The sequence below is a fragment of the Natator depressus genome, chromosome 1 (genome assembly GCF_965152275.1).
Source record: "Natator depressus isolate rNatDep1 chromosome 1, rNatDep2.hap1, whole genome shotgun sequence".
NCBI classification, from domain to species: domain Eukaryota; kingdom Metazoa; phylum Chordata; order Testudines; family Cheloniidae; genus Natator; species Natator depressus.
In genome coordinates, this window is record NC_134234.1 from 24087633 (window position 1) to 24159300 (window position 71668).

General features: G+C 43.3%; 1 protein-coding gene across 1 annotated transcript; it reads right to left on the reverse strand.

Annotated features, from left to right (window-relative positions):
• Positions 1–24473: 24473 nt before the first annotated feature.
• Positions 24474–54701, reverse strand: RAB38 (RAB38, member RAS oncogene family). The gene is made up of 3 exons (XM_074943143.1): positions 53689–54701; positions 40063–40343; positions 24474–28850 (listed from the first exon to the last, which is right to left on the reverse strand). The coding sequence occupies exons 1-3, from the start codon at positions 53891–53893 to the stop codon at positions 28698–28700; spliced, it is 639 nt and encodes a 212-aa protein (XP_074799244.1). The 5' UTR covers positions 53894–54701; the 3' UTR covers positions 24474–28697.
• Positions 54702–71668: the final 16967 nt, after the last annotated feature.

The following is a 71668-nucleotide window of genomic DNA, read 5'->3' on the forward strand; positions in this document are numbered from 1 at the left end:
TTCCCATCCACTTTTGCTTCCCCTACTAATTCTTCCCGGTTTGTGAGCAGCAGGTCAAGAAAAGCTCCCCCCCGTTGGCTCCTCCAGCACTTGCACCAGGAAATTGTCCCCTACGCTTTCCAAAAACTTCCTGGATTGTCTATGCACCACTGTAGTGCTCTCCCAGCAGATATCAGGATTATTAAAGTTACCCATGAGAACCAGGGCGTGCGATCTAGTAGCTTCTGCGAGTTGCCGGAAGAAAGCCTCATCCACCTCATCCCCCTGGTCCGATGGTCTATAGCAGACTCCCACCACTACATCACTCTTGTTGCTCACACTTCTAACTTAATCCAGAGACACTCAGGTTTTTCTGCAGTTTCAGACCGGAGCTCTGAGCAGTCATACTGCTCCCTTACATACAGTGCTACTCCCCCACCTTTTCTGCCCTGCCTGTCCTTCCTGAACAGTTTATAACCATCCATGACAGTACTCCAGTCATGTGAGTTATCCCACCAGGTCTCTGTTATTCCAATCACGTCATAATTCCTTGACATCACCAGGACCTCCAGTTCTCCCTGCTTGTTTCCAAGGCTTTCTGCCTTTGTATATAGGCACTTGAGATAACCTGCTGATCGCCCCTCATTCTCAGTATGAGGTAGGAGCCCTCCCCTCACAGACGTTCCTGCCTGTGCTTCCTCCCGGTATCCCGCTTGCCCACTTACCTCAGGGCTTTGGTCTCCTTCCCCCGGTGAACCTAGTTTAAAGCCCTTCTCACTAGGTTAGCCAGCCTGCTCGCAAAGATGCTCTTCCCTTTCTTCATTAGGTGGAGCCCGTCTCTGCCCAGCACTCCTCCTTCATGGAACACCATCCCATGGTCAAAGAATCCAAAGCCTTCTCTCCGACACCACCTGCGTAGCCATTCGTTGACTTCCACGATTCGACGGTCCCTACCCTGGCCTTTTCCTTCCACGGGGAGGATGGACGAGAACACCACTTGCACCTCAAACTCCTTTATCCTTCTTCCCAGAGCCACATAGTCTGCAGTGATCTGCTCAAGGTCATTCTTGGCAGTATCATTGGTGCCCACGTGGAGAAGCAGGAAGGGGTAGCGATCCGAGGGCTTGATGAGTCTCGGCAGTCTCTCCGTCACATCGCGAATCTTAGCCCCTGGCAAGCAGCAGACTTCTCTGTTTTCCCGGTCAGGGCGGCAGATAGATGACTCAGTCCCCCTGAGGAGAGAGTCCCCGACCACCACCACCTGCCTCCTTCTCTTGGGAGTGGTGGTCATGGAACCCCCAACCTCAGGACAGCACATCTCATGCCTTCCAACCAGCGGAGTCTCCTTCTGCTTTCTCCCCCCAGACATATCATCTGGTCCACTCTCCGCAATGGTACCTGTGGAGAGAACATGAAAACGGTTACTTACCTGTGTCTGCGTTGCTGGTACCTGGACATTCCCCCTTCTTCTTCTGGAGGTCACATGTTGCCAAGCTTCTTCACTGGCCTCTTGGCTCCGCTGTGCAACCTGCTCTAAATCTTTAGAGCTTTGTGCCCGTAGAAGCATATCCTGACTTTTGTCCAGAAAATCCTCAGATTCTCGTATGCAACGCAGGGTCAATATCTGCTGCTCCAGACCTTCGATCTTCTCTTCCAATATGGATACTAGCTTGCACTTTGTACAGACAAAGTCACTTCTGTCCTGTGGAAGAAAGACAAACATGGCACATCCTGTGCAGGTAACAACAGCTGAACCTTCCCCACTCCATATCACCTTCCTACTATGAGCTTCCTCAGAGAAGCTGGCAAGATGTAAGCCTCACTGGGCTCACCCCAGGCGAACTCCCAGGCAAACTCCTGCTGTGTGCTGCTCTGCTGTTCCCCGCTGCTCAGCTGGTTCGCCGCCACTCAGCTGGTTCGCGGAGCTCTGGCTATTTTTAAACAGCCAGGCTTCCCTGAAACAAACAAACAGACTCCCCCAATACCCGCCCCCTGCAGGCTACCATCCAATCAGGCACTCGCTCAGGCTTTCAAACTGCCCTCCCAGCAAACACACACTTGGATACTCACTCAGCAAACACACACTTGGATACTCACCAGTCCCAGGCAAACTCCTGCTGTGTGCTGCTCTGCCTACCCTCCAGCATGTCTACCTCTCCCCACATCTTAGTATCATTCGCAAACTTGCTGAGGGTGAAATCCATCCCATCATCCAGATCATTAATGAAGATGTTGAACAAAACCAGCTCCAAGACAGACCCTTGGGGCACTCCGCTTGATATCGGCTGCCAACTAGACACTGAGCTGTTGATCACTACCCGTTGAACCCAACACTCTAGCCAGGTTGCTATCCACCTTATATTCCATTCCTTCAATCCATACTTTTTTAACTTTCTGGCAAGAGTACTGTGGGAGACCATATCAAAAGCGTTGCTAAAGGCAAGATATATCACATCCACCACTTTCCTCATATCCACAGAACCAGTTATCTCATCATAGAAGGCAATCAGGTTGGTCAGGCATGACTTACCCTTGGTGAGTCCATGTTGACTGTTCCTGATCACTTTCTTCTCCTCCAAGTGCTTCAAAATGGATTCCTTGAGGACCTGCTCCATGATTTTTCCAGGGACTGAGGTGGGGGTGACTGGTCTGTAGCTTCCCAGATTCTCCTTCTTCCTTTTTTTAAAGATGGGCACTATATTTGCCTTTTTCCAATCGTCCAGGACCTTCCCCATTGTCATGAGTTTTCAAAGATAGTGGCCAATAGCTCTGCAATCGCATCAATCAACTCCCTCAACATCCTCAGATGCATTAGATCTGGCCCCATGGACTTGTGCATGTCCAGCTTTTTTAAATAGTCCTTAACCTGTTCTTTCACCACTGAGGGCTGCTCACTTCCTCCCCATACTATGTTGCCCAGTGCAGCAGTCTGGGAATTTACCTTGTCTGTGAAAACTGAGGCAAAAAAAGCATTGAGTACTTCAGCTTTTTCCACATCATCTGTCACTAGGTTTCCTCCCCATTCAGTAAGGATCCCACACTTTCCCTGACCACCTTCTTGTTGCTATCATACCTGTAGAAACCCTTCTTGTTACCCTTGCTAGCTGCAACTTCAAATGTGCTTTGGCCTTCCTGATTACACCCCTGCATGCTTGAGCAATATTTTTATACTCCTCCCTAGTCATCTGCCAAGTTTCCACTTCTTGCAAGCTTCCTTTTTGTGTTTAAGCTCGCCGAAGATTTCTCTGTTAAGCCAAGCTAGTCACCTGCCTTGTTTGCTATTCTTTCTGCACATCGGATGGTTTCCTGAGCCCTCAATAAGGCTTCTTTAGAATACAGCCAGCTCTCCTGGACTCCTTTCCCCCTCAGATTAGCCTCCCAGGGGATCATGCCCATCAGTTCCCTGAGGGAGTCAAAATCTGCTTTTCTGAAGTCCAGGGTCTGTATTCTGCTGCTCTCCTTTCTTTCTTTTGTCAGGATCCTGAACTCGACCATCTCATGGTCACTGCTATGCAGGTTGCCACCCACTTCTACTTCCCCTACCAATTCTTCCCTGTTTGTGAGAATCAGGTCAAGAGGAGCACAAGCCCCTAGTTCATTCCTCCAGCACCTGCACCAGGAAGTTGTCCCCAACACTCTTCAAAAACTTCCTGGATTGGCTGTGCACTGCTGTATTGCTCTCCCAACAGATGTCAGGTGATTGAAGTCCCCCATGAGAACCAGGGCCTGTGATCTGGAAACTTCTGTTAGTTGTCTGAAGAAAGCCTTGTCTACCTCATCCTCCTGGTCAGGTGGTCTATAGGAGACATCCACCACGACATCATCCTTGTTGCTCTCACCTCTAAATTTAACCCAAAGACTCTTAACAAGCTTTTCTCCAGTTTCATATTGTATATTCATACAGTTTCAAAATTAAGGGGTTAAATAGGGATGTAGCTTAGACACTCAGCTCTCATAAATAGATATAGTAGGTCTCTGTTGCCACAACACAACAAATTAATAGTCTCCTTCAAACACTACTAGGGCAATTTCATGAGCTTACATAATTCTGGTTCTGCATGAATCAGCCATATCAAGTCTTTACTAGATGTCAATATACCACATTCATCCTTTTGTTTAAGGAGTCCAAAACATTTTCTCTCTGTCACTTTAATACATACAGTGGCTGCCTTTAAAAAGTCAACATTTATCAATCATTACACACAGCAATATTTGAAAATGATCAGTTGTCACAGCTTGAGTAATGAGAAAGAGTTGAATTTTCTTCAGTGCTTATTCAGGTTTTTATCTGCAGGGTCATACTTATATGCCAATGGTTTCTTTACAAGACCAGCAATATGCTTAGAAAATTTTAGTTAGATTCTTTGTCATGCACAAAATTTAAACCGTTTAAATGGTAAGAAAGCAATCATTTCTCTAGCTTTTGTGCTTTGTAGATTGGCATGTCATCATATATTTATACAAGTTAGTGAAACACACACTGTGAATACATTCGTACCTAGAAAAGCAATTCACTGTATCTGGCCAAAGGCTTAGAAGTAGACTCAGTGGCAGGGACTGATAATAATTGAACATGACAGCTTCCCAATAGGTAGGCTCAGTGCCGATTCTGCACGTGTCAGGAGCATGATCCTCTAGCCTTGAGAACAGTGAGAGATGAATGCTAATCAAGCGCACTTTAAAAGTGTTTGCAATATTCATTTCTAAAAACTGACATGAGAAGAACCATCTCATTAAAAGAGTGGGTCTTTTTAATTAGTTCTTGTATTTCTAACGTGATAAATAGCACACAGCTTCCTATGGCAAAGCAAAAGCACAGAGTGGTGATGCAAAAGTGATAAATGTCTTGGGCTCTGAGAAGCTGTCACATAGCCAACTATGGAATAAGGACAAATCTAGCCAGATGAAGAACATTTTGTATCAGCAGGTGTGGAGGGCATGTAGCACCTTCTAAGAGGCACTGAGCACCTACTGCATCTGATCCTACGGCCCCCAATTCAGCAAAGAACTGACGCATGGGCTTATGTAACCCTTCTGCCTGGTGGGAGAGGAAGCAACAAGGGCTGGGTTCAATATTTAGGGGTTCCTTTTAACAATACAAAACAGAACTGGCTCGAGCCCCCTAACCTGGCAAAACTTAACTCCATCCCTGGGTGCCTCGTTGAGACAATACTTCCCCTCTCACAAGTGCTGAGTTGGCATATAACAAAGGAGAACTTTCATTAAAAGGGAAAGGGAATCAAGCATTAATTTGGAAAAAAAACCAAACACAACTACATTCAACCCTAAGCAAACCCAACCCCACAGTGCACTGGGCAGTGTTCTTTGTCTCAGTTTCCCACCTTGCAGTGGGAAAGTCAACAAACGAATGTCCCTTTAACACATCATTCCCCTCTGCCTCTGCTGCACCCCCCTTGCAGTTGGCTGTCCTTGGTTAGAGCTCAGAGGTATGTTTGCAGGAGGTCACCTCCTGCCCCAGAAAGCAGTGTCTCAGTGGTCACAGTATGCCTCTGCAACTGGCTGTTTGCCACCACTGTCTCTGCTGGCAAGCCCAAGGGTGTGCAGGGGCTGGTGGATTCTGAGGGAGGATGTTGCATGAAGTTAATTTGTTTTATTTTGGGTAAATCAGGTTGGGAATTTTGTTCTTTTTCAGCGAAAAATATCGACGCAAATGATTTTATTTTCTGTTTGTTACATTACCATTTTTATTGGAAATTAGAACTGGTTGAAGCATTTCTGTTAAAGTATTTCTGGTGTCTAATGGCTTTTTTGTGAAAAAAAATGGTTTTCACTGATTTTTTTCCACAGAATAAGCCTTTTCCCATCAAATATACAGTTAAATGGAAAAGTTTTGATTGCTCTAATTCTGAGTGACAAAGTGGTGGTCACCTGCAATGTCAGGCTTGGGGGTCATGATTCAGGAAAAGCAGTGAAGGTTCTGCACATGCTTCAGTCAGTGGGATGCATGCATGTGTTCAAATTCCATTGACTTAAATGGGAAAGCACACCCTTAAAGTTAAACCTGTACTTCAAATGCTTTCCTGAAATGAGGCCTTGGATGGTGAAGTAGAAAGGGAATTTCTGTTATTTAGCTTTGTAGCCCTAGTCATGGACAAGGACTCCTTTGTACAAAAGATGGTCCATACCTCAAAAACCTTACAACATAAATCTGTTTTGAATATACAGCCTTCAATCAGCGGGCCTGAACAGCCATCTTACTTGAAGAATATATGATGCATATAAAATAGAAAGCTCATGTTTATAATGTTTACACATAACTGTTTTGACAGGTTTCAGAGTAGCAGCCGTGTTTGTCTGTATCCGCAAAAAGAAAAGGAGGACTTGTGGCACCTTAGAGACTAACAAATTTATTTGAGCATAAGCTTTCGTGAGCTACAGCTCACTTCATTGGATGCATTCAGTGGAAAATATAGTGGGGAGATTTTATATACACAGAGAACATGAAACAATGGGTGTTACCATACACACTGTAATGAGAGTGATCGGGTAAGGTGAGCTATTACCAGCAGGAGAGAAAAAAAAACCTTTTGTAGTGATAATCAAGGTGGGTCATTTCCAGCAGTTGACAAGAACGTGTGAGGAACAGTGGCAGGGGCGATAAACATGGGGAAATAGTTTTACTTTGTGTAATGACACATCCACTCCCAGTCTTTATTCAAGCCTAAGTTAATTGTATCCAGTTTGCAAATTAATTCCAGTTCAGCATTCTCTCTTTGGAGTCTGTTTTTGAAGGTTTTTTGTTGAAGAATTGCCACTTTTAGGTCTGTAATCGAGTGACCAGAGGGATTGTAGTGTTCTCCGACTGGTTTTTGAGTGGTTTTTGAATGTTGGCCAATGTACATGGCAGAGGGGCATTGCTGGCACATGATGGCATATATCACATTGGTAGATGTGCAGGTGAACGAGCCTCTGATAGTGTGGCTGATGTGATTAGGCCCCATGATGGTGTCCCCTGAATAGATATGTGGACACAGTTGGCAACGGGCTTTGTTGCAAGGATAGGTTCCTGAGTTAGTGGTTCTGTTGTGTGGTGTGTGGTTGCTGGTGAGTATTTGCTTCAGGTTGGGGGGCTGTCTGTAAGCAAGGACTGGCCTGACTCTCAAGATCTGTGAGAGTGATGGGTCGTCCTTCAGGATAGGTTGTAGATCCTTAATAATGCGTTGGAGGGGTTTTAGTTGGGGGCTGAAGGTGACGGCTAGTGGCGTTCTGTTATTTTCTTTGTTGGGCCTGTCCTGTAGTAGGTAACTTCTGGGTACTCTTCTGGCGCTGTCAATCTGTTTCTTCACTTCAGCAGGTGGGTATTGTAGTTGTAAGAACGCTTGATAGAGATGTTGTAGGTGTTTGTCTCTGTCTGAGGGATTGGAGCAAATGCGGTTGTATCGTAGAGCTTGGCTGTAGACAATGGATCGTGTGGTGTGGTCTGGATGAAAGCTGGAGGCATGTAGGTAAGTATAGCGGTCAGTAGGCTTCTGGTATAGGGTGGTGTTTATGTGACCATCGCTTATTAGCACCGTAGTGTCCAGGAAGTGGATCTCTTGTGTGGACTGGTTCAGGCTGAGGTTGATGGTAGGATGGAAATTGCTGAAATCATGGTGGAATTCCTCAAGGGCTTCTTTTCCATGGGTCCAGATGATGAAGATGTCATCAATGTAGCACAAGTAGAGTAGGGGCATTAGGGGAGGGGAGCTGAGGAAGCATTGTTCTAAGTCATCCATAAAAATGTTGGCATACTGTGGGCCCATGCGGGTACCCATAGCAGTGCCGCTGATTTGAAGGTATACATTGTCCCCAAATGTGAAATAGTTATGGGTGAGGACAAAGTCACAAAGTTCAGCCACCAGGTTTGCCGTGACATTATCGGGGATACTGTTCCTGATGGCTTGTAGTCCATCTTTGTGTGGAATGTTGGTGTAGAGGACTTCTACATCCATAGTGGCTAGGATGGTGTTTTCAGGAAGATCACCGGTGGATTGTAGTTTCCCCAGGAAGTCAGTGGTGTCTCGAAGACAGCTGGGAGTGCTGGTAGTGTAGGGCCTGAGGATGGAGTCTACATAGCTAGACAATCCTGCTGTCAGGGTGCCAATGCCTGAGATGATGGGGCGCCAGGTTTTCCAGGTTTATGGATCTTGGGTAGAAGACCCCTGGTCGGGGTTCTAGGGGTGTGTCTGTGTGGATTTGTTCTTGTGCTTTTTCAGGGAGTTTCTTGAGCAAATGCTGTAGTTTCTTTTGATAACACTCAGTGGGATCAGAGGGTAATGGCTTTAGAAAGTGGTGTTGGAGAGCTGCCGAGTAGCCTCTTGTTCATATTCCGACCTATTCATTCTTTGTCAGCCTTTTTGATTATGATGTCAGAGTTGTTTCTGAGGCTGTGGATGGCATTGTGTTCTGCACAGCTGAGGTTATGGGGCAAGTGATGCTGCTTTTCCACAGTTTCAGTCCGTGCACGTCGGCGGAAGCACTCTGTGTAGAAGTCCAGTCTGTTGTTTCAACCTTCAGGAGGAGTCCACCCATAATCCTTCTTTTTGTAGTGTTGGTAGGAAGGTTTCTGTGAGTTAGTATGTTGTTCAGAGGTGTGCTGGAAATATTCCTATCACTATTCCTAAAACTATTTCCCCATGTTTATTCCCTCCCCCCCCCCCCGCCCACCCCCCGTTCCTCACATGTTCTTGTCAACTGCTGGAAATGACCCACCTTGATTATCACTACAAAAGGGTTTTTTTTTTCTCCTGCTGGTAATAGCTAACCTTACCTGATCACTCTCATTACAGTGTGTATGGTAACACCCATTGTTTCATGTTCTCTGTGTTTATAAAATCTCTCCACTGCATGCATCCAATGAAGTGAGCTGTAGCTCACAAAAGCTTATGCTCAAATAAATTTGTTAGTCTCTAAGGGCCACAAATACTCCTTTTCTTTTTGCACATACTGTTTTGTACTGCACACATGAGGTCTATATTCACTGACATTCTACACTGGAAAAGATAATTGCAATAAATTCTATCAAAACATTAAATTGTAACAAAAGACAGTTTTGATTAGCATGTTGCTTATTTTGGCACAATGCTCAGGTGAGATGTTGCCTCAACTCATGCAGGAGAGGAATGCAGCCAAGAAAAAAGTATCTTATTTTTTTAAAAGTCACCTTTCCTACGAAAAATAAATAGATCGGATGAGTTATATGTGCACTTGATAAAAAAATTCCCATATCATGTAACCTTTCTTCCTAACCCCTATTTTAATTTTTGTTCCAATATTTTTTATTGGGATAAGAAGTGACCGATCCACCAAAATATGAAAGAGGCAACCATTTTTATATACAGGATTTAGAGTTCATTCTCCAAATGGAAAATGGCACAACACCAAGCATAGTGAATTAAGTCACTTTGAAAGTCAAAACTTTCAAATGTAGATGTCTAAAGCTGGACACAATCCATATCTAGACTCCTGAATAAAACTGATTTCCAGAAGTGCTGAGCAATGTAACCTCTATGTTGCCCTTTCATAAGACACCACATCCACTAGTGCTCACATCCATTCTTATTAGTGTGAGGGAGTTTTACAGATATAAGAATAGTGGAATGTAGCCCTGATTAATTAATGAGCAAAACAAATGCACCTCCACCAAAGGATGCATAAATCTTTCCAGTATGTGAGACTTGTTTTTTACTCCCCCTGAATGTTCACTGGTTCATTAGACACACAGGGCTAGATCCACAAAGACACTTAGGGGCGGTGAGGCATAGCGACACTGAGCATAACTTTTAACAGGTAATGGGCAGAATGAACTTCCCATCCTGTGCTGATCCCCCTCACAGAGGAAGTGGCAAGTTCCTTTCCACTGGACAGGATGTGGAGTCTCCACACCGGGGCGTAGACCTGCACTGCCACTCCGGCACCTAGCCCAGCCAGCATCCCCACACCTTTCCGGATGAGCTCCTCCCTCTTAGACTCATAACCCACTCCACTGTGGCACCTCCAAAGCCTGGGCATGGTGGAGTTGGAGTAGTGGCTTCCTGGGCACACCGCTGATGTAGTCAGGCGGATCACTGCACTTGTGGTCAAAGCCCTGGTGCCGGCAGGTGCAGCCCGAAGCTGCAGCCATAATCTTACCCATACCAGGCATGGAAGTGCTTCGCTGGCAGCCCACTCCTTGGATGGCACCAGCCTCATCCCCCATCACCACCAACCTGCCACCTTAGGCAGCTGCCTGTCTTCCTATAGCTAGAGCAACCTCTGCCTGCACTGTTTATGCAAGAGGCTGGGTGCGGAGCATGGCCTCCCTCATAACTTTAATCAGAGGTGAAAGTAACGTAAAGGACTTACCGGTACGCGGGAGTCCTGAGCAGGGGGTGGGGCCTCGACCGGAAGGGGGCAGGGCTTCAACCGGAAGAGGCGGTGCCTTTAAATCCCCAGGCCCTTTAAATCTAGATTTAAAGGGCCTGGGGCTTCGGCTGCGGTAGCGGTGGCTGGGAGCCCCATGGTAGCGGTAGGGCTCCGGCAGTGGGGCTCTGATGGTGATTTAAAGGTCCAGGGGCTCCACTGCGGTAGATGGCCGGGAGCCCCACTGCGGTAGATGGCGGTAGATGGCCGGGAGCCCCAGGCCCCTTAAATCACCACCGGAGCCCCGGGGCTCCCAGCCGCTGCCGCTATCGGGCCCCAGGCCCTTTAAATTGCCGGCCTGGGAAAGCTGCCCCCTGTGGGTACGGTCAGCTGTGTACCAGCTCTTGCCGGTACGCTGTATACCATGCCGGCTTACTTTCACCTCTGACTTTAATGTTCTGTGAGGTGTGGCTGAGGTTAGCTTACATAAGAACTCACACAGCGCCTCCTACTGGCTGAAGTGTAATACAGTTTAGCATTCCTCTACAAGGCCTGTGGTTACAATGCTTACCTGGGACGTGGGAAACCTCCAGTTCAAGTCCCCCCTCCGCCTGACGGGGAGACGGGATCTGAAGAGGGATGAGTGCCCTAGCCACTGGCTATGGTATACACTGATGTGGGGCTCCCCCAGCCTCTTCTGCTGAATCTGATGACCCAGGGGGTCCCTGCCTGTCCTCCTATGGTTTGATTCATGAACATTCTTGGTCAACAAACAGGACTGCATCGAAGAACTACCTGCCTCTGTGGCCCATTTCTCCTCCTAATGGGAACAACCCACAAAGCCCTGAGTACTGGTTAGCTGGTCAGACTGAAAAGCGGTAACATTATTGCCAGCCCCACAATTCCTGAAATCACGAGTCAGGCTCCCAAAAATCATGAGATTGGCTTAAAACTAGCAGCTTGTTTTAAATAATGAACTTTGGAGTCCTTTTATTTGCCTTCCAGTTTCTGCGCCTTTTCGGATTCACTTGCTTCAATTTTCAGGCTGGAAGGAGGGTTGCAGAGGCACAAGACACCCCCCAATTCCCACTGACCCTGGGAGCCCTGGAGCTGAGTAGCACAGCACCAAGATAGGACGGTGCAGATGGGGCCAGGGTGAACAAACTGTGTGCTGATCTCTCACAATCATGATGCAGCTTCCATACGCTGGGCTGCCATTAAGATTCCTGTGCAGCTTAAGCTTTCCACAATGGGGCAATCCTTTGCGATGGTGTAGAGTTGCCTAGAGTCTGAGGCTAGAACATTACCAGGTTTGTGATCCCTCTAGGAACTGGGGGGGGGTAGGGGGGGTGGGGAGGGAGGGAGGATTTGTTCCCATAGTTTTCTTGAATGAGGGATATTTTGTGTAAGGACAAGTGCTTTTTTTTATCCCTTATTCCTTATCCTTTTCCTCATCAACCTTCCCCCACAACTAAATTCAGTTAAGAGGTCCTGTCAGTGCTATGTGTCTAGTCCACCAGGCTAGAAGCAAATACCTTTTGTCGCAGGAAAGTATGCAAAGTAAAAGATCCTTTGTGTAGATACACTGTGTTGTCCAGCCTACCCCTTTCATCCTCATTCCAAAATTGCAACACTGGAGCAAATAGTGCTTAAATTCAATTTCATAGTTGCCTGTTTTCAGGCCCAGGTCTGCTTTTCAGCATCCCTTGCAGTTGCTCAAAATAAGCTGAAGAGAGACAGCAAGAAGAGAGGATGAGGGACGAAAACAGGGATGGGAGGAGGTGAGAGTTGTCAGTAGTGATTGTCAGACAGAAGCATCTTTTCAACATCCCACTGATTAGCCATATCATGTCTATGCATTATTCAGGCCTAATTTTCCACCAGCTCAATGGTTTGAAAAGAGAAACCATCCTGCGCATGCAGGTAAATAAACGTTGATGTATGAAATTGCATGTCTGCACACGAACCTTTGAAAAGGTAGGCCTATGAGATTTGTCCCATGAGTCAGTGGCAGGACCAGGAATAGAACCCAGGAACCCTAATTCTCTGTGTCTCTGTTCAAGTTAATGGGGAGTTTTCCCATTTACTTTAATGGAGACAAGATTTCATCCTCAGTCATCTGCTATAACCATGAGAAAATGCACTTGATTCTTCAACATCTATAAAATATACCAAACATTGGCTAAATCCAACAAAGGAAACCAATTCTTATTGCTTAAAACGTGAAACAACCTGTTTATAGACAATGAGAGAACACCTCCATTCACAGTTTAATGTGGACAGAGGAAAACTTGTTAGACTAATGAATTTGATGGATATTCTAATGAGAAGGTTTGTAAAAACTTCCATTACGTTTCCTGCAATGAAGACACTGTGGGATTTAAAACCATTATGATTCTAATGTAACTTCTAACTGTTAATATTTCTTTGTATGCACTTAGCACCTGCTTCTGCTAACATGAGTTTCATCTTATTGAGGGAGGAATCTATTATATTTTACAACTGTAGGTTAGATTGTAGGCTTACTCGAGTGTAGAAATATTGCCATACAGACGTTTCCTAATTCTTCTTGGTTCACTACACACAAGACATGCACAGCGCAATTTTATTAGTAAAAAATACACTGAGCTAACATTTCAATGCCATTCTTAAGCTTTCATTGGAAGAATAGAGCAGCTGAATAATTTGTCTAGGGAGTTATCCACAGTAACTTCAAAAACATCCTGTCCCTGAGGGAAGAATCAAAAACTCTTTTCAGGTAACGGATACTGACTAATTTGCCTTTTCTCTCACATCCCTCCTTAAGATTCACTGCGTCCATGATACCCGTAAGAAACAAAGCAACAATAATTATTATTTTAAAGAAGCTTTCTTAGAACTGAGACATGCAAGTAATTCACATGCCTATGATAAGAAACCATGTGATCCTAATGCTGTAACACTTGTCCTTCCCCACACTCTGTTTCTTACTCTCATTCATCATGCCACATCTGTAAGCTCTTTGAGGCAGGGCCCATAACTGTTCATTCATTTTGGAGTTACTTTCATTGCATGTATTTAGCATAGGATTTCCCATACTGGAGCAGACCATTGTGTGCAGCATTGTGCCTCTAACAAAAGCCCACACATACCTAATGGATTGGCTAATGGTGTGCCATCGGTGCTAGAACTACTGACTTCTGGCAGGCAGAGATCTTCCGAGAGAATGACATATATTTGTGCTGCCCACGTGGGCTCACCACGCTTAAGCAGTGATTCATTTAAGTCCTTCTCCAGCCAGATCCTTAAAAACATCTACTGTTAAATAACCCATCACTTTGTCTATCTGCTTCTTGCCTCAGTCAGAATACTTGATGATTACATTGTGTCTTCTGTCCAAAGTACCATATGGCTTATACAAAGGCAGCTCCATTGAAAGGCAGGCATCTCTGGCATCCAGTGCAAAAAACCAACCATCCATATGCAATAGTCCAGGGAGGAAGGACAATTTTGATAATGGATACCCACCTAAACACCTACTTTTACCAAACATGTTATGGCAAAATTAGGGCCTGATCTGTGCATTTAGAGAGAGATTCATTCATATGCAGCTAGACAGAATAAGACTTATGAGCCAATGAAGAGCTTAAGGGGTGCAAAGACCTTGTGTTGGCCCTCTGGGAGGTGATGAGTTTCACCCCTAATTCGTATATACAGTTACCACAATCGTCTATGCCAGCAGGTCTCAAACTGGAGTCTGTGGACTCCAAGGGGTCCACGAGTCATGTCCGGCTCCAGCCGGTCATGTCTGGAGCTCCCACTGATCAGCTCCTCCCCCTCCCTCCCAGGGCCACCTGTTCAGCAGTGTGCAAAAGGCACTGGGAGGGAGGGGGAGGAGCAGGGACAGGGCACGCTTGGGGGCAGGGGCAGAAAGAGATGAGGAAGAGCATGGGCAGGTGTGGAGTGGGTCGGGAATAGGTGGGGCGGGTGTGGGTCTTGGGGGAAGGGGTGGAGTGGGGGTGGGGCCTGGGGTTGAGCACCCTTGGGGAAAATTAGAAGCTGGCTTGGTGTGTCCTTGGAAATTTTGCTAGAGTTTGAGAACCACTGATCTATGCAAATCCAGTATTTGCATGCACATTTGTGCATCTAACTCAGAGGTGGGCAAACTACAGTCCTCGGGCCACATCCGACCCGTGGGACCGTCCTGCCCGGCCCTTGAGCTCCCAGCCAGGGAGACTAGCTCCCGGTTCCTCCCCTGCTGTCCCTCCTCCCCCACAGTGATGCCGCCGCACGGGCCGAGCTCTGGCCCGCTGCTCCTGCCAGGCAGTGCTGCAGCAGCGTGACTGGCTCTGGCCGAGTGGCGGGGCTGAGAGCTCCTGCCGCACTGAGTGGCACGGTAAGGGAGTGGGGCAGGGGGGTTGGATAACGGGTGGGTGTCCCGTGGGGGTGCTGTCAGGGGCCGATGGTGTGGATAGGGTCAGGGCAGTCAGGGGACAGTGAGCAGGGGGGGTTGGATGGGGGGGTGGGGTCCCGGGGAGCCTGTTAGGTGGTGGGGCTGTGGATAGGGGTCAGGGCAGTCAGGGAGCAGGGTGGGGGTTGGATACGGGACAGAACTGCAGTAACTGTACGTACAAATTAGGTGTAAGAGTTTACAAAGTGAGAACTTTAAAGATCCTTGTAGAAGGCACTAGAAACAATAAACCAGGTAATCTGACCTGCTTTGTCCTCACTCAGGCTATTGGTATTACATCTAAAACACAGCATGAGATTATGAGAGGAAAAGATTGAGGAGTGAGCACCTTTGTTTCATGTTGATGATTATCAGTATTGCAGTTCGTTATTGGAGAAGATTAAGGATGAGAATGCTCTTTGAACTTGAATGCTGTAGGTAAATTCACTGGGTTCTGAAAATTTACAATTCACATTCATTGAAGGATATGATGCTCATCCTATCCCCTTCCCCCCTTAAATGAGCATTGTTTGGATATGAATTAGGTGTATAATTTGGCTTTCACCTGATGAAGAAAAATGGCTATGTCATTTTAAATTAGGAAGCTGATTTATAAAGAAAACACATTAATTTTAGTGGCTGAGGTTTTAAATGAACTGATTATTCAAAGGGGATTAATATGTGGACATAATTTGCTAGAGGATTTCCCTGAGGGAAAATATGAGAAAATGAGTCAGATGTGTTATGTTGATTAATGCAGCTGTTGGGTCATCATAATTCAGGCAATCAATTAAAGCAATGTAAAGGGGTCAACAGCAACTTCACAAACTTTACAGAATATAAATGGGAAAGTGAGACAGGAAGGAATAAATAAAATCCATTCACAGGAGGAACACATGCAAAGGTTTTATCACTGATTGGACCAGTAGCTTCTATTTTTATGTAGACTGACAAGCCAAACAACTACTGATGTATTTCACAAACTTAACACACATAAGGTTGTTCAGAAGTGCTTATACTTCATAATGTGTGTCTTGGCCTGCAGGGGAATATTCATTGCAGTGTGTGATTATTGGCTATAACCTTTCTTCTTAGAAAGAAAGAAAGAAAGAAAGAAAGAAAGAAAGATTCCTAGCTATCAGCCATTATTGACTTTTATACAAGATGAAAGACATTATGATAAATGACATCTAAGCATCTATTACACACACACACACACACACACACACGTCTGCCTTCAGTTTGTAAAATGGTCTCAAACCAGATACAATGGCAGAGTAAATTAAGAACAAACCGACATGGGAATGGAAATCAGCACTAATTTATTTAGAGGGGAAAAATGTAGTTCTCAGAGATTAAAGATAAGTTTTCAAGATAAAAAATCATATTGAAAAAACACCCTTATAACAGTTACTATTAACCTTAGATTAAAACTGAAAGGATTTCTCATATTGAATCTACTTTTCCACATTTACACCGATATTTGGCATTTTACTCAATCTGGACAATGAAACTAGACGGGGAGCTTCAACTTGATTTGTAGAGAGCATCTCTTCACATCAGCTGGGCACACCATGTCAGACACTTAGGTGTCCTCATTCCTCCCATCTCCTTGGCATTTCATTCCTGGCTAGTTTAGGTGGCTTCCCAATCAACTTCCTGGTTTCTGAGGATTGCGTTCTTAGGCACCTAACTCTGCCTATACATTGTATGGGAAGCCTGGCTACCTAACTCGGGCCTGAGTATTCTAGTAGATGGCAGATGGCCTGGTAGGTAGGTGTCACAATAGCAAGGGGAACAATGCCAAAGTACATGTGAGGATCTGGGTCTAAGTGTCCAAGTCACTTTTGAAAATTAGCTGTCCAAGTCATTTAGGCCTTGCAGTACGGAGCCGGAGCTGCATCAAAGTGCTTCTAAAAATCTGGCCTAGGTGCCTCAAGTTTGGCACCCAAAATTTGTGTCTTTTAAAATCAGTAGCCACTTTGAAAACGTCAGGCTTAAATTGCCATTTAAAACTTGTGATTTTCAGCTTACTAGATTTTAAGGCCACCATGATCACTAGTCTGACCTCCTGCACAACACCGGCAATGGAATTCCTCCAAGGGATTCCTGCATCTCAACCTGTGGGTGAACTAGAGTCTCTCTCTCTCTCTCTCTCAATGGGCGAGTCACTTTTTTGAGTAATGTTTTTCTAGCTAAAGGGGAGTGTATGCTTATAATTTGTGGCCAAAATATCAATCCTAAATGCCTAATGTGAGGGATCAAAATCCCTGTTACACCTATGTGGAAGCCCAGATTTTCAGAAGGACAGAGCTCCTATTGAGTTCAGTGGATGTCCTGCACTTTTGAAAATCAGTCTATTTTCATGTAAGTACCTAAATATGGATTTAGATCATTAACCCTAAGAAATGCTGGCCTGTGTCTCTTGAAATAACCTGCATTAAGCATAGTGGTTTTAGGCCTGATCCAAAGCACAATTATTTCAACTGAGTTTGGATCAGGCTTCTAGTTTCTCCTCTCACAAATACCAAAAGTCTATATTAATATTCTTCTTTTTTAGTACTGTTGATATGCCTTTACTCATTGCCTTACAATAAGAGCTCCAGAAACTTCTCTTTGTGTCCCTTATAATTATGCAGTGTGGTCTTTTCCCCATTTAAATAGAAATAATTTTTATCATGTCATTTTTCACTTTCCTCAAGGCCCTAATCTTTTCTTTATTCATTGTGACACATAGCTCCACTATGCTCCTGCTGACAACCCCATCTGTTTGACATATGCACGTATTCACACTTGAAATTGTTTTCTTAATAAGATTAGCTGTGTATGAATCTCCATTCTAAGATAATCTCTTATATGTTCCCTAACATTTGAGAGACATTTTGCAATGAATTTGTCCTCATTTACCTTTTCTAATTTTCATTTTTTTAATCTTTTCCCCCTCATTTGCCTTATTAGGTGCTAAATCATATCCTAAATAGATTTATTGTGAGCAGAGTAGGAGGCCAGCATGTGGTATAGCCATGATAGACTCCACTGATTTTGTGCTTGCAAATTGCTAGTGCAAAAATTGAGCAAAATTACACACATGCAATTACTTGTGTGTGTGCAATTTAGGCGATTTACACACCAAGTATCTGATTTGCAGGTGCAATATGGTACCCAGATGTCTGTAACTTAAGTGCAAATAATTGTGAACAAAATTGCATTCATACATTGAATACACACATACATGTGTAGTAAACATTAGTGCATTGTTGTATGTGTAAGTGTGCATGTGTAAATATAGATCAAACATTAGTGCAATGTTGTGTGTATATGTGTATTTATATATAGCAAACATTATATCATTAATCTAATATTAAATAAAACCTCAAAACACTCGTTGGCTTTCTCCTGCCATTTTAGTTTCTTCACTCCAATCTTTTACTGCACTTATTTCCTGTCTTTTTTTCAACCTGATTTCCTCTCTCCCTCTCTCTCTCTCTCTTGCCATTCCCTCATTCTTTCTCTGTATGGGTTGTCTCTCCTTCTTCTTTCGTGGGCTACAGCCTACTTCATCAGATGCATAGAATGGAACATATAGTAAGACTATATATATACATACAGAGAACATGAAAAGGTGGAAGTTGCCATCCCAACTCTAACAGGCTAATTAATTAAGATGAGCTATTATCAGCAGGAGGGAAAAAAACAAAAACTTTTGTAGTGATAATCAAGATGGTCCATTTCAGACAGTTGACAAGAAGGTGTGAGGATACATAACATAGGGAAATACATTCAATTTGTGTAATGACCCAGCCACTCCCAGCCGCTATTCAAGCGCAAGTTAATGGGGTATCTAGTTTGCAAATTAATTCCAGTTCAATCTGAAACTAGATACCATTAATTTGGGCTTGAATAGAGACTGGGAGTGGCTGGGTCATTACACACATTGAATCTATTTCCCCATGTTAAGTATCCTCACACCTTCTTGTCAACTGTCTGAAATGGACCATCTTGATTATCACTACAAAAGTTTTTGTTTTCCTCCTGCTGATAATAGCTCATCTTAATTAATTAGCCTCTTAGAGTTGGTATGGCAACTTCCACCTTTTCATGTTCTCTGCATGTATATATATCTTCGTACTATATGTTCCATTCTATGCATCTGATGAAGTGGGCTGTAGCCCATGAAAGCTTATGCTCAAATAATTTTGTTAGTCTCTAAGGTGCCACAAGTATTCCTGTTCTTTTTGCGGATACTGACTAACACGGCTGCTACTCTGAAACCTCTCCTTCTTCTGTATTTTTATGTTCCTCCTTCCTCTCCATCTGAATCCTATTTAAATCACTCCTCAATCTCTCCCTCCAGTATCTTTCAATTCCCTTCTCTGAATCACCCCAGATCCTCAATTCTCACTCCCCCAATCCTCCTCGTCACCCAGCTCTCACATACCACATCAGAGTTGAGGAACCTTCCTCTCTCCCTAGGATAGGACTGGGCTGCCAAAAGAAACTTGACTTCTCTTCTCCCCGGAACTTCTAAATCAGCACAGTGTCCCCTAGCACCAAGCTGTTCAGAGGAAATTGTACCAGCTACTTCTTGCCCAATAGCACTTTCTGCAGCACCCTGGGTTTTCTTGTGTGGTCTCCCATCCAACTACTGGGCAGACCCAACAATGCTTAGTGTATAGTATTGATGAGATCACATCTCCAGGTGGCATGGCAACAGACTACTTGATTGACGTATTTGTTTTTTGCCTGTGAAACAAAGGGAAATTCATGCTGCCTCCTCCTAGGGCATGGCACAGGGGTTGTACTCCCCAGGAGCTTCAGGAAGCCTCTTGGAGTGGCAATGCTACATGGAACTCACCTTGAGATGATGCCCTTCTCCACTGCCCCCTACTCGGGGCTTAACTGGCACAATCTGATCCCAAATGAACGTCAAATCTCACAATAATGTCAGCCTCCCAAGACTGACGGGCAATGGCTGGCTTCTGTGAGCTGTGTGCACATCAGTTTTCTAATTGGATAAGCAGTGCCTGTCAATCAACCAACCTAACAAAACAATTTCATTTGATCTGTTAATTTCTCTCTTCCTCTTGGCATTCACTTCAGTGCATTCTTCATTTGTATCCCCCCTTCATTGCAAACACAACGGATTCTGTTTACCTCTTATGTCTAAGTAGCTGCCCTCCAAAGGCACCTTGAGAAGTTGCATCATTTCAGATAGTCATTTAGGCCTAAATTTTTGTCTGCTTTGCCTCAGAATGACCTTAGCAAAGATCCTACTGAGAACAACCATCGTGTTATGTACCATAATTTCTGAACTGGCCAAGAGGTCTTGGGTCGATGGTCAATTACTATGATATAGTCATAGATTTTAAGGCCAGAAGGGACCATTAGATCATCTTGCCTAATCTTTGGTATAACCTAGAACCATTGAATTTCATCCAGTTACCCCTGCATTGAGCCCAATAACTTGTGGATTATACACTTTTTAGTTATGTAGCATTAAAATAGTGCTCGATACATTGCAGGTGAGGAAAATCTAGGATCATCCAAGTTATCTATCTGTTGTTTTTCAATACCATGGATCACTGTGGTGCCTAAGTGCTGAGACAGACCTAGTCTTCCTCCTTGTTAACCAGTTCAGTCCTTTTTTTTTTTTAAAGGAGGAGGTTTCCCATAATCCTTCACTGCAAAGAGTTCTTTTTTTTTTTTTTACTTTATGAAAATAGACTCCCATTCCTTATTTACCTAACAATGGGCAGACATGACTACAACAATGGGACTGAACTACATTTCCCAGAATACTACAAAATGACTGTCAAGATGACTGCTAGATGAGGGGAGGGTTCACTCCATTGTCTTAGTTATAAAAACCTCCAGCTTCATTCTGTGCCTTCATTATAGGGAGCTCCTAAATGCAAGGAGCTAAACAACCGTGTAGCATTCACTGGTCATCCCATTGCAATGAACACCTAATCAGCTTACTGCAAACAACAAAATAAGGTACCCTTTCACAGTTAATATGTAGCTCAGTATCCGTCTCTGGGTTTAATAATATAATATGTAACTGGCCTCTTAAGTGTGTACTTTTATTACCTTTTATATACATAATTGCCTGGAAAGATTGCCCTGTTAAACATCTTACTTTCCCCCAATATATTTCTTGTGTCAGAGTAGGGCCTTTATGCTTGAGCTGCAGGTCATGCAAAAATGAAAGAAAGTCAGCTAGGAAAAGAAAAAACAGAACTATAGACATTCTTTAGAGCATATACATTTCCCCATACCCACCGGCTGTGACCTGTGTTTTCGTCCCATGCATCCCTCGCAGCCTACCCTATCCTGGTAGGCAATGGACACAATATTTCTAGCAATACTTTAAATCCCATAATAAGAAAACCATGTTAACCAGTCTGAGGGATGTCTTACATCCCCCTTATCTGAATGTAACTGATAGGCTACAATGAGCAGTTGCCTTTGGGAAACTTATGTCTTTAGCTTCTTCTAGTTGTCCTGCTTTCTTAGTGTATTTTTATGGTAGGGCATTTCTTAGGGTTTGTCTACACTACCATGCGGGGTCAATCTAAGATACGCAACTTCAGCTATGTGACTAGCGTAGCTGAAGTCGGTGTACTTAGATCTACTTAATGAAGTGTCTTTACTGCGGTAAGTTGACAGCTGATGCTCTTCCTTCAACTCAGCTTGTGCTTCTCTGGAGTTCCAGAGTTGATAGGAGAGCGCTCGGTGGTCGACTTATCATGTCTATACTAGACACGATAAATTGACCCCCGCTAGATTGATCGCTGCCTGCCGATGCGGCGGGTAGTGTAGACAAGCCCTAAGTGTATTATGTTAGATAGGCATTGACATCAGAGGCCTTTTATTGCAGACTGGATGATGGACTGTCATAAAGAGGCTTTCCTATGTGCTTTGTAAATCGGGTGCGACAATGATGTTGATTGTCTTTGTAGAGCAGAAGGGCTAATGCAGAAGAGTAGGGTGAACTGGAGACCGGTCTAGTAGCAAAGGCCATAAACATACTGGATCAAAAGACACAAGGCTAACAAGGATGATAAAACTTCTTCGCTGAATGGATGAGAGATGGAGATGAAAAAGTAAGGCTGACGGCAGGCTAAAATATATATTCATCAGAACTGCAAGCTATTCTGAGAAATCCTTAACAAAATAGCAGGTTTATTCAAGATAGCTAACAGTGAACAAAGTCCCCATGGAAATGGGGTAAAATGTAGTTCTTTATGCCCGGGATGATTCGTATATTATAAAGCCAGAACTATCGTGATTATTTCGTCTGACCTACTACACAACATAGGCCAGAGGATTTCATCCAGTGATTCCCCCATCTAGCTCAAAAAATTTGTGTTTGAGCTACAGCATCTTTTTAAGGCTATATCTACACTACTAGCTAAAGCTCATGTACACGAACTCATGCTAGCTTGACAAGGACGAGTGCTAATATAAATAGCAGTGTAGCCCCGGGCAGTGGCACTGGTAGAATAGGCTAGCCGTGCCAAGCACAAACCTGCCAGAGTCTGGCGAGTACGTACTCTGCACGGCTAAATCATGCCCCTGCTGTTGCTGCTACACTGCTATTTATATTCACACTAGATCAATGAGAGCTAGAGCAAGTATGGGTACACAACTTCGCACTCACACCTGGAACTCGTCGTGTAGATGTAGCATTGGAAGTCATTTAAACCCAGCACTACTTTATCGCCCTTCTGCTGTATTTTTAAGGCACCCTGTCGTTGTAGATTATGTTTCCAGAGGTTTCAAAGTCTTCCATTGTTTCCCGAGTTGACATTCGAGGTTGCCACAATGCTGCTTAACGACAAGCAATAGTTCATAGATACTGTATATTGAGCTAGTTGCTCAACCCAGTGAATTACCTGAGAGCACTTTGGAGCAGCCTTCCAGTAAGAGAAAACTCCATGGGAAAAACATTTTAAGATTACAAGCTGATAGCTCTTTTTCCCCCTCAGGTATTGCTCCTCATGTTGGTCTTCTTGGAACTCCTGCAGACTTCTTCCCATCCTGACAGTACTTATACACTACTAGTGACACTTCCTCCCCAGCCTTTAGTTTGCCTGATACTTGAGGACTTTTGTAATTCTAGCTTCTCTTTTGTACATACTCCCTGGACCCATCTGTCTTCTTGGTGTGCAATCCATGGTTGAGGCCTCATTCCCAAAGAAATGCCTCCCTGTGGCCATTAAAATTTGTGACGCTAGTGCAAGCCCAAAGAAGACATGCACAAGTTAATCAGGAAGGTGGGTTTTTTTAAAAAAATGCAAATGTAACGCTTGAGAAATATCCTGGCTTGAAAGATCTAGATCCTCCAGCTTGCTGAAGACAAGCTAAAGTACAGGTGGGGCACAGTGCATGCCCCCCCACCCTACCCCACGCACAGCAACCTTCCTGTGAGCCTGTAATTGAGGTTCCATGTCTAGGGGGAATGTAGTTCATATTCCATGTCCATTTAATCCATGGCCAACCAGGGTGCAAACAGTGATCACAGTTTTTTTGTTGGTGTGAAAACCAGCCCTCTGAGAATTGGAGGGAGACACCTCCCCCCGCCCCCCACACCCTGTTGGGAAATAACTTTCTGTCGCTGTTGAACTGCAGACAAGTCTACCAGGGCATGTTCATCAAATTAGCTTTGACACTGGGTAGTAGGCTGTGTAGCTCTGCTAGGATTAGCTCCTTATCTTTGTAAACTGATATTCCTGTATTCAAAACATATAAAGAGTATGGACTTCAGCCCAGTCGTTAGGTGCTTTATGTGCTGCACTTGCAAATAAATTGTTTGTTGCTTTCCTCAGATTAATATTCCCAAATTATTTGATGGGTTTAAAGCCTGATTTTGAGACTCACTCTAATCGTGCAGCAGTGTTGCCACATGTTGTGGTTTTATCACAAGTCTCACAATATTTACTGTTTTTCTTAAAGCCCCAGCTTCTGGAGTCATGTAATGCGGGAATCTCAGTTTTCACATTTTTTTAAAATAAAATATCTAGCCCTCATGACTGCAAAAAGCTTGAAAATATAAAACCTAAAGGATTCAAAACCCAAAGGCACCTCAAATTTATTATTTTTTTTTAGAAAACTCATGATTTTTTAGCCAATCTCATATTTGGAGAGAGTCAGCTCATTGGTTGACTCATTTTTTGTATGGTTGGGATGGGCAATAGTGCTGCAAGCACAATGTTGCATTCACGGTTAGGGATGGGGCCGGTTAAGAGCTACCTGATTTGCAAGCACAGGCAGTGTGTTACCCATCTGAGTTCCATGACTGCATGCTCCACGAAACTGCAGGTGCTTTTATTTGTGGATGCAAAAATATGCCTGTAAAATCAGAAGCTGAATTGAGGCCGTTTCAGAAATCTGGGACTTAAACTGCCTCTTTAAAATGGAAAAGATTAATTGGGGGCAGGAGGGAAGGGAAAGGGAAAGGAAAAGCTTCTTTCTCAACAATATAATACTTTTATTAATGCCAAACACTTAGCTTAAAAGATTAAGGGACAGGTTTTATATCTAGTGTGTTAAAACAAGTGAACAGCCAAAAGGAAACAATTCTAAAAATAAAATCATGAAGCAGAGATGTGTAGCATCAGAGTAGCTGAATTTGAATATGGTTATACAAGGATTCATGTACATTTATTTTGTTTGATTAATTTTAGAGAACATACATACTCTGTGTCCTGCCAGAAATGGGTTTTATTATTATTACCAGAAGAACCTTCTGTCATATACTTAAATGCAGGTGCACTAAATGTATTTGTATTAACTGTTTCCCAGCAATTGACATAAATTGCATTTCCCTGCATTAAAATATATTTGCCATTTCCATTTAATTCAGATGGACAAGTTTCTTTAAAAACCTGTGGGCAACCAAGCTACGGCCAAAAAAAGAGGTCTAATCATATGTAGATTTAAACCAAAAGCAACTGGCTCCAGAAACAAAATATCAGCTGTCCAGTCAATTGAGGATATGTACATGAAGGATGTGATGGGCAAACCATGTATTGTTGGGAATAAGCTGATTTCTGACTGGCAAAAGTTAAGGACAACTTTGTTCTCTGCAATCATAATGCATAAGAAGAATGAAGCCTGATTTTAAGAGGGGCCAAATGCCTGATGCTCCCATGGGAGTTTACCCCACCAATTCACTGGAGTCAGACAGGTGTAAGAGAGCCAAATTTGCCCCTCGGTGTGTACATTTCCTCCTCTGAAAAGTGGTGTTAATGATACTTAAGTGCTTCTCCATGCGTGTGTTAGATCGCGGTTATACAGAACTCTAAAGATATAAAGCAACATAAAAATGCAAAATGACATTACCACTTTTGGCAAGGGGAAACTTGCAAAATCTGGCACTAAAACATCAAAATGGTCCCAAAATTCTGAATAAAGAGAAATGTCTCTTTATCAAGAGATTTCAAGCCTGATTCGCCACTGTCTAGCAACTTGTATGCTCATTTGTACTTGTGCAAAGATACTGTCAAAAGCTAACCGTGTGGTGCAAGTGGCCTATTCTAATCTGTTATCATTTTAACCACGCTTTGCACAGATGCCAATAACTACACAATGTGCAAGGCAGTGGAGAATCATGCCCACCCATAATTTCTTATGGCAGGGCAAGGGCATGCCAGAAGTCCAGAGCGAAAGCCTTTTTGCCTCACAATGCCCATGGAATTCAAAAGCTCACTCCCCAATACTAGAGGGGACAAGATAATACCAAATGTATCAGTAACACACAAGGAAATCCCATCCAGTCAGTGATTTAAACAATAAACTAAATTTCATACTCAGTCCTGAAATGATCTAGTCACAACGTGATCACATTCATGATAAATTACAGAGCATTCTCTCTGGAGTGCTTACATCTTCTCAGCATGCGGCATCTCTGTTTACCCTGGTGGTATTTGTGCATTTCTTGTTTTATTGCAAGTGTCCTAGCAGTTACTCATCATCTAAGTAAAATAAAAACAGTGCACAGCCATCAGGAAAAAATCTGGAATGATTTTATCCTTACAGACCTTAAAGGGGCCTGATTCTTCACTGCACTGCAGTGTTTTATTCAGCATAACAAAGAGAAACTACTTACGACCACAGCACTGACTTACATGCAATCTATAGAGAGTCAGGGCAGAATTCGGCCCTGATAGGTGAGGTAATGGACCTGTATCTGTCCTAAATAGAAAGTCAGGCCCCAATCTTTGATTGATCAAAAAGCACACAGTAGAACTAAGGATGGGAGGTGGGGAGCTTACCAGACATTAATACAGTAAGTTACGGGAAAGAAACTAATTTTTCAATGTTTTATTTTTGTTTCTTTTTAACAAGGAAATATTATGTCTAACTTTTTGGTCAGGCAAAGCTCTCCCACAGGCACTTCTGGGAGGAGGTTACATTTCTGTTGCAGGAACACTGATTGGAATCTGCTGTGGACAAGTGAAGACGAGGACAGCTAGGGCACATTGGTACCTTCAAGACCAAGTTACAACACAGTTTAGCTCAACAATCTCATAAATATTAGTTTCTGGAAAAGCAGGACATCAGGCGTCTCTGGTCCCATTGAGACATCTAGTTCCATACCTAAAGCACTGAAGCTCAAAGTATTTAGGCACCCTAGTCCCAGGGAGTCTGGACCTGAGTGTCTAGGGGGCTTGTCTTCACTGCATTAACTCAAGGTATAACTTGAGTGACGATTACCTGACTGCTGGTCACATACAGAAACCTCTAGCGGTAGTGTAGCAGTGCTCTAAGCTCAAGCTAGCTGGCCTGTCAGATGTAGGTTGAAGCTTGAGTGCTGCTGATGCTCGAGCTAGTAATGCAGTGGGGATGCAGCCACAGGCCACAACCTGAGGTAGCACAACTCATCAGCTGCTAATCCAATCAGCGTGTAGCTTGTTATTTCGCAGTGTGGCCATTGTCGCTCAAGCTAGAAGAGCTGGAGTGGAGTAACTCGAGCCAGCTGTTGCAGTGAAAACAAGCCCTAGTTTTATTTACAGTCTAAGACATCAGAGAGCCATGTAGTTATGCAATAGGGTAGTAGCCATCATGCTTCACACTAATAATGCTTAGCACTTATACAGCTGTTTTAATCTCCAAAGCGTTATGCAGACGATAACCTGCGCAAAAGCCCTGTGAGGTAGGCAAATTCTATTAACTCTATTTTACAGATGGGGAAGCTGAGGAAGAAAGTTTAAGTTACTGGACCCAGGCCACAGCAGGAGCCTGTGTCGGAGGTTGGATTTGAATTCAGCACTTCGCTGTGCACGACACCTGTCCCTACATACAGACAGCACAGGTACAAGCAAGACTGGCATTTTTTTGTTTTAAAAAGCTGTGACTGTCGCCTTGTTTCTTACTCTAAAATACTGTGACAGAAATATATTTACAATCTGAGGCTTTAAACCAAATTACCAGCAAGCTGTCATTGGTCACAGCTCTGTCCCTGGATCTATTCTGCAGTTCATATAGAGTAATAAGAGATGGCTCAGTCACAGACCAAAATGTAAGACCTGTTGACTCAATATTCGTTCATAATTTAAGGACACTTTGTTTTGCCCCATACAAGACCTAAGCACAGGCCTCTGTGTGTCCGACCCATTCACCTCCACCTTGGCATTCAGTTGAATTATTCTTATTTATATTACAGTAGTGTCTAACTGGCTCAGGTGAAATTGGGACCCCATTGTGCTAGGCACTGTACAAACACATTGTCAGAGACAGTCCTTGCCCCAAAGAGCTTACTACCCCAAAAGATAAGACAGGCGAAGAGTTGGATGGGAAACAGAAGTGATTTCCCTAAGGACACACAGAAGGTCAGTGGCAGGACTGGAATAGAATCCATGCGCTATTTACTGGACCGCACTGCCACAATTCAGATTTCATGTGTTATTGTGGGGTTCATAATAGGTACCCAAAAGAGCTAGGTAAATACTGCAAAAATCATCCTATGAATATTCACTCCAGCCCCCTCTTGTTTTTACTTTCTGTCAACATTCATGCATTTGAGTTTTACTGGAAAAATATGGTTAGAAAGCAAATTTCCAAGTCGTATGAGTAAGAACTTGCAATAACCAAGAAGAAATTAAAAGACTGGGACTGTTCAACTTAGAAAAAAGACAGCTATGGGGGGATATGACAGAGGTCTATAAAACCATGAATGGTGTGGAAAAAGTGAACAGGGAAGTGTGATTTATCCCCTCACATAACACAAGAACCAGGGGTCACCCAATAAAATTAATAGGCAACAGATTTAAAACAAACATAAAGAAGTACTTCACACAGTGCACAGTCAACCCGTGGAACTCATTTCCAGGGAAATTTGTGAAGGCCAAAATTATAGCGGGGTTCAAAAAAGAATTAGGTAAATTCATGGAGGATGGGTCCATCAGTGGCTATTAACAAAGATGGTCAGGGATGCAACCCCATGTTCTGAATATCCCTAAACCTCTGGCTGCCAGAAACTGGGAGTAGATGACAGGGGATGGATCACTTGAAATTTCCCTGTTCTGTTGATTTTCTTTGAAGCATCTGGCACTGTCCATTGTCAGAAGACAGGATACTAGGCTAGATGGACCATTGGTCTTACCCAGTATAGCCATTTTTATGTCCTAACCAAATTTTAAAATCACTTGCCTGAGCATTTCTTGCTCACTCATTTAATCAGGGATTAGGAACACCACCATGTGACTTATCTGACCAATCATAACTAACCAAGACAACTTGTATGGTTACTATTAAAGTGAACTATTCACAGTCAAGCCAAAGAGCCAAAAAATCATTGAATAATTTTAAATACCATATACATTTGAGAAAATTGCAGTCTGCTCATGGATATTCTGTGAGCAGAAAAACAGGTGTTTTGGATAAATTATTCATCGTTAACTATTTGCTCAGCTCTAGTATCCAGGAATAGTCTGGGAGTCCCTTAGGGTTTAAAGCAAGCTGAGCAACTGACAATATTAGAAGAATTCAGGTGTGGTTTTATAATATCTGGTTCAATGGGCTGCATTAGATCGCTCTCACTAGCAATTATGTGTTTCACCAGGCATCTGGAAGCTTCGTCTATATTTATGTTTTCCTGCAGGTGAAAGAGAGAGAGACATTAATTAGCCAAACAGTAGACACTTCATGTTGCATATCTTCTATATTCTAAGGTCAATTCTGGACAAAATCTAGTGTTTACTTTCCTATAAAAGCAGACTTTAAAAACTGACAGGATTTAATAATATTTTGTACAGATTACATTAATTAGTCATTATATACACTGTCATTCAAATATCTATTGAATAACACACAGCAATACCATTTAGCCTACGAAAACCACTGGTCATTTGTGTAGCTCACGAAAGCTTATGCTCAAATAAATTTGTTAGTTTCTAAGGTGCCACAAGTCCTCCTTTTTTTTTTTTGCGGATACAGACTAACACGGCTGCTATTCTGACACTAGAAGGGAGTTTCAAAAATGGGTAAATAGCCATATTTTTGCACCTGCATAAGTAGCCTGATTTTCAAAAGTGTTGAGTACTCAGCAGTCATTACTGCCCTCTGTAGCTTTTGTGTTTTAAAATCTTGTACATTTTTTCAGTTGATTTTTCTGCCTGATGCACAAAACGATACATGATGAACAAGATCTCTGAATACACAGATACAGAACTGAGTTTCTGCTAATCCAAGTAAGCTCTAATACAATATTTGGGTTCATTGTTTTGTTTGTTATAGATACAGAGTTAGCACCTATTTAATTCCCAGAAGGCAATATCACTTTTAGTCCAGCTTCAGAGATAGAGATCCCCATCCCGAGGAGTTAGGCTCAGAAGCCCAGCATATCTTTTTACATTTGCCTTCACTTCTTCAGTTCTCCTGCTCCCCTTGTAGCCAATGGCAACACTCCATAGAGGCAATGGAACCAGGTCTCATCCCTTTGTACTATAATAAAGAGCTGAAATCTAGGGAGCAGATCAGTCTTTTAATTGGTTCCTGAGTTTTAAAGGATTTCCCTCTCTCTCTCTCTCTCTCGCTCACACACATACACATGACTGTGCTTAAATATTTAAATGTTGACCTCTAAATAATATCCCTTGATTGTAAACAAACAAATCATAACACAAGACGTTTACAAATCTAACAGCCAGTATTGAACTGGGAATCAATATGCACCAGCTGCAACCTCAGAACAACAGTGCATCTCTGATTTTCTGACACCAGACTCCCAAATTCCTCAGCCATGCAACAAGTCATTTTCAGGGCACTGTGAAATTTAATTAGAAGACATAGCCAACAAGAAAAAGATCTCAAAGTGCTGGTTAGAAAAAAGAAGATGAAATAGAATGTCTCTCTCTCTCTCTCTCTCTCACACACACACAGACTTACACTTCTGCCACATTGTATTTGATGTCCTTAATAAAGTGACTAACATTCCATCTATCCCCCATGCTGCCTCCCTTCTGGAGAGGCAGGGCGGAGTTCTAAGGAATACTTCAACTATCTGAAAATTACCTAAACTCTAGTAATATTTAAAAACAGTAAACAAAAGGCCTCATTGTTAGAGGCTTGAAATAAACTTCCTAAGGGGATGATAGAAGGGAAGGGAACACTGGAAATGAGCAAGAGGGAGGTGTGAACTGCAATTTAAACCATAGAACTATACAAGCCAGGCCTGGCCGTCACTTAAATATTTTGCCAGCATAGCTCCATCAGTTAGGAGTGTGGGGGGAAAAAATCATACCCCAGGTGACAAATATCCTGGCAAAAGTCCTGGTATAGATGCCGTTAGACTGGCAAAAATGCCTTTTGCTGACATAGCAAAGAACTCTTTTGCTGGAATAAGATGCATCTCCATTATGAGTAGACAAGGTCAACAGAATCTGTCTGTGGTCTCAACTTTTCATGGATTCCTTCTGTGGCCTTAGGCAAATTATTTAAAGGGAGTAACCTCCCTCCCTCAGTTTCCCATTCTGTAAAAACAGGCGAAGACTTGCTTTTTGCCACCACAGGCATGAAGTGAGGGTTAAGTAATTAATATTTGACAGTTCTTTGAGGATGACCACATTCCTGTGCTGCCTACTGGACAGAAATGCTTAGTGAGTATGTTTCTGGATGAGTGGGGGACTGATTGAACCATCACTTACACTGGCTTTACAGAGGTGACACACAGGCTTGTCTACATGTAGCGTTCCACTGTGGTAACTCAAGGTTTTATTTTAAACCCAATTTGATAGATTGGTGTAACAGGCTGCATGTGTAACGCCGACAGACCCCAGTCGCTGATGGGCAGGATTGAACCTGTGACCTCTGGAGCTTAGTGCATGAGCTAAAAGCCAACTGGCTCTTAGCTATGGCTGCAGCGCAGACTTGTTTTTTCTCTCTCTCTAAGTGGTCTCAGTGCCACTAGATGGGACACAACACCACACACAGAAGGTGTGTGGGTTACACATGGACATGAGTTTCAGTTTAAATCAGTTATTTCACTTTAGATTAAGTCAATTAGGAACACATGTCTACACTTGGAGCTGCAGAGGGTGGGGTGACTCCCGGCTCGAGGAGACATACTTGCACTAGCTCCCATTGAGCTAGCATGCTAAAAATAGAGTGTCACCACAGTGATGAAGCAGTGGGAGGGACTAGCTGCCCTGAGTACGTACCTAGCGTCTCAGACATCGATGTCTTTGGAAAAACTCCCATGGACTTCGTGGAACAGACCCTAAGCTGGAGGATAAACAAACCTGCAAATCTTGGTATTATACAGGTGGTGGTCCCTTATTTTATACCTTGCACATATGCTCCAGACAGGTGGTGTATATTTTAGAGAGGTTTCATTATAACAATACGTGCCTAATTTTATTTCAAACATTCCATTCACACACCATCTGCCCCCATACAGCCTTTGGTCTTTTGTATCTCTGAATTCAAGCAAGGCATAAATAAATACCCTGCTATTACATTTGGTGGCCTTATGAAGAGAATGAGTCTTTGGTTTTTATCATTTAATTTTTCAAATATAATTTTCTAAACATCTTTATTAACATTTGAGTTACCACAAAGTATCTTTTAAGCCACTCTCTTTAAGTAACTCACAAGTGTATCGGTGGCCCTATCTGAGCATTTCATAAACATTAATGAATTTATCCTCATGTCACATCTGTGAAGTAGGGAGGTATTACCTATCCCCATTGTACAGGTGAGAACTCACAGGGAGGTTAAGCGACATGCCCAAGGTCACACAGGAAGTCTGTAGCAATGCCAGGAAGTGACTCCAGTGCTCCCAAGTCCCAGTTCAGTTCCTTAACCACTTGTTACCTTATGTTTATATCACCTTTTGTTGTGACCCTAATCTCATGGTGTCTGACCCAGCATCTTAGGGCCGTGGATTGATCTCTGCTGTATTACTGCTGCTGCTCTGGTCTGCCTAATGAAATATTGATTTCCACCCCCACCCCCAATGTGTTCTGCAACTAAATCAATAGCCCACTAGACTGCAAAGCAGCTGTAGACAAAAGAAGATGATCTGCTATCCCAACACGGGCACTCAGAGGTTCATGGATTTTAGAGGGTTGGATGTTCTGAAAAATCAGGGGAAGGGTGTGTTCAAGGAAGCAAAAGAAAAGATAAGTAACAGAGAGAACACACAATAAGATGGTGGTGATGGATAGGTTAGAATAATCAAACATGCCCCATTGCTGGTAGTGAAACAGCTCACAGTATAATAAGAAATAACATTCATTGACTTCGAAAATAGACAAAAAACATAGGAGGAGCAACTGACAGACTGAAATGGTGTCTTTCCATTCTCCTCCTTTACCATTCCCTTACTGAGTGCCTTTGTTCTGTACAATACAGGCCACAGGAATCCCACTTCTGAATGCAATTCAAACAAAGAACTATCAAAACACTCAATCCACCCTCGGCTTTTCCTTATGTTTTATTCACCTTATATTTGCATGTTGAGTAGGCTCTTCCCTTCATTCTAAAGGGCGCAACACAGAACCCATCTCTGGGATAGTGCCACTTCAGATCATCACGGGCCTGGCTCCACTGTGGGGGATGCTACTCTCCAGTTGGGATTGCTGCCGCTCCCATTTTAGCCTCCTTTGAAGTCACCTTTATGGACGTCCAAAGAATACGGAAGTTCTAGCTCTCTAAGATACTTCTATGGCCCCATCACCATAGCAGCTGGCACCTCACAATTTTTAATGTGTTTAATCTCACAACCCCCCCAGTGAGCTATGGAAGTTCTATTATCTCCATTGACCAGGTGAATGCACAGGGAACTTAAATGACTTGTCTACAGTCTAAGGTTCACACAAGAACTCATTGGCAGAACAGAACTGACCACAGGTTTTCCAAGTCCCAGGCTAGCACCCTACATATTCCATTCTTCTCTACTTTTCCAGGAAAGAATATAACAGTAAAGATTAGCACTTGATAGTCTTTATTTCTAATGTTACAAATAACAAGGAGGAAAAAAAAATTGGAACCATCGTTGAACAGCAGAAGGGAGCAGTAAAGGGCATATACCAAATTTTAATTTGCTTTGCAGTACACCTTTAACTATATATCCATAAAGGAAGGAATAGCTCCTCTATTTGTGTGCTGCTTTCCGTGGTTTTTACATGAGTTTCAACTTTTTAGCCAATTGCTATGGGAAATAATGTCACTGTCTAGAAATGTAACATTAAACAAATGAGAAAATAAACACTTTATTGAAAGGGTCTCCAAGCACTGCACAGTCTCAGTGTGCTACTTAATATTTCTGACTGGCTTCCACCCCTTATCTGTTGTCTCATTCTAACACAAATGCAAACCATTAACATCGAGAGCATTCAGTTTTAATATCTGAAATAAATCCCCTTGGACTAGACTGGCTTTTATTTCTTTACTAATGAAAAAGGACCATTGTTAGTTTTATGAGCCTTTCACACTTCCAATGAAACATCTTATTCTTTGCAATGTGGAGAGCTTGGATTTATCGCCCGGGTTGCCCCCGGTGCAAAATTACTCCTAGATTTCTATTGTCAAGTAGCTTCTTTCTATGACTGCAAATGTGTTGCTTCTGAAATCGGCAGGGATCTATAAATGAGAGTCAGACACATGCAGGTGTAGTTGACCCCACTTGGGTCTGGCCTTTGGACTTTCAGAGGTAAGAGTACAAGCCTCTATTGCTTGAGCGAAAGGGACCAGATAGGAAAATACCTCCCTCTAACTGCAAGTAGTAGCAGATGCATAAACCTCCAGCCACTAGATGGGGGCACAGACCCACACAGATGCTCATCTATTGCGAGTTATACAGGCAATGGCTTTCGAAGCATTTTCAGGTTTCAGAGTAGCAGCCGTGTTAGTCTGTATCCGCAAAAAGAACAGGAGTACTTGTGGCACCTCAGAGACTAACAAATTTATTTGAGCATAAGCTTTTGTGAGCTACAGTTCACTTCATCGGATGCATTCAGTGGAAAATACAGTGGGGAGATTTATATACACAGAGAACATGAAACAATGGGTGTTAGCATACACACTGTAACGAGAGTGATCAGGTAAGGTGAGCTATTACCAGCAGGAGAGCGGGGGGGGAAATACCTTTTGTAGTGATAATCAAGGTGGGCCATTTCCAGCAGTTGACAAGAATGTGTGAGGAACAGTGTGTGTGGGGAGGGAATAAACATGGGAAAATAGTTTTACTTTGTATAATGACCCATCCACTCTCAGCCTTTATTCACGCCTAAGTTAATTGTATCCAGTTTCCAAATTAATTCCAATTCAGCAGTCTCTCCTGGGAGTCTGTTTTTGAAGTTTTTTTGTTGAAGAATTGCCACTTTTAAGTCTGTAATCGAGTGACCAAAGAGATTGAAGTGTTCTCCGACTGGTTTTTGAACGTTATAATTCTTGACGTCTGATTTGTGTCCATTTATTCTTTTACGGAGAGACTGTCCAGTTTGCTCAATGTACATTGCAGAGGGGCATTGCTGGCACATGATGGCATATATCACATTGGTAGATGTGCAGGTGTACGCGCCTCTGATAGTGTGGCTGATGTGATTAGGCCCTATGATAGTGTCCCCTGAATAGATATGTGGATACAGTTGCTAACGGGCTTTGTTGCAATGATGGGTTAGTGGTTCTGTTGTGTGGTGTGTGGTTGCTGGTGAGTATTTGCTTCAGGTTGGGGGGCTGTCTGTAAGCAAGGACTGGCCTGACTCACAAGATCTGTGAGAGTGATGGGTCATCCTTCAGGATAGGTTGTATATCCTTGATGATGCGTTGGAGATGTTTGAGTTTTGGGGGCTGAAGGTGATGGCTAGTGGCATTCTGTTATTTTCTTTGTTGGGCCTGTCCTGTAGTAGGTAACTTCTGGGTACTCTTCTGGATCTGTCAATCTGTTTCTTCACGTCAGCAGGTGGGTATTGTAGTTGTAAGAACTCTTGATAGAGATGTTGTAGGTGTTTGTCTCTGTCTGAGGGGTTGGAGCAAATGCGGTTGTATCGCAGAGCTTGGCTGTAGACAATGGATCGTGTGGTGTAGTCTGGATGAAAGCTGGAGGCATGTAGTTAGGCATAGCGGTCAGTAAGTTTCCGGTATAGGGTGGTGTTTATGTGACCATCGCTTATTAGCATCGTAGTGTCCAGGAAGTGGATCTCTTGTGTGGACTGGTTCAGGCTGAGGTTGATGGTGGGATGGAAATTGTTGAAATCATGGTGGAATTCCTCAAGGGCTTCTTTTCCATGGGTCCAGATGATGAAGATATCATCAGTGTAGCGCAAGTAGAGTAGGGGCATTAGGGGACGAGAACTGAGGAAGCGTTGTTCTAAGTCAGCCATAAAAATGATGGCATACTGTGGGGCCATGCGGGTACCCATAGGAGTGCCACTGATTTGAAGGTATATATTGTCCCCAAATGTGAAATAGTTATGGGTGAGGACAAAGTCACAAAGTTCAGCCACCAGGTTTGCCGTGACATTATCGGGGATACTGTTCCTGATGGCTTGTAGTCCATCTTTGTGTGGAATGTTGGTGTAGAGGGCTTCTACATCCATAGTGGCCAGGATGGCATTTTCAGGAAGATCACCGATGGATTGTAGTTTCCTCAGGAAGTCACAGGTGTCTCGAAGATAGCTGGGAGTGCTGTCAGTGTAGGGCCTGAGGATGGAGTCTACATAGCTAGACAATCCTGCTGTCATGGTGCCAGTGCCTGAGATGATGGGGCGTCCAGGATTTCCAGGTTTATGGATCTTGGGTAGCAGCAAATACTCACCGGCAACCACACACCACACAACAGAACCACTAATCCAGGAACCTATCCTTGCAACAAAGCCCGTTCCAACATATCTATTTAGGGGACACCATCATAGGGCCTAATCACATCAGCCACACTATCAGAGGCTCGTTCCCCTGCACATCTACCAATATGATATATGCCATCAGGTGCCAGCAATGCCCCACTGCCATGTACACTGGCCAAACTGGACAGTCTCTACATAAAAGAATAAATGGACACAAATCAGACGTCAAGAATTATTATTTTCAAGCACCAGTTGGAGAACACTTCAATCTCCTTGGTCACTCGATTACAGACCTAAAAGTGGCAATTCTTCAACAAAAAAACTTCAAAAACAGACTCCCAGGAGAGACTGCTGAATTGGAATTAATTTGCAAACTGGATATAATTAACTTAGGTTGAATAAAGACTGGGAGTGGATGGGTCATTACACAAAGTAAAACTATTTCCCCATGTTTATTCCCCCCCCCCCACACACACACACACTGTTCCTCAGACGTTCTTGTCAACTGCTGGAAATGGCCCACATTGATAATCACTACAAAAGGTGTTTTCCCCCCTGCTCTCCTGCTGGGAATAGCTCACCTTACTTGATCACTCTCCTTACAGTGTGTATGGTAACACCCATTGTTTCATGTTCTCTATGTATATAAATCTCCCCACTGTATTTTCCACTGAATGCATTTGATGAAGTGAGCTGTAGCTCACGAAAGCTTATGCTCAAATAAATTTGTTAGTCTCTGAGGTGCCACAAGTCCTCCTTTTCTTTTTCAGCATTTTCACATGCCAGTCCTGTATGGCTCCAGAACACAGGGAGTGAAGACATGGCTTCAAAACCATTTTTGCCTACAGTCTCCCCACCGAACACTGGAACAGACTGACAGACTCACTGGATATCTTAGGACAAAAATTAATTTCCTTTCTCCTGCATACATTAGTAATACCAGCCAGATATTATGTATATATGGGTGGTGGTGGGGCAGAGGAGGTAATCAAACTAGAATTAGAGCAGTTCTGTGCAAAACAGCACACACAAAACTTTAGCAACTTGCAACGCATTTTCAAGTGATTTCCAAGCCAAGACTTAAAAGTATATCTAGTTGTGCCCGACCTGTCTTGTTTCCACATACAAATCACGTCCATTTTCATTGGGAAGGGACAATGGGGCTGAAATTATTGCCCTGGCAGCACAGTTTAAAGCTCCTCTCTTTGAACAGGCAATAGAGGTGATGTGTATGTGTGTGCTGAACGTCACGGATCTCTGTCTGATAGCAAAGCACAGAGGAGGTTTTCAGCTTTGTTGGTCACAGGAGGGCTATTTAAATGGTGTGTGGTAGGAAGGAGAAGTCTTGCTGCTTTGGACAATGCATCTTTTGCAACTGCGATGACGTTGTAGCTTTAAATTTATGACAGGATTGCCTAAAAAAATCGGGGGCGGAGTTAGACTGAAATCTACACAATTAAATAAAATATTGAGAGGTAAGCATACATCAAAGAGCAACCAGGCCCTCAAGTGAGAATGTAGCAACAAGTATAAATTATGACTGTTTTGCACTGTGTTCTTACACAGCAAGGCAACCTGTCAGAGTGAATCCCCAAGTCCTTTCAGTGCCCTGAAGACTGGAATGGATTAAATATTTCGTTTAAAAATATCAAAGAACCAAAACAATATGAGTACGTTCTGTATCCCCAAATGTTTTGTTTTTAAGGTCATTAAGCTAAGAAAAAAATAGCACTAAGGAACGATACAACAATATCCTATGGTATAATTCTCCAACAGATTCAAATGGAAGTTTTAATCCCCTGGCAGCCTGAAAAATGATCGGTATGTATATAACACATAGCCTTCTGCAATATATCCAGAACTAAAGGGGGCATTTTTATAAATAATCACCTTTCTTTTTCCAAAAGGTATGAATCATATTCTCTCTGCTCTGAAAGCTATAACAATTCCAAGCATGTTTCCAAAAAAACCTCTGGAGAGCTAATTACACCAGAATTGAGCAAAAAAGAGTCATTACCTGTTTGAACTGGGAGCTGCTGTGTGATGGATTCTCAGCCAGTAGTATTCTACTTCAGAAAAGAGTTTCTATTCTCGATGTAAAATGTAGGTGGCTTTTTATTTCCCCTACTCCTGAATTCAATGATTTAATTTGCCCCAGGCTGAAAAAGACTAGAGCCTTTCCTGGTTTTAAAGTAATTGTAATCATACCGTTTTAAAAAAAAAAGTTACACCATGGCTTTTAGTTCAGACCTAAGACCAAATTGGGAATCAAGTCTGATCTCACTTACACCAGTTACATACTGGTGTGACTCCACTGATTTAACCCTACCACCTTGAGTTAAACCCCCTAACTCCCCCACCTCCCCTTGTTCAGCTGCTGTTTCTTAATGTCTCTTTTGTCTCTGTTTTTTGAATGCACGTGACGTGTTGTGTAGCCTCTCTCCTTTTGCCATTGTTATTGTGCAGAAGCCTGTGTAAGACGTCTTCACCCATCTCTTGAATCTACCCCAAATCATTTTTATTGTTAACGCTTAGATAACGCTTCTTTTTCACGTTTTTATTCTCTTGGTTTCCATTCTGGCCTGCAAGCGGATGTGTCAAAATACCATAAGACACTAGATGCTATTGAACCACCAGCAGGAGTGAAACAGTGGACTCCAATGGCCAGATCCTCAGCTAGGGTAAGCTAGCAGAGCTCCATTTACTTCAATGGAGCTACACAAACTTACACCAGCTGAGTATCTAGCCCTAAGTATGCAAGAAATTTTAGCACTGGAAAAATACTTCTAACTTTGGCCAAACTGATTCCCTTAAAGCAGTGGTTCTCAACCAGCGGCACAGATACCTCTGGGGGTACGCAGAGGTCTTCCAGGGGATACATCAGCTCATCTAGATATTTGCCTAGTTTTACAGGCTGCATAAAAAGCACTGGCAAAGTCAGTACAACTAAAATTTCGTACAGACATTGACTTATTTATACTGCTCTAAATACGATACATTGAAATGTAAGTACAATATTTATATTCCAATTGATTTATTTTATAATTACATGGTACAAATGAGAAAGGAAGCAATTTTTCATTAATAGTGTGCTGTGACACTTTTTTATTTATATGTCTGATTTTGTAAGGAAATAGTTTTTAAGTAACATGAAACTTGGGGGCACACAAGAGAAATCACACTCCTGAAAGGAGTACAGGAGTCTGGAAAGGTTGAGAGCCACTGCCTTAATGCAGCCGACTGGACCTAGTTTTATGATCTACTTATTAACAAGATAAAGACTATGGAGTACTTTTGAATACACAGATAGCTCAGTAAATAGCAGTGCTAACAACAGCCCAAGACTCGGATAGTGCTTCATGCCTTTCAAATAGTTCATGCCTTTACCACAAGACCAAACTCGATATGTGAGGACCCGACAGCTCAGATCTTTCAGACTGAATACTTACAACGATGGGCATATTGGAAGTGCCATAGTTTACAGATTTCAGAGTAGCAGCCGTGTTAGTCTGTATTCGCAAAAAGAAAAGGAGTACTTGTGGCACCTTAGAGACTAACAAATGTATTTGAGCATAAGCTTTCGTGAGCTACAGCTCCCTTAAATAAATTTGTTAGTCTCTATAGTTTACAGAAAGGCTGTCTCTTCTCTGCTTGGGAATGAACGAGCTCATGGCATCTTTCCTGAGAGGAGCTCTGGTGTCCGTTGCCAATATGCCGCCTTCCTCACACAGTTGTGCAGCATGCTGTGCATCAGATACACACCTTAGCAGTGGCTGCATTTCAGAGCTTCTAAAGTGCTTTGAGATCCTTTGAGATGAATGGTTCAGTAGAGATATACATTCTCTTTAAAAGGTTTTATTGTTTTTAAAAGTGCTTCTGTTGACCCTTCATTAATTCAGCAGAGATAAGAGCTTTGCAAGGTACACATTGCAACTGAGTAACCCATTTTAGTAGTTAATGTCTCTGCATTCGGGGAATGCTTCTCACACATTTGGTTTATTAAAAAAGAAATGTAATTACCTTAGCTGATGTTTCAAACCATCCCACAAACCCATTTTCCTTGCAGAACTGTTCCATCTTGAGACCGTTGTTCATAAGCACATCTTTTCCCTGGTCACATTTGTTTGCTAAGAGAACTGTTGCCACGGGTTTGCCATTTGGGAGAATCAATTTAGAGTCCAGATCCTCTTTCCATTTTGTCACCGCTTCAAATGTCGCTGGTCTTGTAACGTCAAAGACAATAAACGCTCCCATGGCTTCTCTGTAATAGACCCTTGTCATGTTTCCAAATCTTTCCTGACCTGTGATGATGAAGATGTGAGGGGAAAAAAATCATTTGAATCATCACTTCCAGACTGAGGCAACAGTTCACATGCCCGTGTGTTATCTGGCAGAACATTATCTAGCCTGGAGTTTAATGCTGTAAATCTGGAAAGCTACAATTCATCTAAACAATAATACACAGTGATAGCCTCATTTGTGTGAAAATGCCAGTGAGTGTAGAGAGCAGGTCTAAGGAAATGTAATAACTTTATCATAAGCTTAAATATTAGTAGTGCTAGAATCCTATTAAGCCAGTAGGTTTCCAGATCTATGGGAAAATACCAAGGATCTTAGCAGGCTTTACAGATATTAATACATCTCACAAGGCATATAAAGGTTATCCCCATTTTACAGATGGGAAAACAAAAGTACTAGAGAAGCTAAGGGCAAAATTCTAGATTTACAATTATAAAATGCACTGTGCAGAGTAGAGCAGCTATGGTTAAGCAAAGGGCTGCATGGTTCACGTGGGCCCCGGGAGCAACATGCTCCACAGTAAAGCCCCTGATTACTGTTCCAAGAAAGAGCAATATGCAATTTGCACCTCATGACAATAGGAGCATATGTGCAAGACTAATGCCTGGCCATGCTGCCAAATTGCTTGCTAACGTGCATTTGGAGCTCTGGAGTGCTACTGTTATACTAGCCAAGTGCCGTGGGTCCACAGTATTTGTCCTATGCTTTTAGACCGTCTCTTGGAAGAACCAAAGGGATTCACTCATCCTTCAGGGTAGACCATGCAACCTCACTGCCTCCTAGATTGAGATACTGAGCTCCCGGATTCCTTGTTCACACTGTGAGCTCTGTCCAGTGAGTCCAGCTGAGAGAGACTCTCAGCTGGACTGAGACTTGTACCTTCTTCGCCTGCACCCCAGGCAGTATTTACAGTGACACCCCAAACTCAAAACAGAGTAGGATTTGTTAGTCAGGTGGAGCACAGCATTGCAAGTGCTTAGGTTAGCAGAGAGAAATAAGGATTCAAGTATAGTCCATTCTGGTCAGCTTATAGCAATTCACCATCCAAGCTCTGGTAAACTCCATTTGCAGACTCTGAGGTTCTCTAGTTGGTAATCCACCTCATCAAGAGACAGTCACTAGAATTCTTCCATAGACCTAGCACTGTCTACACTGGGGATTAGGCTGGCTCAACTATGCTGCTCAGGAGGGGTGGATTTTTCACACCCCTGAGTGACAGGAAAGCTGACCATTTTCTAGAGTAGACCAGACCTTAGTCACTTCCAAAGTCAGAGAGCCCAAGCTTCTTCCAGAGCTCACATTTATCCTGCCTCATTCCACCCAGTCCTTTGTTCTAGAGCTGGGATCTGTATGTAGCTTCCCTGATGAAAGGTGAAGAAATCTTCCTCCCTCTGGGTCACTGGTTAGTTGTTCCGATTGTCTTCTCAGATTTCCCATTGCTGTGGGTTGACCTCAGCCAGCCTTTTTTTTAATGACACATTCACTCCACTCAGACAGCTAAGTGACACCGCCCCCCCCCCCGCCCCCCACCTCTCCTGGCAGAATGAAGTTTGTTTTCAGGGCATGCCACTACCCCACCCCGGATAGGAATGTATGGGGGGGAAACTGAGGCACAAGTAGGTTTCATAAAAACATTACAAAAAAGTCCTGCTTCGTCACACCAGAGCCCTGCCTAGCACACAGAGGAATGCTCAATCTAATCTGCCCTGCTCCTGTTGCATGCATCTGAGGGTGGCATGGGAGGGCACGGAACCTCCCTGGCCCTTTGCTCCTACATAAGACAAGGCAGACTTTTTGCATGAAGGGATTTGGTGGGGTCACACAGTGAGGTTAGGTGCAGAGTACGGCTATGCTGCAGTGGAAGGTGTGATTTCCAGCTCACGTAGGTGCACACACACTAGCGTTGATCGAGCTAGCACACTAAAAATAGCAGGAGAGCCATGGCGTAGGGGCAGCAGCTCAGCCTCGCCACCCAAATACGCACCAAATATCTTGGACAGGATTGTACTTCAGTGCCTACCAGCCATGCTTCTGCACCGGCACTGGTTTTAGCACACTAGAGCAATCAAGGGTTAAGTGGTTTCTTCTACCTGGGCTGGAAATGACACCACCAGCTGCAGTGGAGACATACCCTGAACCTGAATCACAGAGTTGGAAATAGAACCCAGGAGTCCTGGCTCCTGGAACACATACTCTCATCATTAGGCCCCATTGCCTTTCCATGCTATCTTCCAGTTCTTGGAAGTCACACTGAGCAAGCACACCCAGCGCTGGCACATGGAATGCTGAGAATGTGTATTACGCAGACCGTCCCCCAGAACTGTGATATTTAGCTTTTGTTTTCGAGGTTAACATTCAGACTAACAAGGAGATAGTCATTCACATGATACAGAAGCCAAGAGTGAACTTCCGTCTTTTCTAAATTAGTCTTGGTTTCATATACCTGAAACAAACACTGCTCTGCATTGATGAAACAAGACTTGGACATGTCATTGCTGGAAAACATACGGTCATGTTGAACTATTATTACGGCCATGTTTTATAATAGTGTCTTATGATCTCTCTCAATGGGCTAATCAGATGAGTGGCTAAGTCATGTGTTAGTCAATAATCTACTTGTTGGGAAGATTTTTTTCCAGACAAATGTTCATTTCTGTCCAATAGCCTAGGATCGACAACAGCAACAGATATAAATAATGTTCGTGTGTCATAGCTCAGTAACACTTCCTGCTTTTCGTGGAAGGCTCTCAAGGGGTTGACATTGGTGATAAGCATGAAATAAAAACTAGATCAGTAAACTTGTGCCTCACAGAGTCATTCTGATGGGAGTAATGATTGTATCCATTTTACAGATGGGTATACTGAGGCCCAGCCACCTTCAGCAACTTTAATGATCACACTGCAAGTCAATGGCAGAGCTGGGAATAGATCGCACCAATACACCAGGCTCCTGGTCTCTTGCTCTCCAAGGGCCAGTCCTTGCTTTCCTTCACAAGGAAGTAGTCTCCCTGCCTTCTATGGTCTCTATTTGGTTGAGTAAAGACTTCTCAGACTGCAGTTCTGGCCATGAGGGGAGTGCATGCCAGATAATGCCCCTTGACGCTAAGTTAGCAGGGATGAGACAGAAGAGAATGATTTAGAGGACCCCTGGTTCCACCCTGCTCCCTGCAGTCACCAGCCAGCGTAATTAGCTGGGAGCACAGGGGGGCAGTAACTTCCTTCCTCCCCAAGCAAGGGGGACAGGGAGGGACTGTGCCTCCAAGGCACAGTTCCGTCCTAGGTCTCCTCCTAGGGCAGTGCAGCTACCCCCCCACCTCTTACTCTGGACTGAGCCTAACTGTTTAGCCCTGATCAGTGCAGTATATAAATAACATACTTGCAGTCCCAGTAGGACCTTGCAAATCCACTAATGTGCCTACTGCAGATCTTACTCACCCCCAGTGCTGGCCTTTTTCCACCTTCCAGTGAGGATTTCACAGCAAGGTGCTGCAGGGAGGGAGGCCCCGCGTTACTAAATTACTTTTGCAAAATATACTGCAGAACCTTGACTCGTTTACCAGGGAAAAGCTAATAACGCAAACTGGACCACGCTCGCCAAAGTGAATGAATGTCCATTGATGCATCAAAGGGTAAATAAGGTCTCACTGATCTTTAACATTGGGGCATTTACCTTGCCCTTCACAATGATCCTCTCCAGTCCTTGCATTGGGACGCTCACCACTCTGGCCCGACGGCTCACCACTCTGGCCCTTCCCTGACTAGCTCAGTCAATGTCCACTACGCCGTTTGCAAAGAGGAGCCTTTCCTCTCCTCTGGCACAGCCTGGTGTGTGGCATTCCTCTCTCATTCCACCAGCCTCACTAACCTGACTGGACAAAGAATCGACGCTGGCAGAGTGCCTCCAGCTAGCGAACGGAGCAAGGGTCAGAAATGGAAGACTAAAATGTTGTCCTGCAAAGAAGGGAGGGTGGGACAAAAAAACCTGGACTTAGGATGTTTTTTTCTGCAAGATAAAGAAAGCCTGGGAGGTTTTCGGTTTTGTCTCAAAGTCTTAGTTTCTGCTTGTTTTTTAACGTTAGAAATTCCCGGGAAACTCTCTGATTGCAGAACTAGTGGAAGGACAATGTCACGGTAACCTAGTGTGTGAAAGCTGAGCAAATGAGAAGGGGAAGAAATTTCAGTCAAGGTTGCCTAAAATTTTTGTATAATTGTGAATGGGAAAGGAGGTGCTCCACAAACTACACATGTGTATTAAGATGTGATCCTCATTAAGGAAAAATGATCCCTTGAATTAATGTTTGTATGGTGCTTTGAAGTGCTGTTATAGCTAGAGTGCCAGCCAAATTCCTTTACTCCAAGGATTTTGACCTACACCAACTAGTACCTTACTCTGCAGATATACCTAATCCCAATCTGTGGGATTACTCATAGAATACAGTCCCATTCATTGTGAGTGTGGGTAGCAGAACCTGGCTTTACAAGCAGGGAGTTAAACACAGACAGTACAGTTACTGGGTTAGCAAACAGACCAGTCATTATGCACTCAACAGTATCTCAAACACAGCCTTGAACATTAGAACCTCTTTTACTGCAAGAGGGAGTGTTGATCAAGACACCAGGATTATCTCCTGCTTGTCACAGGATCTTCGGTTTCCTCCTTTACAGGGATGGGCAGAAAGGGGCTGGGGTGTAACTTGTCATCAGAAGCAGCAGAAATTTAAGGAATAGTTGTTTTGTTTGGCTCATGGGTACAACAGTGCATCTCTTTCCAGATCACACAATTTATTTATTTATGGCCAGATTCAGACTATCTTCACTCATGTATTTTACTCTACAAGTGAGCCCCAATGAGCTCCTGGTACTGGAGTAAGGTCATCTACAACCTGAGCAATCAGGATCAGAATACAACCTTACTCCACAAATGGTACCATTGGTCTCAGTGGAACCACTAGTGAGGAGTAAGGTATCATTTGACACAAGTAAAGATAAAGGGCACCAAAATCTGGGCTTTATTGATTTATAAAAATGCACCCTATATAATCTCACCAGCAACACATCATAATCTATACTGCAACCATCAACATGTAGCTGACCACAGTCATACTTTAAAAACTGCCTCTGTATCTGCTCAGAGTCTGAAAAATATAAACCAAAAGTTAAAACAAACCCTCTCTGCTCCACACTTCTACTGCCTATCTGGCTAGAGTCTATGGAACAGGCAGGCTTTGCGCTGTGCTCTTAAGGCCATCACTTGAGCTACCAGCAGTAGAGGAAATTAATTCCAGGACTGAGAGCCCTCCCCTAAAGACACCTTGCCAACCGCTCCCAGACATTTAAATCTAGGTCAAATGGTATAGTTGATTTTGGCTGCAACAGAAGATCATGAAGAGAGAGGTGACTTCTTGGGGAGACAGTCATGGGCGGAGTGTATACCGCCGGCTCAAGGAGGCTAGCCCCAACCCCTGCCCCTTCCACCGGAGCCTAGAGCCCCCGCCCTCCATGGCCGCCAGCCCCTGCCTGAAGCTAGCGCCCCCAGCCCCAGAGCGCCAGGAGGACAGATGGTGGGGCCCCAGCTCCTCCCAGCCCTGGAGCGCTGGGAGGATGGGTGGCACAGCTACAACTCCCTCAGCCCTGGAGTGCTGGGAGGGCAAGCGGCAGGGACACAGCCCCCCAGCCCCGGAGTGCGAGGAGGGCAGGTGGTGCATGCAGCCTCAGCCCCAGCCCGAGATGGAGCCATGGTGAGGGGAACTAGAAAGAGCCAGAGGGGGAAGCAGGAGGGGGCTTGGGAGCAGAGCATGGGTGGGGCCACGCCTGGCTATTTGGGAAGGCACAGCCTTCCCCAGCCTATGATACCCGCTGCCCATGGAGATAGTACCCAAACACACAGTGCTTTATAAGTCACTAACACCCTTTTCCATTGCACCTGGAAGTGAAGAGGAAGTCAGATACTGAAGGGCAGCTATTTCCCTGAAGCCAGTTGTCAGCATTCCCATATTACGTGATTTGAGCTTCAGTTGGCTCACCCTCATTCAAGCCCCTATATCAAAAGCCCTTGGAAATCAGGGCCACTACACCACCCAGTTTTGGTGGTGGTGGTGGTGGTGGTGTTGGTGTAGGAGTAGAAGTAAAACTGACTGTTGTCCACATATTAATGAAACTGCAGCCCAAACTACCTCACTTCCCTCTCTCCTTATCCAGCTGCCTCATCTGTATGAGGAACAGGGGGGATAGAGGATACACTGGGAGGGAAGGTTTGCTCCCAGGTGCAGTGTAGACCTGCCCAGTGGGTCAGTGAAGGATGGCATTAAAGTAGAACTTCACACCAGTGAGGCAGTGTGGAAATAGGATGTGCTCATATATGGGAATGCTAAGGATGTCTAGGGGACAGTGTGGTATATTCTCAAAAATGACGATAGTTCGCTTGGTTGTAACTCCTGAGAGCTTCTCAATAGGGATCCTGTAACCTGAATAACGTGTATGTCCCCAGAGATGTTTGTCTCTTTGGTACCTAAGATACATGTGTAGGCCTAGACTGGGCACCCCGACTCACACTGTTGAGCATTTACTCCCAGCAGTAGTCACCAGTGGGAGTGAGTGGTCACCAGTGCAAGGTAGGGTTGCACATTCTAGCCTGTGATATTCGTGTCCCCTGTGCTGTGCAGTCTTGCAAGGAATCTGTCAGCCAACAGTATGCAGACTGCCCTGCAACAGACAGGTTTGGGTTCATCTTTGTCCGCAGGATAAATACTTTTTCAGAGAATCTCCATGGCTAGGAGATTGTGGAAGGTTAAAAGCTCAGTCACAGCTGAACTGATCTTTCCTCCAAAGCCACCTCCACTCACCCCATTCTCTGTCACTGGTGCCACTATCCTGCTTCTCAACCAGGACTGGGAGCCAGGAGTCATCTTTGACTCCTCCCGCTATCTCCCCACCACAATTCCAGGCCATATAGAAACACCGCTGCTTCTTCCGCCATAGCATTTCTAAAATCTAACCCTTTCCTTCAGCCCACACAGCTCATTCAGGCCATCATCTCCCATGTTGATTATGGCAACCTTCTACTTTCTGGCTTCCTTCATATCAGGTATAAAGCTTTTCGTCGTCACCTTCGGAGCCTATCACAATTCTGCTCCTCCCTATTTGTCCATTCTTGCCTCTTATAACATCACCCCATGACCCTTTTTACTCCGTCAATGATGCCAGCCTTAAGCACCCATTCATCCGCTCTTCCCACAAAGCTCTTTCACATGAAATACCCTTCTTTAACTGAGCCCTAAAACTACTCTCCTCCACCTTCTTCAAATCCCTTCCCAAGAGCAACTTGGAAATACATTACAGGCAGAGCTAGTAGCGCTGCCTACAGTTAAGGTTTCCTGATAGTTTCCATGCTAAGACCCTGTTTTCAATTGTCTATGTTTTTGCCAAACTTTAACAGTTTGGGCTAAAATTCCACATACAAGGTGTCTCCATCAGGCTGAATTTTCTTGTCAAGTTTCAGCAAAAATGGTTCAGCCATTTGCGAAAACAAGATTAGGGACTAATATGTTGTTTTGTCCGTGTTATGGTAAATTTTCAAATCACTTCACTGAGAAGTCTCATGCTAGGTCATGGACATTCATTCAGCCTGAGAAATGCCCATCCCTTACATTAGAATACTGGGGGTGGGGGGGGGAATGCAGTTGTAGTGTGTAGGAACCGGGTATTACCCCTTTAAATTGTTTGTGAGCTCTCTGTGTTCAGGAATTGGGTAGTATCCAATTCTTATAGACTACAACAGTGGCCACATTTTCAAAGCCTTTGAAAGTTCACTTGTAAATTTGGGTATTGGACCTCCCCCAATGAACAAGCTACTGGAAAGTCAGTGGGCTAGGGAGAGAATTTTAAAGGGCCACTGACTGAATGTATCAGGCTTTCCTGGCTCAGTTCCTGTCACCTTGTGAGAGGCAAAAGGGTCCCACTGATCTGAAGACTCATCTCCCCTTGAAAATAAAATGGTTGGTGATGAAGGGAAATAGGAATCCCCTCCCATGGACTCTAGGGTGATGTGAGAATTCCACCCACAGCTTAAAAATAGTTGAGCCCAAACTCCCTTTTTTGCCCATATTCTCTGGTGACTGAGAGGGAGAGGGCAGGACATCTCCTTCCACCTCCACTTTCAAGTATAAATCAAAACAAAAAATCCAGCCCAAAACCAGGCCCAGATCCATCTGCCTGCCCACCAGGAGCTACAGGAGATTAAATGTATTCTTCCGTTCCTATGGTTTAAGTAACCTCCAACCTTTGCTGGGAGAATGGACAGGGTCAAGAGCTTTCTTTCTTCAGGGAGCTCTGACACCTCCATGCCCCCTCCACCCTCACTCCCATCCCAGTGAATAGCTTTCAGTCTGGGACTTGTTTCCACTTTCCACCTCAAAATGGCCTTTCTCTGGTTATGGGGAAGACCCTGCACCATTTAAATCAGTGGGAATTTTGCCATTGGCTTCAATGGGGGCAGGACTGGACCCTAAACTGTCATGCAGTGGATTTAGTCTCTGCCATCAACTGAGGCTTGGGCAGCTTGGAAATCAGGCTGCAAGTATAGTGTGCTGGCCCAGGCTCACAGATGATGACAGATCACACTACAAACCACAGACAGTCTCTGTGAAAGAAGAAGCACATTTAAGGACATGGGGCTTTTTCTTCTTTATGACTGCAGAGCAGTAATTTCAAGGGAGCTTAGCTGTGAAATCACTGTGACTATCTTCTTTGTGCATATGACCCAAAATGTTTGGCATCCCACTAAGGGCACGATCTACTGAGGACGTAATGTGCTCAGCATTAATGAAAGGCTCGTTTGCTCGTGAGAGATCCTAACGCTGTTATAGACTTTACAGCTTTTTAAACATTTGAATAGTATCTGTGCAAATGCGTCTGTCTCTGAAGGTGAAAATGGCATGGATGGGAAACAAACCCATTTTTAATACTATGCTGCTGCCTTCAATATGAGGGCAGACATGTTAAAAAGTAACAGGAGTTGATCCGAGCTAGGAAAATGCAAGCCAATATATGGGAGAAAGAAATAATCCAACATGCATGTGCTCAGTGGGACAAGAAAACCTGGAAGCCATAATTCTGAAAGAGACCTAGGGAGTGATAGTGAACAGCAAATTAGACACAAGTTTGCAGTATAATACATTGTGGCTTCAAAACAGTTCTGGACTGTATTTGCTAAGCACACCACTGCAGACCAAGTAGATAATAGTGTCTGTCTCCAAGGCTCTGATTCAAACTATGCCTGGTATTTTTGGTTTAAGGTTTAGGCACCATCTTCCAAAAGTATACTGACAAATTGGAGGGAGCTCAGAAAAGAACAACAAAAAGATAAGGGGGATGCAGGGACTGAAAGATTAACAGAGCTAATTATCTATCTTTTCGCTAATCAATAACTAAAGGAGGATTGGATAACACTAAAACTATTTGAAGGGTGTGAAATCCAAGTTGCAAGAGTAGTTATGTAGGGACATACTCTGAAATATAACTACGAGTAATAGGACGAGGGTAAGATAGGGGAAAGGTAGGCTGTGTATTAGGAAAAACTTCCTGGAATATTGGTTTGTGGAATAGCCTCCCCCTGGATGTGCTGGAAGCACAGTTGCTTGGAATTTTTAGAACTTGCCTTGATTAAAACATTAAATTCATAGATTTTTTTAAGGCCAAAATGGACCATTATGCTCATTTAGTCTGAGCTCCTGTAGAAAACAGGCTCTACAGCTTCACCCAGTAATTCCTGCATCAAGCCCATAAGTTTGCAAGAACTTATTTTTGAGAAAGGCATTCAGTCTTAACTTAAAGATGTCAAGTGACGGAGAATCCACCTCATCCCTTGTTAAATTGATCTAATAGTTAATGACCCTCCCTGTTTAAAGTTTGTGCTTTATTTCTAGTCTAAATTTAATACAGTTTCAGCTTCCAGTCATTAGATATCATTGTGCCTTTTTTCTGCTGCAAAAAGAATAATAAAAAAATATACGGTAGGGGATAATCCTGCAGTGGCAGGGGATGGCACTGAATGAGCTAGTTTTGTCTTTTCCATCTCTTACGTCTATGTCTCAGTGAGCTATACTGTGCGCAAACACCTAGCTGGAAAGTATTAATTCATTCTAGAAATAATGCAGTCACCAGGGGCTCTAATCTCTGGTGGTGCTGTAATAGCACTTGCCAATGCTCAGCACCACTCAGAATCAAGCCCCATGCTACTTTTACTGCTGAGCAAATTATGGGCTCAACCCTGCGATTTACTACCATGTGTAGCTCCACTGAAATGGACAATTGATCTATTCATGCAAGTAAGCTCTACGTTTGGTAGTACAGTGCAGTGCAGTGCAGTGCGCAGCGGCCGCCAAAGAAGCAAACAGGATATTAGGATTCATTAAAAAAGGGATAGAGAATAAGACAGAGAATATCTTATTGCCCTTATATAAATCCATGGTAAGCCCATGTCTTGAATACTACATACATATGTGGTCCCTTCATCTCAAAAAAAGATACACTGGCATTAGAAAAGGTTCAGAAAAGGGCAACTAAAATGATTAGGGGTTTGGAACGGGTCCCATATGAGGAGAGATTAAAGAGGCTAGGACTTTTCAGCTTGGAAAAGAGGAGACTGAGGCGGGATATGATAGAGGTATATAAAATCATGAGTGGTGTGGAGAAAGTGAAAAAGCAAAAGTTATTTACTTGTTCCCATAATATAAGAACTAGGGGCCACCAAATAAAATTAATAAAATTAGCAAGTTTAAAACAAATAAAAGGAAGTTCTTCTTCACTCAGCGCACAGTCAACCTGTGGAACTCCTTGCCTGAGGAGGTTGTGAAGGTCTATAAAGAGAACTGGATAAATTCATGGAGGTTAAGTCCATTAATGGCTGTTAGCCAGGATGGGTAAGGAATGGTGTCCCTAGCCTCCGTTTGTCAGACGGTGGAGATGGATGGCAGGAGAGAGATCACTTGATCATTACCTGTTAGGTTCACTCCCTCTGGGGCACCTGGCATTGGCCACTGTCTGTAGACAGGATACTGGGCTGGATGGACCTTTGGTCTGACCCAGCATGGCCGTTCTTATGTTCTTATTCAGTGACCATTGAAGTTGGGAGCATATAAGAACTCAGACTGATAAATCTGCAGGATCGTCTGCTTTTAATGTGGCCCTAATACAAAGCCAAGCAGATCCATTTGTTTTGTAGGATAAAGGGCATTGCTTCCTCTGCAAAGCTAAGCATTACCTTATAAAGATATTTTCCAAAATGAGACCCAGAACAGCTCTGGAATTTCACTTGTCCCCTCTTATACTTTGGATATTTGTATTTGCTCGCAGTGGCTCTTGACAGTCAGAGTAAAAGAAACAAAACAAACCACCACTTCTGTTCATTGCCCGTCGCAATCAAATTTATTTCCCTTTGATTTTAAGCAACTTGTTTTTCACACCATCCAGCTGCCTTACTCATGGTAGCTTTAAAACCAGAATTGTGCTGATTTGAATTTAAAGTGTTGCTTACAGAAGTTATTTTCTATTTTACATTGGTCAACAACTAAAACTCCTTGGAAGCCAGACACTAGAACTCAGATGGTAACTTCTGTTTGTTATTGAGCACTGTACTGACCTTCATTGGGATTCTTGGAGTTTAGCAATCCAGTTTAAGTTTAGGAAGTCACTTGATCAATGCACACAAACACAGTACTGTAATTCTCTCTGTCATGTGTGATCACTCAGAGATTGTGCTAGTCATTGAATACTACTGCTTGGTGTAATTGCTTTCAAACCTACTGCTGCCTGACTGAAAGCTACATCATATGATCCAACAGCACATGATTAGCAGTTTAATATAGTCTCTGGGACAAGGCAGGCAAAAGAAGTTTTTAAAAACTGTGAGTACATGTCTCATTAGAGATGCTGCATCTGTTTTTAAGGATTTAAATAGTTTTAATATTGTGCATAAACCATCTTCTGTGGTGTTAGTAGTTTTGATAGTACAGTGCCAAATTCAGAGCTCAGATATGAGCTAGCTCGTCTGTCTATGCCAAATACACAAGTGTATCAAATCCCTTTATTCAAAAAGAATGCTAAGAAGTTTCTTATTTCACTGGCCTCAGTAGGTGTAATTCTAGGGTAAGTCAATAAACCTAAAATACAGGTCAGAAGTCAGAATGTAAGTAGAGCAGATAAAATTTTCTCTGCAGTTCCTTACTTGTAAAGGTAACTTCTTAATTCATTTGAATGAAAAAGGCCTTCCTTTGTGTTATAAAGTAGTATAAAAATTCTGAGTGACAGTAGTAGTATTTAAGGTACCTCTCTTATAGACTAAATAAAAATTGGTACTGGCATCATACTAAATATGCTGTTGAGACATATTTACATTTTGCACACTGAACCCCAATTAATGGTTATAAAGAGAGACTGTGAAAATGAAAACTCATGATTTTAATTAGAAGCAAAATATAAGACAATGCAAAAAAAAAAATCTTTCCCCAAATATCTATTGCAATGATGTGGAATTATTCTGTTTAAAAAATGGAAATAAAACGGGCATGATAGGATATTGTTCCTTTTTTATTATTTTTCTCATGATGCAGAGTAATTTACCAAATTTTGCTGTATATTACCGTAAAATGTCTAGGAAATATTAGTAAACCAGTTATTGACAAGTGAGGTTTTTCCTCAAATACAAATAGGGATTTTTTTTAAAAAAACAGTGTGAATAACTCTATTAGATTGTACCCGTGGGGTACAGAAAGGAAAAAAATGGAAGAAGTTTGCTAAAATAACCGAACAATAGCTTTTCCTCGGTTAATAACTACAAAACTCACATTAACAATCCTGATGAGCCTTTTCTTCCTCCAGAAAATGCACAACGAGGAGACCATTTTTCCCCACTCCCACCATAAAAAGAAAAAACAAACAAACAAACAAAAAAACACAAACCCCCAAACCACTTAGGGTTGTCAGGCAAGGTGGGTGAGAACAATTTGAATGAGAGGGGGAAAAATCATAAAAGTGATGAGAGACTCCGTCAGTGTGCCCCTGTCACAGTGTGCACGTAGAAGATGAGTGAGACTAGACAGAACTGCCTTAGCACTGAATCCCCAAGGGGAGGGTCTACCCTCCCTCCCCCACCCTTGGGGGAGCTCTGAAGTTTTGATCTAACCTGAGGTGTTCTCTCCTAGGTCTCCTCCCTCATTTTTAAAGCATTTGTAGTTCCCAGTTCAAGGCTTGATGCTGTTTTGGGTTAATACTTAGTGCATCACTAGACAGATATGGGGGAAAGGGAGCTAGACCCCTCCCTCTATCACTTCCCTTCCCCTCTGTACTAACCAGCAATATCCCAGAGCTGCAGCCGCACCACCGTCTCATCATCCCAGTTGAGCACCTTCAAGGCAAAGTCCACCCCAATGGTGGCCCGGTAGTGGGGAGAGAAGTTCTGGTGGACGTAGCGCTTGATGATGCTGGTTTTGCCTACACCGAGGTCCCCAATCACCAGTAGCTTGTAGAGATGCTCTTTCTGACTAGACTTCTGCATCTTCCCTGCTGCTGCTGCTCCCTGATTGCATGCTCTGCTGGTGGGATCCTGCCAGGCTGAGGGGGAGAGTGGGAGTGAGGAGCCAGGGAGGGAAGAAGTGAAAGGAGGTGGAGGCTCTCTCCCCTATCACAGAAGCAGCAACGCCCAGATCCAGCAGCCAGCCCAGCTGGAGGATGAAAGAAACATGAGAGCAAATCAAGCAGGAAAAGTCTCCCAACAAAGTTTTTTTTTTTTTTTGGCAGAGTTTAGTGTGAGGTGTGTCTGTGGGATAAGTAATATTGCGGGGACTAAAGGGTTAGCATGGAAGATAATGCAATAGACAACCCTGGCCAAGTTTCACGCTTGTTGCACAGAGAATCCCTCATGTGTGAATTAGATTTAAGGCAGTTTTTAAGAACACTCATCCTTTAATAATGGATATTTTCCCCTCTGTGTGTTTCAACAAGCACGCAACATACCAGGCATTAAAAAAGAAGAAGTAGAAGAAAAAGAAATAGCCTTTCAGATCATCACAGCTTAGCAAAGACCTGGTGCACACTTAAAAGTTTTACCGATATACCTATGGTTAGGGATTGAGGTTTTTTTTAGCATAATTGTTATACCAGTAAAAGCCTTTGTGTGGATGAAGTTATTCCAGTACAAAGGTGACTTATTCCCTTTCCCATATAGGAATAGTTACACCAATATAAAGCATCTTTATATCAATATCACTGCATCCACATTAGAGGATTTGTACCATTTTAACTATACTGGAATAGTTAAAATTGTATACCGTTTAAGGGTGGACAAACTCATAGCTGCTGAATGCAGCACACCACTGATTTAGAGTTGATCTTCCTGTTCATAGAACTGGAATCTAAAATGAAACATGATGCACATCAGTTCCAGCAGAATTTTCCTGGAATGCTGATAAACTGCACTCATGAGAAAGATGACAGTATTGCAGAATATGGACGTGGGTGGTCATTGCTCTGTTTGCCAAAATCAAAAGCCCCAACCCTGCAAAAACATATATGTATGCTTAACTTTATACAGTGTGAGTGGTCCCATTTGCCTAGGCTAGGGGACCTAGGCTTTCATTTTGAGAGCTATCATGGTAATGAATGTAAATCAGAAGTTAGGAATTGTAGAAAATTGATAAGGGAAGCCAAGGGACACAAGAAGAACTCTATGGCCATCAGTGTTAAGGACAATAGGAAAGAGTGTTTTAAATATATTAAGAACAAAAAGAATCCTAGTCCATTAGTAGATGAAAAGGGTACAATTATCAATAATAATGCAGAAAATTCAGAAGTGTTCTGTAAATATTTTTGTTCTGTATTAGGGGAAAAACAGATGATGTAGTCTTATTATATGGTGATGATAACACTCTTTCCATTCCACTAGTATCTCTGGAGGATGTTAAACAGAAACTACTAAAGTCAGACATTTTTAAATAAGCAGGTCCAGATAACTTACATCTAAGAGTTTTATAAGAGTTGCTGAGGAATTCATTGTTAATACTGATTTTCAATAAGTCTGTGAGCACTTGGAAAGTTCCAGAAGACTACAAGAAAGCTAATGTTGTACCAATATTTAAAAAGGGTAAATGGGATGACCCGGGTAATTATAAGCCTGTCAGCCTGACATGGATCCCAGGCAAGATAATGGAGCAGCTGATATGTGACTCAATTAACAAAGAATTAAAGGAGGGTAATGTAATTAATGCAAATCAACATGGTCTTATGGAAAATACATCTTGTTGAAGTAACTTGATATATTTTTTGATGAGATTACAAGATTCACTGATAAAGGTAATAGTGTTGATGTAATATACTTAGACTTCTGTAAGGCATTTGACTTGGTACCGCACAACATTTTGATTCAAAAACTAGAATGATATAAAATTAATATTGCAGTCTATAAGAACCTACATGGAGAGAAACTATTTAATAATGGGGTCTTCAGTCTAGTAGAGAAAGGTAGAACACAATCCAATGGCTGAAAGTTGAAGCTAGACAAACTCAGACTGGAAATAAGGTGTACATTTTTAATGATGAGAGTAATTAATGATTGGAACAACTTGTCAATGGTCTTGGTGGATTTTCCATCACTGATGATTTTTAAATATGGTAATGGATGTAAGAAAACTTAAATAGGAAGCAGATTGATAGAGAATATTTATAAATATTTAAATGGAAAAAAAATTGAAGTTATTTCCATTTTGCCAAGTTTGAAACTAATCCATCCATTTCAATTTTTTTACATTTTTTCATAGAAGTTTTTATCCAAATGTTTATTTAAATGATTAGTGATTTCTTTCATTTATTAAAATACAGGTTTTCAGTAAACAAAACATTCCAATAACCATTTCAATATGGTTTTTTATAAAATCTTCTGTACAAATTTAATTAAAAAGTTTTGCAAAAATTTTTGTGAAAATGGAAAATTTAAAAAAAGTCAATATTTTTTTCTTGAAATTCTTTTATTTTAAAGACAAAATAAACCCTTTCTTTCAAAAAATTTCAATCAGCTCTTGTTTGGAGCCCTTCTATGTGGAATGATGATACTGATAGGCTACGGTTTTGTCACGGAGGTCGCAGAAGGCACAGAATCTGTGACTTCCAAGGACCTCTGTGACTTCAGCCCTGGCCACTGGGAGCTGAAGGGTCTCACTGCCTCCCGCAGTGGCAGGGAGCTGTGATGTACCCCTGCCATCTGAGGCAGTGGGCCCCCAAGCTCTCAGCCGCCATGGGCAGCAGGGCTACTCCACAGCTCCCAGCTGCTGCTGCAGGCAAGGGGGGATTCCCACAGCTCCCTCCAGCCATGCCGACAGGGGGACCCCCGCAGCTTCCCAGCCACCATGGGATAGTGGGAGTCCCACAGCACCCCACTGCCACTACAGGGCAGGGGGATCCCCTCAGTACCCTGCTGCTGCCAGGGGCAGGGGGACCCCGGCAGCTCCCTGCCACCGCTGTGGGGCAGGGGGACTTCGGCAGCTCTCCACCGCAGCAGTGGCAGGGGGATCCCTGCAGCTCCCTGCTGCCTCAGCAGGGCAGGGTGACCCCCGCAGCTCTCCTGACACCATGCAGGGAGAAGGGGACCCCGCAGCTCCCAGCTCACTCCGTGGCAGCAGGGGGACCCCTGCAGCTCCCCACTGCGGTGGTGGCAGGGGGATTCCTGCAGCTCTCTGCCTCTGGGAAGGGGGTGGGGGACACTGCAGCTTCCTTCCACCACTGGTGGCAGGGAGGACCCTGGATCTCTGAGCCCCCACTGGTGATGGGGGGCATAGAGCTCCTAGACACCCCGTAGCTGCCCAGTCCCTTCCCATTTTATCATGGATATTTTTAATAAAAGTCAGGAATTCTGTGAATTTTTCTTTATTGCCCATGACCTGTCTATGACTTTTACTTAATTTGTCCATGACAAAATGGGAAGGGACTGGGTAATCTGCTTAGCTTTACTGACAGGGTATGCCTACACTGTATATTGGAGGTGTGATTGAGCACGTGGGGCAGGGGTGTGGCATACCTCTCTTTAATTGGGCTAGCTCGCTAAAAACAGCAGTGAAGCCATAGCAGCCCGGAACATGGCATTAGCTTTACAAGCCCGCCTGGGGATGTCCCTGTGCTGCCTTGGCTTCATTGCTATTTTTTGTGAGCTGTCTCAATCAGAGCTTGCTTGGGTATGCCTTCATGTGCTGGGATCACACCTCTCCACCGTGTTTTGGACACACCCAGAGTCTAAATAGCTGCTATGTTGACAGTAGCCAGCCAGACTGAAATGACAACAATTTAGGGGAAAAGTCAACATACTCCATCCAAACAGTTGTTAACTCTGGCCCGATCCTGTGTTGTCAAACCACACATTGAATTTGCATTGTTACCTTTGGGTATACAACATGTGACTCATTCCTGCATATCTCTAGAACACAAATAAATTGCATTTATACATCATTTACCCGCCAAGGATCTCCAAGTGCTCACTACACACCTGTGAGAAAGGATGTATTAGTGACCCTATTTCACAGATGAGAAAACTGACGCAAAGAGTGGTTAGGAACATAGGAAATATAGGAATTGACATATTGGAGTAGACCTAACATCCATCTAGTCCAGTATCTTATCTCTGAAGGTGGCCAATACTAATGGCCAAAGGTGCAAGGAACTCCACAGTAGGTAGGTGTAGGATAATTTGCCACTTATTAATGTCTCATCCCAATTCCTAATAGTCAGAGTTTGGCTTAAACCCTGAAGCATGAGGTTTTATATCCCTTTCAAAATTCTTGTTAATTAGCTATTGTAATGCTGGATATTCCTGTTAGTCATAAAAATGTCCAATCTCTCTTTGAATCTTCCGAAACTCTTGCCATCAGAGACCTCTTAAAATAATAGACTCAAAAATTATAGAATCATAGGACTGGAAGGGACTTTAAGAGGTCTTCTAATCTAGTCCCCTTTAATTTTGGCACAACCACAATATTATCTAGATTATCTAGATTAGTGGCTCTCAAAGCCGGTCCGCCGCTTGTTCAGGGAAAGCCCTGGCGCACCGGACTGGTTTGTTTACCTGCTGCATCTGCAGGTTCTCACTGGCCGCGATTCGCCGCTCCAAGCCAATGGGGGCTGCGGGAAGTGGCGTGGGCCACGGGATCCCTGACAGGTGTTGTCTAACCTGCTCTTAAAAATCGCCAATGATGGAGATTCCACAACCTCCCTCGGCAATTTATTCCAGTGCTTAACCACCCTGAGAGTTAGGAAGATTTTCCTAATGTCCAACCTAAATTGCTCTTGCTGCAATTTAAGCCCATTGCTTCTTGTCATATCCTCAGAGGTTAAAGAGATTTTTTTTCCTCTTTCCTCCTTGTACCTTTTAAGTACAGTAACTCCTCACTTAAAGTCGTCCTGGTTAACGTTGTTTCATTGTTAGGTTGCTGATCACTTAGGGAACATGCTTGTTTAAAGTTGTGCAGTGCTCCCTTATAATGTTGTTTGGCAGCCGCCTGCTTTGTCCACTGCTTGCAAGAAGAGCAGTCTGTTGGAGCGAGCTGGTGGGGGCTTGGAACTAGGGTGGACCAGCAGCCCCCTATCAGCTCCCCACTCCCCTAAGTTCCCTGTGTGGCAGCCAGCCAGCAGGCTATCAATTGCTGGCAGCTCAGCTGTCCCTCCCACCACTGCCATGTGCTGCTCCTGCCTTCTGCCTTGGAGCTGCTCTCCAGAGCCTCCCGCTTGCTGTGCAGGGGGGAGAGGGAAAAGGGAGGCTAATGTCAGGGTGTCGCCCTCCCCCCTGATCCTGCCCTCCGCTTACCCCATCTCCATAGAGCAGGGAGGGGACACGACTGGGTTCAAGAGGGAGGGAGCTTGCTGGCAGCAGCTGCTGTCTCAACTTGCTGATCTACTTAAAAAGGCAATGTACATAGAGTGGGATCAGCATACTTAAAGGGGCAATGCGCATGTCTCTCTCTCACATAGGGTGTGTGTCTCTGTCTCTGTCTGCCATGCTGTTTCCCCTCCCTCCATTTGTGCTGCCTTGCAGACTGTGAGGCTACATTAACAACAATGTGTTAACCCTTGTGGGCTCATCCGACTGCTAGTTCATCATTTAGCAGTAAGGCATTCCTTGGGAAATATCCCACCTTCTTCCACCCTCTGACTTCACCACCTCAACCAAGCTTCGCAATCATCATCGCTGTGTACAGTATTAAATTGTTTGTTTAAAACTTATACTGTGTGTATATCTATATATATAATATAGTCTGTCTAGTGAAAAAAAATTTCCCTGGGAAAACTCCCCCTCCCCCCATTTACATTAATTCTTATGGGGAAATTGGATTTGCTTAAACATCGTTTCACTTAAAGTCACATTTTTCAGGAACATAACTACAATGTTAAAGGAGAAGTTACTGTACTTGAAAACTGTTATCATGTCCCCTCTCAGTCTTCTCTTCTCCAAACAAAAGAAACCCAATTTTTTCAATCTTCCCTCATAGGTCCTGTTTTCTAGACCAGGGGTTCTCAAACTTCATTGCACCGCGACCCCTTTCTGACAACGAAAATTACTATATGACCCCAGGAGGGTCATATAGAAGCCTGAGCCTGTCCAAGCCCCACTGCCCCAAGTTAGGGGGGACCAAAGCCAAAGGACTTCAGCCCTGGGCAGGGGGCCTGTAACCTGAGCCCCCCTCCCCCTTGCCCAGGGCTGAAGCCTTCAGGCTTTGACTTCAGCCCCAGGCAGTTGGGGTAGGACTTCAGCTTCAGCCCTGGGCAGCGTGGCTCCATCCCTGGGCCCCACCAAATCTAATGCCAGCCCCGGAAACCCCTTAAAATTGGGTTGCAACCCACTTTAGGGTCCCAACCCACAGTTTGAGAACTGCTGTTCTAGACGTTTAATCATTTTTGTTGCTCTTCTCTGGATTTTCTCCAGTTTGTCCACATCTTTCCTGAAATGGCACCCAGAACTGGACACAATACTCTAGCTGAGGCCTAATCAGCATGGAGTAGAGCAGAAGAATTACTTCTTGTGTCTTGCTTACAACTCCTGCTAATACATCCCAGAATGATGTTTGCTTTTTTGCAACAGTGTTACACTGTTGACTCATATTCAGCTTTTCATCAACTATGACCTTTTCTGCAGTACTCCTTCCTAGGCAGTCATTTCCCATTTTGTATGTGTGCACCTGATTGTTCCTTCCTAAATGGAGTACTTTGTATTTGTCCTTATTGAATTTAATCCTATTTACTTCAGACCAGATCATTTTGAATTTTAATCATATTCTCCAAAGCACTTGCAACCCCTCCCAACTTGGTATTGTCTGCAAATGTTATAAGTGTACTCTCTATGCCATTATCTAAATCATTGATGAAGATACTGATATTGATGAAGAGATTGCCATCATGTGGCAATGAGTTCAATATAAACTTACCCAGGGTCACCCAGAAAGTTGATGATGGGGGTAGAGATATAGGCCCCTGTTCAGAAAGCTACATAAGCATGTGCCCAATTTTAAGCACGCAAGTATCCCCATAGACTTCAGTGGGACAATTTGCATATTTAAAGTTAAACATTTGCTTAAGTGCCTTGGGGGATGTCTGCCCAGCAAAGAAAACCCCCCAGCTGTCCCATGCCAGCTGACTCGGGGTCACGGGGCTCAGGCTGCAGGCTGTTTCATTGCTGTGTAGACTTTCGGGCTGGCACCCAGACTCTAGGACCCTGTGGGGTGGAGGGTCCCAGAGCTCATGCTGCAGCCGAAGCCTGGATGTCTACATGGCAATGAAACAGCCCCGTAGGCCAAGCCCCACAAGCCTGAGTCAGCTGGTACAGGCCAGCCATGAGTTTTTCTTTGCTGTGTACACATGCCCTTGGAGGCCAGGTACTTGACTGGAGGCCATAGTCCAGATCTCCTACCTCCCAGCTAGCCACAAGACAATTTTTTCTCTCTATTGTTGGTGGGTGACCTTATTCTATACATCTTAACTAGTCCATCAGTCTATTTCTATGAAAGCTAGGGAATAAGCATACTGTAAACAAAATGTCAAATTATTTGGTACTTTAATGTTCATCCTTTAATAATCTGTGTATCCTCTAACAAATATATATAGACTAATTATTTTAATGTCAATGCAAATAATTTTTAAAATGACAACGTGCATATGTGACAATAATAGTTTCTCATATTGTTTTACCTTTGTAATCTAAGTACTTGCATCCCCCATTCTCCGCACATATTTATTGTCATCTCTTGCTATGCTACGTCTGTTTTAGGTATAAAATCCTTGTGGGGGGAATTTGTCACTTTTAGTGGCCTGGTAGGTGCTCCGTACATGCCAGGCATTCTATAAATAACAATAACAGAAAACTGCAACAAATTAGCGGTAGTAGCTTGAGGGCAGATGTGTAACCCTGTCTACAGTAGTGTTTTTTAGGATCTCTGTCACTACAGCTCTGACAGCAGTGCCAGGGATCGTAGTCTTTGGGCCAGGGACCATGGGTGAAGTTCTGATCTCATTGAAGTCAGTAGTAATTGGGGCCCAGGATTTCGTCACAGCTTTGTACAGCACCTAACACAGTAGGGCCTCAAACCTCAGTGAGGTCTTTGGTTACTACTGCAATACAAGTAAATAATATTTTCCTGGGTGTTGCAATGGCTTTATGCAAAGGTAGTTGGGTTTCCATAGCTTTAGTCAAAGAGGCTGATTGGGACTATGAGAAATGCATGTACTTAATTCATAAGCACTTAACTATCTAGGTTTTTATACAGCATCCATCAGTGCAGTTTCTGATTGATTGCTTCACATGTCTTAGATGGAATGGACTGTGCTAACTCAGTCAGACAGTATACAACCAAATTTGCATTATATAGAACAGAGAAGGAAGTAAAATAAAAAAGATTTACACAAAACTCAAATGACACAGGACTATTTTGTACTCTAGATTTTTCTCTTTAAAAGGAATATGAATTATAGAAAAGAAATTTTAAGCCTAGGCTTCTGCCAAACTCTGAGATCATAGATTATTTCTTATGCTGTGTCTTGATATCTGTAGCTTGCTAAATAAGAGAGAGACAGTTCACCCTTCATTAACAAATCATCTCCTTCATTTGTCATGCCACATTCACTGACTCTCTTATGGGGGTGCTAACGCATAACAGAAACATCTTTTTACCAAGAAATATGCTGTTTTAGGGAAAGCTGTACATTTCCTTCGAATTTTCTCCTTAAGACAAGAAAGATTTCATCAGTTTGGATCTCTCTCTATTTCTAAAGTTCTTCTGATGAAGACATTCCTTGGGGTGAATTGACTGTCGACTCATCAAACACACCTGTAATGGAATGCCTGTTGACTTACCAAACACAGCTATAGAGCTCCATTGATTAAATTATTATGTGTCTAAGTTATAATTAACTTGCAGACACACATTTTATCAGAAAAGACGTTTGCATTAATATGCAAACAATCTCTTGCGCAATCCAGAGAAGCTATTAATTTGTTCCTGTGGTCAAGTGTCAAAGGTTATTATTCTGACTTAGGTTATAATTTCAACATGCATTAGTTCGAAGACATTGAAATCCCAGTCCATATGATGGTTGAAATTATGTTATCAGAGGTGTGGCTTGCATGGGTTTCCTCCCCTGAATTATGTTCTAACTCTGTTACTAAAACAGGCTATAGACAGTTTTTCAGAAACACCCCTACCCACAATGCTTGGGAACATTTTTCTAGCACAGGTAAGTCACAGTATAGAGAAGGACTTAAAGTGACTTAACACAGTAGCTTAGGTCCTGATCCTGCAGTGAACGGCTTGTGGGTAAAAATCCTGCCCATGCATGGAACTAATTGACATCAGTGGGACTATGTGCAGGGGATCTGCCCACACAGAGCCAAAAATCAGGTGGAAATAGATTCCAAATTTTAAAATCCATTAGTGCATTAATAATCCTATTTTAAAAACGAGAATTAATAGCTCCCTGACACAAAAACCCATTTTGATGAGAGGACCTCACTTAGCTACTCGTATCATGCCATAAAGCAAACACTTGTATTAAGGACCATGATCCACTGTACTTTCTACATGAGTTAGAGCAGTACATCAGCAAGACACTACCCTTAAGTTAAAATCATGCTTTTTTTTTTCTGAATACAAGATTATCACAACACTCAATTGCTCTTGAAAGAATTTCATGCAGTTGGCTTTTCTGAAATGAAATGGGTAGAATTAAGAAGCTACAGTTTAGTCATTGGTCAGATAATATGGTGATGATTGCCATAGAAAAGCCAATCAATTAATCAATCAATAGTGAGTCAACAACTTACATGCCAGTAAATGGGTGTTATGAAAGGACTGGAAACTACTCGTATGCACCAATATGCCCTACCAGAACTTCTCCAAAGCTACTGTCTTTTTTCCTCCAGAATCTCAGCTTTCTTTCTAGTTCTCATGGTTGCAAAGAAAACCTCAAGAATATGAACTGATTGTAAGTGATGCAGAGATGTTCAGTGGGTCTGCACAAAGCTCTGAGGTGCCCCGTTCTTCTCAGTGAGGGGTTAACTCAGATGCCTAGTGATGGCCATTTATATACCAACATTTTTGTATTCCTTATGTAAGAATGGAGAAGCAGGATCACAGATCTTCACAATTTATAGTGAGTGATGACTAAGGCTGCATGTCTGTCACGGAGGTCACGGATTCCATGACTTTCCGTGACCTCCGTGATTTCTGCAGTGGCTGGTGCAGCTGGCTCCGGGGCTGCCCGAGCAACTCAGGCAGCCTCTGGGCCAGCCGCACTGGCTGCTACTGGGGCAGTCTCGGGCCACCATGTTCTGTTCCACCCCCCCCGCCCCGGCCCCCCGCACTGCAGCAGCAGTAGTTTGGATGTGGGACGGGGCTCAGGGCTGGGGCAGAGGGTGTGGGGGGGTGGCACTTACCTTGGGGGGGGGCTCCCCAGAAATAGCCAGCATGTCCCTGCAGCTCCTAGGAGGAGGGGCCGGGGGGTCTGTGTGCTGCCCCTGCCTGTAGGCACTACCTCCGCAGCTCCCATTGTTTCATCCCCTGTCACCCATTCCCAGCTACTGGCAAACAGAGGGTAGGGACAGCATCCCTGTCCATCCTGGATAATAGCCATTGATGGAACTATCTTCCATTAACTTATCTAGTTCTTTTCTGATCCCTGTTATAGTCTTGGCCTTCACAATATCCTCTGACAAGGAGTTCCACAGGTTGACTGCATTGTGTGAAAAAATACTTCCTTTTCTTTGTTTTAAATCTTCTGCCTATTAATTTCATTTGGTGACCCCTAGTTCTTGTGTAATGAAAAGGAATAAATAACACTTCCTTATTTACTTTCTCCACACCAGTCATAATTGTATAGACCTCTATCATATCCCCCCTTAGTCATCTCTTTTCCAAGATGAAGAGTCCCAGTCTTATTAAGCTCTCCTCATATGGCAACCATTCCATACCCCTAATAATTTTTGTTGCCCTTTTCTGAACCTTTTTCAATTCCAATATATCTTTTTTGAGATGGGACAACCACATCTGCATGCAGTATTCAAGATGTGTATATACCATGGATTTATATAGAGGGAATATGAAATTTTCTGTCTTATTATCTATCCCTTTCTTAATGATTCCCAACATTCTGTTCACATTTTTGACTGCCGCTGCACACTGAGTGAATGTTTTCAGAGAACTATCGACAATGACTCCAAGATCTCTTTCTTGAGTGGTAACAGCTAATTTAGACCCCATCATTTTATATGTATAGTTGGGATTATGTTTTCCAGTGTGCATTACTTTGCATTACTTTACAGAAACTGGGAGCAGTTCAGCATCATCCTTCATTCCCGTCCACAGCTTGTTCCTTCTTTAAGCCCAGCCTTGTCATGTCTTTGTGTACGATGTCCTGCCATCTAGTCAGTGGTCCTCTTCTAGATCTGATGACCTAGGTAGTGTCTTCATTATTTTCTTTGCCATTCTATCATCTGTTTGTCTTCTGCAGTGTCCTCACCATTGAAATCTTTTTGTATGTAGCCAGTCCTGTACCCTGATTTCACATCCTACTCTTTTTCTAACTTTGTCATTTGTCCTAAAATCTTCGCACTTTACACCAGCCATTTTTTGAAGAACTTCCATCTCTACTGCCTACAGCTGTCTGATGTCTGTTTCACTTAATACAGCTGAGTGACCATCCCTCATGCTGGGATACAACAGTGTAGAGGCGAGTCCTCCAGGTGGTGGATAGGGATGGCCTGTATTGGGAAACCCAAAGGCAGCACACCAAATATTATGGAATACAGTGCCATGAACTAACATTATCTAGGCGAAGGACAACTCTGAGTTCCAACTGGAGCAATCCAGGCTCGCAAGAAAATGGAGGGCAAGCAGACTAGCATGGAACCACTCATACCTGTTGCTAGCAGGCCAACAGGCTGCAACATGGTAGAGTTCATGATTTTAAGGAATGGTAGGAGGGAAAACAGCAAAATAAAGACAATGGATTTCAAGAAGGCAGACTTTAGCAAACTCAGGGAGTTGATAGGTAAGATCCCATGGGAAGCAAGTCTAAGGGAAAAAACAATTGAAGACAGTTGGCAGTTTTTCAAAGAGACATTATTAAGGGTGCAAGATCAAACTATCCCATTGCACAGGAAAGATAGGAAAGATAGCAAGAGACCACCCTGGCTTAACCAGGAGATCTTCAATGATCTAAAAATCAAAAAAGAGTCCTACAAAAAGTGGAAACTAGGTCAAATTACAAATGATGAATATAAACAAATAACAGAAGTATGTAGGGACAAAATTAGAAACGCCCAGGCACAAAACAAGCTCAAACTAGCTAGAGACATAAAGGGTAACAAGAAAGCATTCTGCAAATACATTAGAAGCAAGAGGAAGACCAAGGACAGGGTAGGCCTATTACTCAATGAGGGGGGAAAACAATTACAGAAAATGTGGAAATTGCAGAGGTGCTTAATGACTTCTTTGTTTCGGTTTTCACCAAGAAGGTTGGTAGTGATTGGATGTCTAACATAGTGACTGCCAGTGAAAATGAGGTAGGATCAGAGGCTGAAATAGGGAAAGAACAAGTTAAAAATTGCTTAGACAAGTTAGATGTCTTCAAGTCACCAGGGCCTGATGAGATACATCCTAGAATACTCAAGGAGCTGACTGAGGAGATATCTGAGCCATTTGTGATTATCTTAGAAAAGTCATGGACGATGGAAGAGATTGCAGAAGACTGGAAAAGGGCAAATATAGTTCCCATCTATACAAAGCGAAATAAGGACAATCTGGGAAATTACAGACCAGTCAGTGTAACTTCTGTACCCGGAAAGATAATAGAGCAAATAAATAAAATAAGCAATCGATTTGCAAACATCTAGAAGATTATATGGTGATAAGTAACAGTCAGCATGGATTTGTCAAGAACAAGTTGTGTCAAACTAACATGATAGCTTTCTTTGACAGGATAAGAAGCCTTGTGGATAGGGGGGAAGTAGTACATGTGGTCTATCTTGACTTTAGTAAAGCTTTTGATACTGTCTCCCATAACCTTCTCATAAACAACTAGGGAAATGCAACCTCGATGGAGTTGCTATAAGATGGGTGCATAACAGGTTGGAAAACCATTCTCAGACAGTAGTTATCAGTGGTTCACAGTCATGCTGGTAGGGCATAATGAGTGGGGTTCCGCAGGGATCAGTTCTGAGTCCAGTTATGTTCAATATCTTCATCAATGATTTAGATAATGGCATAGAGAGTACACTTATAAAGTTTGTGGATGATACCAAGCTGGGAGGGTTTACAAGTGCTTTGGAGGGTAGGATTAAAATTCAAAATAATCTGGACAAACTGGAGAAATGGTCTGAAGTAAATAGGATGAAATTCAAAGAGGACAAATGCAAAGTACTCCACTTAGGAAGGAACAATCAATTGCACGTATACAAAATGGGAAATGACTGCCTAGGAAGGAGTACTGCGGAAAGGGATCTGGGGGGTCATAGTGGACCACAAGCTAAATATAAGTGAACGGTGTAACACTGTTGCAAAAAAAGCAAACATCATTCTGGGATGAATTAGCAGGAGTGCTGTAAGCAAGACACGAGAAGTAATTCTTCCGCTTTACTCCACACTGATTAGGCCTCAACTGGAGTATTGTGTCCAGTTCTGGGCCCCACATTTCAGGAAAGATGTGGACAAATTGGAGAGAGTCCAGAGAAGAGCAACAAAAATGATTAAAGGTCTAGAAAACATGATCTATGAGGGAAGATTGAAAAAATTGGGTCTGTTTAGTCTGGAAAAGAGAAGACTGAGAGAGCACATGATAACAGTTTTAAAGTTACAAGGAGGAGGGAAAAAATTGTTCTTCTTAACCTCTGAGGATAGGACAAGAAGCAATGGGCTTACACTGCAGCAAGGGAGGTTTGGGTTAGACATTAGAAAAAATTCCTAACTATGAGGCTGGTTAAGCACTGGAATAAATTGCCTAGTGAAGTTGTGGTATCTCCATCACTGGAGATTTTTAAGATCGGATTAGACAAACACCTGTCAGGGATGGTCTAGATAATACTTAGTCCTGCCGTGAGTGGAGGGGACTGGACTATATGACCTCTTGAGGTCCCTTCTAGTCATTTGATTCTATGATTCTATGGCATTCCCATGAGCTGGATAGGGTAGACAGGCCTAGCAAGCCGTTACATCCAAAACTCATTTGTTATAGAAACAGTACAACAAGCCAAACTGATTTATGTCCTAAAAACAGACAAGTCCTCTGAAAAAATTTGAGATTGCGAAGTCAAGCACTCCAAAGCTTGTGTCACGCGTTATGACACCATCTTTAAATGCATGCTCATATTCTATTTTTTTCCGCAGGACTCATGCCTCATTCAGTGAATGAGTATTCAGTCTTCCTTTTGTTCCTCCTCATTCAGTGTGTGGCCCCAGGCTTTATTTAAATATAATAGGGAGACTGATTCTAGTGAAATCACAAGACTTGGTAAACTGTAAATGAGATTTTTCAAAGGCTTAGAACACTGTCAAATGTGGGTGGTTTGGCAAAAGGTACATGCTTGACATAAAGGTCACACCCTTGTCAAATGTCAAGCTCCAGCTCCAATGCTTGGGTGTGCTTGCGCATCTCAAGGAAAAGGTCACCAGAATTTTAACATTTGTTCTCTGAAATGGCTGAATTGTTTTAGCTGAAACTTATTAAAATAATTTTGTCTGAGGCAGACACCCAAATTATAACCCAAATTGATAAAGTTTGGCAAAACTATAAGCAACTGGTAACAGGGTCATATAATGGGAACTGTCGGGCAACCTTAAGTACAGGTACCGCTACCAGTTCTGCCTACACTACATAAACAATCCTAAATTCCCAGTGCTATGCAGCACAGTGTAGCATGATACAGAGGTCACGCTAATGTTGTTATCAGTCTTCTTACTTTAATTAGTATTTGTCTTGCTACCCAAAGGCCCCAATCCCCCCTCCTCTCTCTCACACACACACACTGCTCACTCACACACATGTAATGTTTTTAAAACACAGAACGATATCTAATAACCTGCAGCTAAATCGGATAACCTATCTAAGAGACCTACTACAAACAGCAAATGATTGAGAACTTACATCCTATTAGAAAGATAATTAGACGTGAATGGTCAAACGTGGTTCAAATGGGCCAAATTCTGAGAGATGCTGAGCACTGTGCATCACACCTATCAATGGAGTTCCTGTATCATTGCCCATCACTGTAGTATGAATGTCTCCAAAGAGGGAAAGAGACATTACAATGATTTCCTTTTCTCTTCCTTCCTTGGATCCACTTATCAGGATTTGGGCCAGTATAAACCCCAGATCTGATCCACTTGTAAATGGAAAGAAAGTTGAAGATGCGCTGCACTGTAATTTAGAGCTAGTGCATTTTAATGCACACCTAGCAAAACATGGAAGTGGTCCAAGTGAAAAGTAATAAAGGGAAGGACATCTGTCATGGATAAATCTAATAACAAGAATGCAATATTACTGTGAGAAGAATGAAATGTCTTGTCCCTGGGGCTAGTAAAGCACTAAAACTATCACACAGTACACAGTTATTCTGAAAAGTACAGATTCAGATGAAGGTAGATTCAATTAACTGGATGCAAGTGTAATTGCTGAAGTGAGTCTAGTGAACCAATCAAGCTAGTTTCAGCCTCACTAATATGAAGCTAGAAGCAAAAATTTGGACCAGACATCTAACAAACAGTGTCTTCATTTTAGCCCCCTCCAAGGCTTCAAAGTTACTATTAGACACAGATGTAAGCTGCAGCTGCCCTCCAGATAGATATTTCTGAAATCAGCTGGCAAAGCTTCTGATGGGTCATGACCCACCACCACATGGGTCACCAAATCATGACCCACCACCACAATTAGCACACATATTTCATCAGAGAGACCACAGCCAGATTGGGCATGTGGATTGAAGAATCCTCTCACCCCTGGATTGAAGAATCCTCTCACCCCTAGAGAGGGGCCCCTCTAGAAAACACTGGAGGCTCACTGGTGAAGATTGTACAGCCACCATTCATGTTATGTGGAAAACATCAGCCTCTAGGGCTGTCAGTCCAGCAGTACCATCACTTGCAAACAAATGTAAATGTAAAGGAGCAGATCCTCAGCTAGCGTGTACGGGCACAACTTCCTTGACTTTGATGGAACTACACTGATGTTCACAAGTTGAGAATTTGGCCACCAAAGTGAAGAAACTAAAAACAAACAAAACTCCTCTCCCCCATCACAATATTAAAAGGGAGTACAGTTTATATGCTCCATTCTTCAGACATGGCTTTGAAAACCTAGGGTTATTCTTCTGCCCAACAGGAAAAGACCTGCAGCAATTGACTCTGTTTAAGGAACATCCAGCAAAATGATTTGGGTCATTTGCTTTAGGAATTAGACTGGTTGCTCACTTCTACAGGAAATTGTACAATATATTTATACAGCCCTGTCAGATACAATCTTCTTTGTTTCATTTGTGTGTAAGCAGAGTCAGGATGAGCTCCACCCTGACATCTGGTGGTGAGGTGTGGCAAGTTGTGGAAAAGAACTTCAGGGGCTGATATCATTTGCATAGGCACACCCACCCCGCCTAGAATGAGGCCATAGCTGCCCAAATGGTCACTGTGGCTGTTGTGGGATCCCCAGGGTCTCTGTTATTGGGGCAGGAAAAATAAATTGTTATTACCCTGATTATGGGAACAGTGCTTGGAACTGTACTTGGCCTTTTGTTATGATGGAGGGACTCACCATCAATTAAGTAGCACTCGCTAGGCAAGGGACATGGGTTCCAAAACTCTGTGAATTGAGAGAGGCTTGAGACAGGTATTAGTACCTGGTGGTGTAGGCCCCTTTTGTGAAGGCCTGAAACACCAATTGCACCTCTGTCTCGCTCCACTGTAGAATGTCAGAGCTAATTTTGGGTGTATTAAGAGTCTTGCTACAGGTACTGTGCTGAATTCACTTTGGCCTTATGGTGCACTAGCATTAAGGCTCCCACTACTATGAGCTGAAATCACTGAGCACTGTGTCAAGTAGTGGGGAGCTGGAAGATCTAGAGTGCAGTGGTGCTGTTTATGGATAGGCTGGTGGAGTGTTCATGAGACAGCGAGCTGAGTGGAGCTGTTTGGGGTGGAGCCATTTGTGAGACAGTGGAGCGTTTGTGAGATGGTGAGCGGAGCCGTTCGGAGCAGAGCCATTCGTGAGATGGTGGAGCGTTCGTGAGACGGCGAGCTGAGCCAAGCTGTGCAGAGCGGAGCTGTTCGTGAGAGAGCAGAGCAGAGCCATTCGTGAGACGGTGGAGCGGAGCCCTGTGAGGCAGTCAGCTTCACGTAAGGTGCCCCTTACCTCTTTCCCCCCACACACACACAGGCACATTTTTAGCCAGACTGGGGGAGTAACACTCTGCAGATGAACTTTTGAACTCCTGGGCTGGACTTTTTGGACTTTGGGTGATTTGTGGATTGCTGGACTCAAGAGACGTTTGGGTTCTGGGACTCAAGAACCCGAGGGAAAGGATGTGGCCCAATTTACTGGGGTGGGTCTTTGCTCATGGTTTGGTTAATGAACACTAGTTGTGGTGTTTCCCCAATTTAATGCTGATGTCGTTTACCTCATGTTATTAAAGATTCTCTGCTACACCAAGACTCTGTGCTTGCGAGAGGGGAAGTATTGCCTCTTTGAGGCGCCCAGGGGGTGTGTAAGATTTTCCCAGGTCACTGGGTGGGGGCTCGAGCCAGTTTTGCATTTGCTTTGATGAGAG

Coding starts and splice junctions, on each gene's coding strand:
- RAB38 (XM_074943143.1), bottom strand. CDS start 53,893: ATGCAGAAGTCTAGTCAGAAAGAGCATCTCTACAAGCTACTGGTGATT. Junction 40,344..53,688: donor GCAGCTCTGGGATATTGCTG/GTTAGTACAGAG, acceptor TCATCATCACAG/GTCAGGAAAGATTTGGAAAC. Junction 28,851..40,062: donor GGTTTGAAACATCAGCTAAG/GTAATTACATTT, acceptor TTTCACCTGCAG/GAAAACATAAATATAGACGA.